General features: G+C 38.1%; 1 pseudogene; it reads right to left on the bottom strand.

The window, feature by feature from the left end:
- Window positions 1-18,466: 18,466 nt before the first annotated feature.
- LOC136751850 (uncharacterized) lies at window positions 18,467-43,867 on the bottom strand (annotated as a pseudogene).
- Between the last annotated feature and the right edge of the window lie 22,437 nt (window positions 43,868-66,304).

Raw genomic sequence — 66,304 nt, 5'->3', positions numbered from 1 at the left:
TTCGCTACCACCATCCGCACCCTGCCACCCCGCGACCGCACTTCGGCAGCACCAGCGCCCCCTTAGTCGTTTCTGATGCCCCCCTGCCGAGTTCATCCTGCCGCCGGGACTGATCAAGATGCAGTTTCAGTTGTTTAAAAATGCATACACTTCTACAAAATGCACAGTATAAATATGCAAGAGAACGCAATTTAAATTTTTTGAACTGTAGATAAAAATAAACACATTTCAATACACATTGCTTTTCCGCAGTTTTACCAATTACAAATATGTATATGTGTTCTGTTCATTGTAAATAAAAAGTTTTGATCGGGTGCTGAATATGACTGAATAGACAATAACATACCTGCATATATACCTGTATATACATGCAACCAACTTGGATGTGGGTGCTGTGATGAGAAAACACTGTAGTAAAACATCAGAAGTTCAGGTTACCCCATTATTTTAACTGCATTCTCCGCAAAATCTGTACCTCCATTTAACATTGCCTATTTCTGTCTGATCAGAAACATTCTATATTGTTGTACTTCTATGTTTTTTTGTTGTTGTTGTTTTTTTGCACATAAAATGTATAGAGTGCACTCTGATACATGTCTGACAAATCGCAATGTAAAATACATTTCCTCAGTCCTCAATATACAATGAAACAATTTACACCAATAGATCTACTCAAGGGAGTTTACTAAACTACTGAAACCAGGTTAATAAACCATTTATCTGTAAGACTTAATTAAAACATTCACACTATTAACGTAAATTAAGAATAAGCCTTATTTTAATTACTTAGGGTAGCATTTGTTCTCTGGTTGAAAGCTCTGAAAATATATTACTAAATTACCCACCACATTTAAATGTTTCTTTTTCATTGTAATCTCTGCGATTATGCAGTTTAAATTAATCCAGACCACAGGACTTTACAGGATTCAAAATATGAGCAGATTGCAAATGGCTAATTTTGTAAACTTAATATCCTTTCAGGGTGTTTAAGAGCAGACAGAAGTTTTATAAATTGAAGATAAAGTACTGCCCTAGAATTTTCTTTAACTGCTGTCATCTTTTATGTATATGACCCCCAGAGTCATCCTGCTGGGGTTAAAAGACAGAATAAAAGTATAGGATAGAAAAAAGTACTTTTTCCATCACTGGAAAAGATACTTGAGACCCTAGTGACCTAATTAACAACTCACCCTTAAGGTTGACCTGAAGACACATAATACAGTTTCTGCGTTTTTCTGCAATGCCCAGGACAAAGAAAAATAAATTGCAAAAGTTCAAAGACTATATATTCCAGCATTGTGTAAAAAGCACAAAACCTTATTTTCCTGCCTTCCATACAAAGCCTTATCTTGCACTCCAACACCAAAGGATTATGAAGGCCATCTGAGAAAATCCCCCGTGATTTACTCATACCTCCAGACATAAGGGGCTTCACAGCCATCATGACACTAGCCTTAAATTGTATCAAGTTCATCTTCATGCCGAATTACAGTGTCTTTAAATTTCAAGTACAATCGTCTCTTTGAATCTCTTAGACATACTCTGTGCATTCTGAGTATTTTTATGTAATCTTAAATAATAATTATAAGAAGAAGTCCAAAAAACGATATGGGGTTTGCAGGGGGCATATTATTGGTTTATGTATTCAATGCCACAATTTTTCTCAAACTATATGTTTTATAAACAGATATTTAAATGAACAGTCATAGTCATAATTAACAAAAGAGAGGTGTAAGATTGTTTTTGTTTTTCTTGGGCCTTTCTGTGAAAGCGTTCTTCACATTTCACTTTAAAACAATTAGGTATATATAGATTTCCTGTTCTGCCAACAATTAAACTTTCAACTAGACAATATCTGCATTCTGTTTAAATGGAGATATGCTGCCAAACAAAAAACCTACAATATTGTTGTTTGTAAATGGTGATGTAAGGATAAGAGATGAAGCATCTGTGTCAGCCGTCATTTTCTTTGTGAATATGTAATATTTCATAATGAGTCCCCCCAGAAATTTCTGGACATTTTACATAAATCCTGTGAGTTTTCTGCGGAATTCTGCGGCAGTGATTAAGATCAGAAAAATTGTGTTTCATCTAATGAAATTAACAAAACTTGTATACGGTTGCCATGTCTCAAAAAGAACATGCAGCACTATGACTGCCAATTTCAATTACAATGTTAACATTTGTCATGACAAATCAACATGAACATCAAATAAAATAAAATGCATACAATTACATGAACTATAAATGCATAAACAAACATTGATTTTAGATAGCATTAGTGTAAATGAAAAATGAAATATCATTGTCTATAAAAAAGCAATTTGTTTTGTAATCAAATGAAATGTGTATTATAATGTAGAGTATTGTGACAAATTAATCAAGCATAAGCTACCAAAACAACCAAAACCATAAGCTACAGTTTTAATCTTTCTCTGATATATGTACTGTGAACATCATGTTTGTAAATGCCAGCGTAACTTTAATATAACTTTCATTACGTGAGACATAAGGCTTTACACATATACACTAAGAACATAGGATCAATACAAAAACAAAAAGTGTATCTGTCAACTGTGCTACCTCTTCTTTGTTCTCCTCCCTCACCTCCCCCATTGACTCTCTCTGTCCTCTCATGTCTCGTCCTGTCCGTCCCTCCCCGCCTCAGCCTCGGATCTCTTCCGTTCTCCGCTCAACCCGATCCAGTCTGTGTGCCGCTAAACAGAAGTGGAAGAGGTCTAAACTCCCAGCTGCCCTCGAACTCTACCGCTCTCTACTGTCCACATTCTCCTCCTCACTCACCTCAGCCAAGAAGTCTTACTTCCAATCATTCTTTGAATCCACTGTCAACAACCCCCGCAAACTCTACTCCACCTTCTCCTCCCTCTTTCCCCCCATCCTCCTCCTCCTCCTTCCTCTCTCACTGCAGATGATTTCACCTTTTTTCTCTTCCAAGATCACAGACATCCACAAGCTCTTCAACAGTCACCCCTCCTCTCCCATCCCGCCCAAGTCTCCCACCGACCAAGCTTCCTTTTCTTCATTCTCACCTCTCTCAGACTCTGAACTTTCCTCTCTCCTCCTAGGTCACAAACCTACAACGTGCGCCCTGGACCCTCTCCCCACTCGCCTCCTCCAAGCGACTGCTCCTGATCTATGCCCCTTCGTCTCCTCACTCCTCAGCTCCTCACTCCTCTCAGGCTGTTTCCCCTCTGCATTTAAACAAGCTGCTGTCATCCCACTCCTCAAGAAACCAACCTTTGATGCCACCTCTCCTCAGAACTACCACCCTGTCTCCCTACTCCCCTTCCTTTCAAAGACCTTGAGCATGCTGTCCACCATCAGCTCTCTGTATTTCTCTCCCATTACTCACTCCTATATCCTCTGGTTCCGCACAGCTCACTCCACTGAGACTGCTCTCCTGGCAGTCACTGACACCCTCAGCTGTGCTCGAGCGGCCTCCCTCTCCTCAGTCTTCATCCTCCTTGATCTCTCTGCAGCATTTGACACAGTCAATCACTCCATCCTCCTCTACTCCCTCGCTGACCTTGGAATCTCTGGGACTGCTCTCACCTGGTTCTCCTCCTACCTCAGCGACCAGACCTACCAAGTGACATGGCGACCAACCTCTCCTCACAGGTGTTCCCCAAGGCTCCGTCCTGGGCCCCCTCCTGTTCTCTCTCTACACTCATTCCCTGGTCCCCTCATCACATCCTCATCTCTTACCATTTTTACACAGGTGATGCCCAGATCCTGCATTCACTCACACCACCTCAAGCTCAACCTCTCCAAATCTGATCTCCTCTTTTTTCCTCACTCTTCCTCACCTTCTGCTGATCTCTCCATCTCAATCCCCTTGGAAACTATGACACTTTCTGTCTCTTCTTCTGCAAAGAACCTAGGGGTCACACTCGATCCTGTGCTCTCCTACACTCAGCACATCACCACGCTGACATGCACCTGCAGATTCTTCCTGAGCAACATACGCCAAATCCGACCCTTCCTCACCGACTACTCGACTCAGCTGCTCATCCAGTCACTGGTTCTCTCCCGCCTGGACTACTGCAACTCCCTCCTGGCCGGCCTGCCTGCAACTACTACCCGCCGCTCCAGCTCATCCAGAACTCTGCAGCTCGTCTGGTATTCTCTCTGCCCCGATTCACACATGCTACTCCACTGCTCCGCTCCCTCCACTGGCTCCCGATACCGGCATGCATTCAGTTCAAGACATTGACCCTCACCTACCGCTGTCTCGACCACACTGCACTGAGTTACCTTCAGACACTCGTCTCTCCAAACATCCCCTCCAGACCGCTGCAGTCTTCCAGTGCCAGAAGACTAAATCTGCCTCCTCTCCACTCCCCTTCCTCCAGGGCCGCTCCTTCTCATCCCTGGCCCCTAAGTGGTGGAACAAACTTCCCACTGAAATCAAAACAGCAGAGTCTCTGACCTCCTTCCAGCGCTTACTCAAAACACATCTTTTCAGACTGTACTTGTAATTTAGTCTTTCATTATCTTGTAAGATTGCAATTTACTAGCACTTTATTGTTTATTTTGATTTCCTCTATGTTCCCTTTCACTTAGTTCTTAACTCTGACCTAACATCTTGTCTGCACTCATCAGCTTTTATAATCTAGGATGTAAGACCTTATATAGTGCTAACTGTATCTCCTATACACTAGTGTAAATTCTAAATTTGTAAAATGTACTGCACTATATTATTCTATTGTACTGTATTATTGCACTTTGTACTGTTCTGATATTGTACTGCCCTGGACAAGGTCGTCTGCTAAGAAATTATTTATTAATAATAATAATAATAATAATAATCATAATAATCATAATAATAATAATAATAATATTGATCAGGAGATTGTAGACTTTCTATCAAACGTTTGGCAAGCTTTTTCACATTACTCTTGCAGTTTCCAAAACAATTAAACATGCAGGTTATTGATGTATTATTTACTAATCATCACAGTTATTACTACCATTACTATTCTTATTATTTGTATTAGTTCAAGGCACGCCATATTTCAACATATACTGTCATACTGTACATCTACCAACGCAATAACCTCATGCCTTGAAACTGGCAGGGTAGCAAAAAACGTTTCAATGCCTGCTAAAGGTGATGACCTCAATCCCATAAAACACACCTGGGATGGACTGGAATTCCGAATCAGGAAAAGACTACAGAGATTGATTTGTTTCACTGTACGAGAAACAGTGCAGTGGCAGGAATGGCAGCATTTTACTTTTACCATCTATCAAAATGATTGCCACACTCATGAAGGTCCACAAGGAACCTACAGCCTGTTATATATATTTTGAACACGTCATTTAATATGTGTCTGTTGTCCCAATACATTAGGTAATATAGTGTATAACCTTAACATTGTCAAATCCTCTGCCCACCTTGAGCTCTTATCATGTATACAGTATATTTGGGAGAAAAAGGTAGAATTCAGGGGATTTCTCTGAAGGCATGTTTTCTATAAGATTTTCAAATGGTAAAGAATGAAAACATTGCATGCACCATAATTAAGTTTACTGGCCAAGTCTATAGCTGCTATGATCTACAATAATGTCTGTAAAATGGTTTATTGTTCTAGTCTATATTTGTCATTTCAAGCCAACAATGTTCTTAACTCAACAAAATGATTAAGTAGTCGGGCTGTGGATATGTACTAGAAGTATTGATTTCTTGTCATACTTTATAAATGTATTGTTTATACAAAGTATTTTCTATAGAGCACTCAATCTCTTTTGTATTGATTTCTAAAACCTGAACTGTTTAGGTCCATAAGAATACTTGATGTTTTTTTGTCTATGTGGGTAATCATTACCTCTAGTCTTGAAAGGAAATCGTGATTTGTGAACCATGCTATACAACCCCCTCAGATACCGAAGAGGAATCTTCTTGTGCATTATAAAGCTTTTATCCAAATAGAACAGCCATGGAAATCAATAATACAATATTTGCTAAGAATGGCAAATCTATGAAATAATATGAGGTTAAATACAGAAAAAGAGAAAAATTCCAAAACAAATTAATTTTAACATTTTCGACGTTTGTTGAGCCGCAAATGCAATGTTTCTTCAAAACAGATAGAAAAATTCTATTCTATTATTTTATTTTGAATTGTGACTTTATTACAGACATGTCATGTGTGTTTCAAGACTGCCGTGAATAATAATACAAATATTAATAATAACACTAATAAGCACTACATTCTGGGAATAATAATATTGTTTTTTACTTTTAGATGCTGTACTTTTATAAGCACACATCACATTTAAGAATAAGATATAGCGTCAGCATGTTACTTCAGTTTGATTAAACAATGTTTAGTATTAGTATATTTTATGACCAAATTGTTTTTGTTTTAATGTAAAAAATACAATAACAAAACAGAAGGACGGAAACACAAGTAATGTTTTAGTTTTACATTTTCATTTTCTGCATTGCATTATGTGATTGATACAGTGGCCCCAAAGGGCAAAGTACAATTCAAAATGAGGGTGAAATTAAAAAAGAGGTGGCACAATTTTAAAATGTGAATTTACTAATATAAATTTCTAAAACTCAGTGTATTTGCTGTTATTATACTATGTCTGTGTACAGTTATCTGACTTGATATCCAAGATGGCCACACAAATTCTCACTCAAAACCGGAGGTAGCACCCAATGTTATCCAATATCTATGGTGTCCTGTACGTCACTTCTGGCATCCATTCTGGCATTCCAACAGATGTTTTGGAACATGCACGCCTCTTTTTAGTTTGTGCCACCTCTTTTTAGTTTGCACCAACTTTTTTAAAATGTCACCACCTCGTTGTTAATTTTGCCACCTCTTTTTCAATTTTCCACCGTCTTTTAATTTCACACCCTCTTTTTAAAAATGTCACCCTCATTTTTAATTTCACTCTGTCCTTTAGTGCTACTGTAGATTTAGCATCAAGACATTTTAAACATTAAATCTCACCATTGAACAATGTTTTTATTTGTTAAATATAAAGCTGTTTGGTGATAGTAATTATTATACTAATGATTTAATCCAGAATTTGTAATTACCATGGACATTTAGATTTTTGCTAACAGTCATACCCATGAGTTATCAATCCTGGTCCAGGAGGATTCTTGTGTGAACTACTTTTCTTTCCATCTGAGATTTCAGTTCCCACACAGAGACTTTAATTTAGTTAATAAAGTGCTTAACTAGACCTTTATAACAGTTTTTTGCTGGGAAATAATTGAAAAAGTTCTGGTTAAGCAAGTGAAGGTGTTAATTAAGCCACTTGAGATCTTAAGTTTGATAATATGTGAATTAATTGTGGTATCCCAATGAGCACATTCCACAATAAGTGCAATTATTGCAATATTTTATCTTGCAATTATATTTTTAGAGATTTGCAGTATCATCCAATCCTTAGGCTCAAGGCACATTTCTGTTTTGCATTACCTCATGGTGTGCAAAGAATCTTCAAATTTTTGTCTTCAACTGCTGCTAATTGTAAGGTTGAGTACACATTTTTAATTCTTGATTGAGTTTTGCCTCCACCAGATTTTGATTAAATTGGAGTCAGGCTATTTAGTTATAGTTAACTCATTACCATAGAAAATGACAACATAATTAAGTGGGGTGACAGCATCATGACATGTTCCAATTCAAACAAACACAACAAAACTATTGATAGATATATTTCAAAGCATGGTAAACACAAGCTTAAACCTTAATTACAGCATATTTAAATACTTAACTGAAGCATCTCACTTGGCAATCACAATAAAACCAATAATATGTGCGGATAGGTTGGCAAACATTCCCCTTTACAAAAACGTATATCTGTTTAGTGCAATTTATTTATTTATAGAGTGATTTCATTTACATAAAATTGATGGATTGCAAAACAATCCTTTTCTATTTTGTGTAACACTAAAATTGTGTTAGCTACAGGCTCAGAGTACTCATTATTTTTGATTCTTGAAATGTTTTTCTAAGCGCTGTAACTAATCCCTGCCTGTTGTTAATGTAGTAATTTAGAGAAGAGGCCTCCTGAGGGGCTGAACTGGCTAAAAAGACCTACTCTGAGTATAGCTGGAGCCCGGTAGTTTGCACATTGCTGACAGGAACTGGAACTCAAGCACTGCCAGGTCTAGGTGAGCTGGAGTCCGTGAGGATTTCCTGTACCAGATGCCTGTGAGTACCAGATGTCTTTGAGCCTTCAGTTGTATCACTGAGAGCTGTGTTAGTCCTCTCTACAATGCTCCCAAGGGATTGTGGGATTCTGTGTACCCAAGACGCTCGCAAGAGAACACAATGGATCACAAGTGGAATTGCATGTCCTAGAAACAATAGCAAGACATACAGAGCATTGAGAAACTCAAACCTACAGCGGCTCTTTTCAAGTTTGACCTTGAGGCCCAACCCCTGGAGATGAGAAAGGACCAACCTTGTATGAGCTGCCACTTGCTCCCATGACTGGGCACACAGCAGCCAGTCATCTAAGTAATGTAGGACTCTCCTGCCCTGGAGCCACAGAGGCTCAAGAAAGGTGTCCATACACTTTGAAAAAGTCCACGGAGGGTGACAGGCCAAATGGGAGCACACAGAACTCAAACTCTTCCCTGGAACGCAAAGTGAGGAAACTTCCAGGGAGATGCCACTGGGGAGAGGGGAGCTCTCAGAGCACTCTGTCGACCACGAGGCCGAAACACTTGAGTGGCGACTATGCCGCCGGGGGAGAGCAGAAGCGGTACCTAGTGCCAAAACATTATTTTGAGGCAACTGTGCAGCTGTACAGCAGTCCGTGCTCAAGGTCACTGCAGCTCACACGATAATAGAATCTGAATTTACTGATTTATGCATTAGACACTTTTCTACTTCTACACTGTGCATAGGAAGAAAGAGGGTTAAAATATGTTGCTCCATTACCATCTCTGTGTTTGATGTCACACGAGCAGAAGAGTTCTTCAGTCAATGAGAGGCAATTGATTGCCATTCGTTTATTTCTCAGATTATTTCTAAAATAAACATAGCATAATATATCATAGAATTAAGGACATATAGTGTTTTTTGTTAATAATTATTTTTCAAAATATATTCTTCAGCTTGACCTTTAAATTAGCTTGAGAGTAGTTAGCCAGTGGTGCACATCGTTGGAATTTGCAGTACAGTCAACCTTGCTTTAGAGAAATTATCAGTGATTCTGATCTCAAGTGAAAATTCAGAGACATATACATTAGCTTTTTTATCCCACTGGGCAAGGGAACATGTCTGGCCCTTACAATGTAAGAGTATTTGAAATAAACGGATGAGCCAGTTCCAAGTAAAGCCACAGTGTGATTGGTATTTCTGCCTCTTCCAGCCACTACATCAATCCTATAGAAACCTGCTTGATTCAGTAAATTGTTTAATTTTTTATTGAATTTTCAGACACCGATCAATGGGCACCCATGCATTTGCCAGTTATAAGCCTTGTCTTTGTAACATGCTACATAACATGCTAATGGAAGCTCTGTCCCTAGATATCTTTCAGTCTCTTTTACAACTAATATTTTTACCATGACCATTTAAACAGTTTTGCAGTGTGTGTTATTTTATTAGTTTTACATTTTTGTAGTGCTGTTTTATTGCTGTGCTAACTAGAAAGGTGAGAGACCTTCTGTTGCATCTTGAGTGCAAACACCTCTGGAGTTACTTCCTGAAGTCATGCAAGAAGTACCGTATGATTCTGTTGGCCCCTGAGCTGCACAGATTCTCAATCACCACCTGCATCTTAGTTTCCCATGAACAGACCACAACTGACCTCTGGTCCCAGGGGTGCTCAGATGGAGTCTGATAGCTCCCTATTCCTCATGCTGCTTCTCAATTTTTTCTCCTGCAATTTCCTTTATAAAAGTAGCACAGAAATAGTCTCAAGCAAAAAAAAAAAAAAACATCAATGCGTACTCTCAAGAGATATCCTGACCTTTTCAAAATAGAAATTACTTTTTGAGAAACACACCAAACTCTAGAATCGCCTTCTGGTAGTCTTAAACTACCTGTTGAATATTACTATCTGCTGCATTCACATTTTTTTTTACAGATTTACACATACTAATCATTGCAAAACCGGTGAAAACGCACGAGAAAAGGAAAGGAACTTGATCACTATACAAAATACAGACAAACAGACAAATTGTTGAACATACTGAATATCTGCTCAGTTACTCTAGATACCGTGAGTTGTTTTTTTCCACAACCACAAAACAATAAAGCACAAATCAAAATTATCCTAATTGAAATGCTCACTCACCTCAATTTCCTTTCCTTTCCTCATGCTTTTTTGCTGGTATATGGCCATATGGGGGGGAGGGCGGGGGTTCTCAATGATAGGTGTCTGTACATTCATAAAAAAGGAAACGGTAGACAACAGCCCATAGTAATGAAAAGTGTTTATAGTATCCAGTGGTAGCCATTTATCTTCCCCTGGAACTGTACTGTTGAATTCACATTCAAGGTTCAAGACAATACACATTTGGACCCAGGGAGCATTCGACGTACCCGTTTAAATAACTTTTTAGCACAGTCATGGAAGAAATGCATTTATTTGCTCTGAAGCGCTTTGTGATTCCTGAAAGGCGTGATATAAAATCAATACATTATTATTTATATTATAAATTCTCACTTATAATGTAATGTACCTTCTTTAATTGAATTTACATCAAATTCAGATAGTTCCACCTGAGCACCCACAATAAGTCTGGCACATCTGGCTTTGTGAATACCTTCCCAACCAGCTGTTCAATAAATGGCAGGTAGTACATATTTGTGCTTCATTTCACTGTAAAATGTTATTTGTAGAAAATAAAAAGTCTGTATGAAATGATCTGCAGATCCATACACTCAAATGTTCTTGAAGCCTTAGATGACGGGGGTATTTAAAGTATTTATGAGTTTCTTTGATCGGGTTCATTGTAATTATTTACTGATCAAATGACTCAAAAACACCTGTATAGTAAAACACCAGATTACATAGACAGATGGATCTCACTGAAGGTTAGTAGTGCATTTTGTTGGAACCCTAAAAAAGGGGAACACAATTAATGATCACACCTGCACAAGTCAGTATCTCCACTTTAGTACTGGGGACCAGATTGTCTTTTGATATTACAGACATCATGCTCAGTAAAAACAACAGTTTACATCACATGGAAAAAAAAAAAAAGTTAATTATTGCTCAAGTTAGTTTTCTGATAAATTGGTAGTGTTTAAATCAACATGTATGCTAATGCTTTTGGAAGATAATTTGCTACACACTTTTACTGGAGATAGCAAGCTCATATTTCAGTCGTTATGCTTTGATTACTTCATATACAGTAGCATATATGATCAACATTTTTGAGGAAACAACTTCAACCAAAAAAAAAAATCTTTTGAAAATAATAATCTGAGAAGTTATTTCATAATTCCTGCAATTGAAATCCTGTGTGGGTCATGCAGTTTTCAAATTCTGAACCCATTTGGAAGATAAAAGTGATGAAAGAATGGACATTTTAAGGTTGAAATCTGTGTAAAAGGGCAGAATTATTTGAGAATATATGATTTAATTTCACTTGACTTTTTATTTCTTACTTTTGGGGGTTTCCAAAACCAAGTTAACTAGCTCTGAATAATTCAATGTGCTTTTGTAAAGGATTTAGTACAATAGTGTGTTCCAAACTGAAAAAAAATGTCACTATATATTTAAATTTTGATCCTTTTTTAAAAAACAACTTCAATTTCAACATGTGTTGAAAAGGAAAGATGGGAGGGGGGTATTCTAGTATATATGTAGATCAGGTAGAATATTTCAGTTCAGTGATGAGAATCATGAGACTCCAAATGCAATAAGTCCTTTTTATTTGTAGTTTTTATCCACTACATAAAATGATCTTGGGTTCAATTATGTGGTTCTATAGTCAAATAGTTTCTGAATATAACTCTGTAATTATTACTCGGAGACAGCTATTAAAATGGGGAGTCAAAGGCATATTTCCATTCTGCATAGTACACCTGAGCTGACACCCTGCATTCGCTCTGACTCGTGAACCTGTCCTGTGACTGCACAGTATTATAAGTCTAACTTTAAGTAGACTAGACTTGTGCTGTATGTCTGTATGAACTCAAATGCTTGCCTGCTTTTCACTTCTAATAATCCAAATCATCCACAATTTAGATGGATGAAACCATTTAATTGCTTTTTTATTTTAGGAATTTAATTGCACTGTATGAATGGTTAAATGCATGGGACATTCCACTCAGGAAAATAGAAAATGTCTTCCACAAGGGTTATACTGTTGGTGCACACCAGAGAGGAATGTGAACTACATGCATAATTCTGACGAGTCATATTGATTTTGTTATTGATGTCTAAATGTATTCATTTAATGTTATATTTGATTTAATTTAAGTTTAACTGAGTATAGCACTAGCTCCACTCTCCTCAGATCTGACTTATTCTGTGTGTGAGGTGGTACCCCCCCAATCCCTCTCTCCCTCTTTCCCTCTTTCATCTTTACTGATCATGTTTGCGCTGCTTGAGTTTCCACATTGACCAGTATTCTAGGACAGAACTGATATATTCCCTTCAGACATTGGTGGATTTGCATCCCTCTCTGGGCAATCATAATAAATTGAATCTAATTGCATTTCACGCTGTTGGTCACTGTACATTTGACTAATATAGTATTTTCCCAAAAGTGACAATAAAATGATTGCTATTGTGTTCCATAAAATTGTGCTTTTGTCATATGCAATGCAAATAGTTATGCTCAGCAAAATATGCCATTTTCTTATACTTGATTTCCTATATATGATTATTTTATTAAAACTTAATTATCTGAGAGTCAACGAAGAATGTGTGTATCTGACTTACCATGAAAAAGTACCGATTTACCTAGAATTTAAAAAAAATGTTAACCGTCTTTTGCATTAAAATACGCATGCAACTGTTAACCTATATTGTAAATGTATGACTTTTTTAAGCTGTTATTCTCTTGGAAATAATTAAGAATTCAGATCTTCTTCTATCCAAAGCAACATTATTTCTTGTCAAAGACTGTGCTTTTATGCATGGTTAATGAAATACAACCTTCAGGAAAGATCCAATTAAGGCACTATTTCAAAGAATATGTGCTTGCTGGACCATGTAGGAAATAAACCCAAGGATGCCTCTGTACATGTTTTTAATCAGTGTCAGATTATTATATCTGCTGGAAAATTATTACAGTTTGATTGAAAAAGATCACTTGTTGGGTGCATGTGTAGACACACCATGGTACATAAGCACACACCTTCTAAAGTATACAATTTTTAAACTTTTTGATGCTATTTTCACACTGACTTTTCACATTGTCTCACTGCTGGAAGCTGTTTCTTCTCAACAAAATCATAAGTATTGCAAAATTAATTTCTTTGTACATATTCGTGTATGATGTACGTGCCTGAATTTCTATTCCTGTAATGTGTTTGTTAGATTGGGGTAATCTATCACTTCCCCTTTTTGGATGATTAGTTTGTGATAACTTATGCATATTATCTTTAACAGTTTGTATTTAATTGAATACGTTTCCCTTTACCTTGACATTTCAAGATTGTTTGGTAATGAGTTTTTCTGTGTATGTACATTTCCCAGAGCAATAAGGGCAACTGAATATGTTCTATTGGACTATAGCTTGTTACAAAGGCAGGTGCATCTTGCTTTATGCATTTCCCCCTAAGTGTCTGTTCAATTAAAGAAATTTGACAGTATTGCAGTATCTAGTTTAAATTAGTTATACCTCATTACAACTAGTTAAAATATGCCTGCAATAACATTGTTGGAAGGTTAAAGCATAACACAATTATGTATGCAGCATATTTGTAGGACAATGCAGTGGACTCTTCTAAGACATTACTTGATTATTTGGGACCATCATAACATTGCCAATAAATAGAAAAGTGGAATTTTCTTTGTAATTCACTAAACAAAGCAGTAAATGGAGAATATTGCCACAACGAAGCATCAAGTAAGGTCTACAAAGGCCACTGGAACAATGGAAGTATACCTTCAAAGCTGATTATACCTGATACTTGCTATAGAGCTGTCACTTTGATATATTGTTTTTCAGTGAATCTTTGCTTTTTCTATACTTTATGTTAATTAAATTCAGAACTAACAAATGACCACATATATCAAAAGGACAGAATTAGATGTGACAAAGCTAGTCTTTTGTGTTTCCTAACAAGCAAACCAAGTGTAAAGTTAAGTTAGTGTATATATATATATATATATATATATATATATATACTGTATATATATATATATATACTGTATATATTCTGTATATACACACACATTTAACTAATTGCATTGTGGAAAATTAAAATGTACAATTCTTGTGAACTTGATTTGGATCTGTGTGCATTTTGTAAGAAAATAAATACACACCAATAACAGCTTAAATACTTGAATTGCTATTTCTTAGTTATATTTACTCAAACTTTGGTTCAGATATTCTAAGGATAAAGGCCACCTAGTCTTAGGTTGGAATTTCCTACTGTAATAATAGATATCTGTTGTAAAAAGGATATTTACTGACACTAATGATGAAAGCAAGATAAGAGTCAAAGATGCAATCAAACAAATAAGACTCCCATTACAAAGAAATCCTGTTCTTGTTGGAAACTACATGTACAGTATTGATCTTTAAAAATAGCTTTATTTTCTGTATTTTGTTTTTACATCCTACTGTTGCTTTGTTGGCTAGAATATCAGTCATACTCCTTATTAATGCTTCATTACTCTGTCAAGTTTATGCATGACAGGAAGCTTGCCTGCAAATTTAAATCAACCAGATATTTGCCATTTGTAAAAGTGGTTTGTTTTTAAAGGGGAATAGTCTGTGCCTGCCTTCAAAATCTTGATCTGTGTGTGGCACTCCCTATGCAAAACGCTTATTCATTTACATGACTAAACTCTTTGATTTTGTTTCTTTTCTTTTCTCGTTTTCCACATCTGCAGGCAGTATTCATAGGAGACAGATGGCATCTCAAATCCCAAATACAGGATGCACTACAAAAATGTCTCCTGATGCTGGTGATAACTACATTTTCTGAGAAATAAGGTGAGAGCAGGTGTAGTTCTGGAGCATCAGTGTTTAGGCCGCTAAATAATTATTTATATTATTTATAATATATAATTGTATAATATAAATAATACATGTATAAATTGAACACTTTAAAATCTATTTAAATATATTTCCCCTGTTAGACTTTTTAATTAAAATTGAATACAATGAAACATTGGAAACTACATAGCACTAAATAGCAAGAGATGTAATTTAGCAATTCATTTAACATGTCGTGGACAATTTTCAATTTTTATGTTCATTTTAAGTATCTATTTACTATCGTACATTTACTCTAGGATGTAATATATTTCTTTTTTTGATAACACTTCAACACTGCAAATCTTTGAATTCGTACAGTATGTCTATATCTTAGTACCAGATGAAAAACTGATTGGCTGTGCTGTATAGGTTTAACTTTATTATTAACGCAAAATTTTATGTTCCCAGCAAGTACCGTAAAACATACTAAATTCCTCCAGTACCCCAGTTCAAGACAAAGCAAAACAGGAAGCATATTGGGGGACATAATATTACTGAATGAATTAGCCTTCAATTACTATGATATATGTATCACTACTTCCTGGTCAATGTATAAGCAATGGATACAATTGAACCAAGGAAGATCTGTGAATACAGACAACTAGCAAAAAAATGTAATGAAGTTCTAAATAAAAGATGATAAATGTATGTGGATTCATAACACATTAATTCACAGAAGACAGTCATAGTAAGTGGAGTAACCTCAAATTGGGATGAGATCATTAGTCAAGGACCTCAGGGATCATTATATGGTAAGAGTCTCTTTGTAATTTACTACAAAGACCTAGGCTGACATATATTTAGCAAATGCAGATAATTAAAATTAATATTGAGGGGGAAAAAAGAGGATGTGAAGTGGACATTAGGAAGAGTAGATGTAAATCAGGATACCCCATTCCTGTTGCTGGCTTCAAGTCCAGATCTACAAATCACAGTAAATCACAGTAAAATATCCAAATGGTATGTATGGTCTCCTTGGCGTACCCTTAGTAGATGCATGGCAGAATTTAAGAACATTCTGTATTAGATGCAGACATGAGTAAATCAAAAATATGAAATAGCATTTACATATACTGTATATGTATATATGTATGTATTTAAAAAAAAAAACACCTCACTTCTGTTATGTCTTTACCCTAGCTAGTATTTAGCTCATACTATTGTTTTTCATCATTATTCTGTGACCGTATACGAATTCCATTTAAGCAAATCCTCAGGTCTTTACTGTGCTGAGAGCAGGAATTCTGACTATTAAATGGGAAACCCAATGATCTTCTTAGTGTGAAGTGTCAATTTCTCAGGAGGGTCTACATTTCATTTATAAGGATTTCACACTCCAGATAAACAAGTGACCTCCTACTGTTAAGAATCAGAGAAACGAAGTCATGCTACATTATTCCTCAACTTATTTTTTCTTTTCTTTAATATACAGAGTCTGACAAGGCTGGAGAGGCATTGTGAGTGCTTGAGAATTAACACCTGTTAATGAAATAACTGTTTGGGTAAGTTTGGATTCATTTATTGAGAAGGACCTTTCTCATTCATCAGTGGAAGTATCTCCTTTTCATTCATGAGGTAATTGTTCATTGTGAGCTCAAGCATGTCTGCGTTTTTAAAGCTCATCTTTTTTGTTTTAAGTGATCTGCACTTGAAACGGCCACATTTTTGATTGGAGAGGACTAGAAAATACATGCATAACTAAATTGTATGAATCTAAAAAGATAACATTATAATTGTATTTCCTCTCGCAGATTTCTTTCTCATTAGCTTTTACTCACTCTATCAGCATTTGGCTTAATTAATACAGGATTAGTCTTCCTTTTTTTCCTAATTTTGTATCTTTTGGTAAGGCATGACATCTAAAATTGTATCAGTTCATGCTGTCTTTATTCATTCTGTTAAGAGGCTGAAAAGAAAGCAAAATGTGTCATATTTCTCTTCACAGTCCCTTAACACTACAGTACCTTGACTATAACATACTGCTCTTTCATGTGAAATATGTCTCATGAAGGTGACGCAAGGTGGTGATGACAAGGCAAGTGGTTTGCTACTTCAGAGGAGCTTGGATTTTTTTTGCATTGATGTCAGAATTATCAGTTATGGACCATGGGGTCACAAGCTAGATCCCAGCCATGATCAGTCTCACTTGTTAACTCACTGCATCTGTACATTTTATTGTATTTGTATGTAATTATATAAATACCGTAAAATGTCCAATACTCGCCGGGTCTCAAATCGCATCTTGTCTCCAATAGTCACCGGGTCGATTTGCATAATCATCTAAACAAAAGCCGGGTTATGCATCTTTCTTGTTTTCAGTAAATATATATACCGTAATGTATTAATTTTTAAAAAACACCATCAGTTGTGTTTCTATTCATTTATTTCTCACTTTAACTATATATATATATATATATATATATATATATATATATATATATATTGCTGTTAATTGCAACATAAACAATGCATTAATTAAGTATGTTGATGGTTTGGTTTAAAGAGTATTTCCACAGTTTTGTTGAAGTGCTTTTTGTTAATTTAGCAAGAGTTCACAGTATATCGAATCATAGACTGCTAACAGAATTAGCGGTATCTTGTTTTCAATCCAGTGTATAGTTCACCATACATTCAATGTGATTTGTTTGAATCTTTGGAAAGCAAATTATTAAAAAAATATATATAATTATTACAAAAATAAATAAATAAAAGACTGGCCTATTAGCCTACTTCTACAAGTAAGCAATGTTTCCTGGCTCTTCTTACTCTGCATGAGTTCATGATGTCTTTTTATTTATGAATGTTTCATACAAACGCCAGTCTCACCGGTCTTCAATTGACGCTGGGGCTTCTTGCAGTTATTTGGAATAAACGCCGGGGGTTTTACAATATACAGTACTGTGCAAAAGTTTTCAAACATAGACATGTTAATAGATTATATTTATCAATTAACTAAATGCAAAGTGAGTGAACAGAAGGAAAATCAACATCAAATCCATATTTGGTGTGACCACCCTTTTTATTATTATTATTATTTTAATTTTTTGGCAGATGCCCTTATCCAGGGCGACTTACAACATAAGTGCAAACAAAGTGCAAAAATACAGAAAAGTACAAGGCATCAATCATTACAAATTCAACTTTGCTAAAACATAGCAATTCAAAATAATACATTTTACAAATTCCAATTTACAATTTACACAAGTACAGTAAGAGACTTCCTACATCCTGGACGGTGAAAGCTAAGTGCTGTCAAGATGTAGGGTTACAGACGAGTGCTACGGGAAAGGGAGCAAGGAGGAAAACAATCAAGAACGCGAGGAGCATAATAAGCTGAAGTGCTATCTAGCAGGGATAGAGGACTAATATTACAAGTGCTGTCGGAAGAGATGCGTCTTGAGTAAGCGCCGGAATGAGGTCAAGGACTCTGCTGTTTTGACTTCGGTGGGCAGGTCGTTCCACCACTTAGGGGCCAGGGATGAGAAGGAGCGGGCTCTGGAGGAAGGAGAGTGGAGAGGAGGCAGAGTTAGTCTTCTGGCACTGGAGGAGCGCAGTGGTCTAGAGGGGATGTATGGAGAGACGAGTGACTGAAGGTAACTTGGTGCAGTGTGGTCAAGACAGCGGTAGGTGAGGGTCAAAGTCTTGAACTGAATGCGTGCCGTTATCGGGAGCCAGTGGAGGGAGCGGAGCAGTGGAGTAGCATGTGTGAATCGTGGCAGAGAGAATACCAGACGAGCCGCAGAGTTCTGGATGAGCTGGAGCGGCGGGTAGTGGATGCAGGCAGGCCGGCCAGGAGGGAGTTGCAGTAGTCCAGGCGGGAGAGGACCAGTGACTGGATGAGTAGCTGAGTTGAGTAGTCAGTGAGGAAGGGATGGATCCGGCGTATGTTGCTCAGGAAGAATCTGCAGGTGTGCGTCAGCGTGGTGATGTGCTGGGAGTAGGAGAGCACAGGATCGAGGGTGACTCCTAGATTTTTAGTGGAAGAAGAAGGAGAGAGTGTGGTGGATTCCAAGGGGATCGAGATGGGGAGCTCAGCAGAAGGTGAGGAAGAATGGGGGAAAAAGAGGAGATCTGATTTGGAGAGGTTGAGCTTGAGGTGGTGCGAGTGCATCCAGGCGGAAATGGCAGACAAGCAGGAAGAGATGCGTGAGGGGATGAGAGGGTCAGAAGAGGGAAAAGACAGGAAGATCTGGGCATCATCAGCGTAGAAGTGGTAGGAGAAACCATGGGAAGCGATGAGGGGGCCCAGGGAGCGAGTGTAGAGAGAGAACAGGAGCGGGCCCAGGACGGAGCCTTGGGGAACACCTGTGAGGAGAGGTTGGGGAGTGGATGAGGAGCCTCGCCATGTCACTTGGTAGGACCGGTCGCTGAGGTAGGAGGAGAACCAGGTGAGAGCAGTCCCAGAGATCCCAAGGTCAGCGAGGCAGGAGAGGAGGATGGAGTGATCAACGGTGTCAAATGCTGCAGAGAGGTCAAGGAGGATGAGGACTGAGGAGAGAGAGGCTGCCCGAGCACAGCTGAGGGAGTCAGTGACAGCCAGGAGAGCCATCTCAGTGGAGTGAGCTGTGCGGAAGCCGGATTACAGAGGATCAAGGAGTGAGTGTTGGGACAGAAAGTCAGAGAGCTGGCGGTGGACCGCCCGCTCGAGAGTCTTTGAGAGGAAGGGGAGTAGGGAGACAGTAGGGCGGTAGTTCTGAGGATAGGTGGCATCAAGGCTTGGTTTCTTGAGCAGTGGGATGACAGCAGCTTGTTTAAATGCAGAGGGGAAACAGCCAGAGAGGAGTGAGGAGTTGAGGAGGGAGGAGATGAAGGGGAGAAGATCAGGAGTGGTTGCTTGGAAGAGACGAGAAGGGAGAGGGTCCAGGTTGCATGTTGTGGGTTTGTGATGCAGGAGGAGAGCAGAAACTTCAGCATCTGAGAGAGGTGAGAATGAAGAAAAGGAAGCTTGATCGGTGGGAGGTTTCGGTGTGATGGGAGATGAGGGTGGAGTATTGAAGAGCCTGCGGATGTCTGCAATCTTGGAGGAGAAGAAGGAGGGCGAAATCATCAGCAGTGAGAGATGGGGGGAGAGATAGGGGAGAGGGCAAATAACTGCAAGAAGCCCCAGCATCAATTGAAGACCGGCGAGACTGGAGTTTGTATTAAACATTCATAAATAAAAAGACATCATGAACTCATGCAGAGTAAGAAGAGCCAGGAAACATTGCTTACTTGTAGAAGTAGGCTAATAGGCCAGTCTTTGCCTTCAAAACAGCATCAATTCTTCTAGGTACACTTGCACACAGGTTTTGAAGGAACTCGGCAGATAGGTTTGCCCAAACATCTTGGAGAACTAACCACAGTTCTTCTGTGGATTTAGGCAGCCTCAGTTGCTTCTCTCTCTTCATGTAATCCCAGACAGACTCGATGATGTTGAGATCAGGGCTCTGTGGGGGTCATACCATCACTTCCAGGACTCCTTGTTCTTCTTTACACTGAAGATAGTTCTTACTGAATGTCACTGTACAGTGATAGAAAAAAGTATTTAATCCTCTGCTGATTTTGTATGTTTGCCCACTGACAAAGAAATGATCAGTCTATAATTTTAATGGTAGGTGTATTTTAACAGTGAGAGACAGAATAACAACAAAAAAATCCAGAAAAACGCATTTCAAAAAAGTTACAAATTGATTGCGAAGAGAAGTAAGCATGATGTGTCTTTCATCTGCTGCAGTAAGTTTCCATGGCCGATCACTGCGTCTACGGTCCTCAACGTTGCACATTTCTTTGTGCTTTTTCAAAAGAGCTTGGACAGCACATCTGGAAACCCCTGTCTGCCTTGAAATGTCTGCCTGGGAGAGACCTTACTGATGCAGTATAACTACGTTGTGTCTTGTTGCTGTGCTCAGTCTTGCCATGGTGTATGATTTTTGACAGTAAACTGTCTTCAGCAGCCTCACCTTGTTAGCCGAGTTTGGCTGTTCCTCACCCAGTTTCATTCCTCCTACACAGCTGTTTCTGTTTCAGTTAATGATTGTGTTTCAACCTACATATTGAATTGATGATCATTAGCGCCTATTTGGTATAACTGTTTAATCATACACTTGACTATATGCCTACAAAATCCCTGACTGTGTACAAGGGTACCTAGAAGAATTGATGCTGTTTTGAAGGCAAAGGGTGATCACACCAAATATGGATTTGATTTAGATTTTTCTAAATTTCTAAATTTCTAAAGTTTACTAACTTTGCATTTTGTTAATTGATTAATAAAATCTGTTAACATGTATTTTTGAAAGCATTCTTACTTTACAGCATTTTTTGACACCTGACTAAATCTTTTGCACAATACTGTGTGTATATATACACTCACCTAAAGGATTATTAGGAACACCTGTTCAATTTCTCATTAATGCAATTATCTAACCAACCAATCACATGGCAGTTGCTTCAATGCATTTAGGGGTGTGGTCCTGGTCAAGACAATCTCCTGAACTCCAAACTGAATGTCTGAATGGGAAAGAAAGGTGATTTAAGCAATTTTGAGCGTGGCATGGTTGTTGGTGCCAGACGGGCCGGTCTGAGTATTTCACAATCTGCTCAGTTACTGGGATTTTCACGCACAACCATTTCTAGGGTTTACAAAGAATGGTGTGAAAAGGGAAAAACATCCAGTATGCGGCAGTCCTGTGGGCGAAAATGCCTTGTTGATGCTAGAGGTCAGAGGAGATTGGGCCGACTGATTCAAGCTGATAGAAGAGCAACTTTGACTGAAATAACCACTCGTTACAACCGAGGTATGCAGCAAAGCATTTGTGAAGCCACAACATGTACAACCTTGAGGCTGGATGGGCTACAACAGCAGAAGACCCCACCGGGTACCACTCATCTCCACTACAAATAGGAAAAAGAGGCTACAATTTGCACAAGCTCACCAAAATTGGACAGTTGAAGACTGGAAAAATGTTGCCTGGTCTGATGAGTCTCGATTTCTGTTGAGACATTCAGATGGTAGAGTCAGAATTTGGCGTAAACAGAATGAGAACATAGATCCATCGTGCCTTGTTACCACTGTGCAGGCTGCTGGTGGTGGTGTAATGGTGTGGGGGATGTTTTCTTGGCACACTTTAAGCCCCTTAGTGCCAATTGGGCATCGTTTAAATGCCACGGCCTACCTGAGCATTGTTTCTGACCATGTCCATCCCTTTATGACCACCATGTACCCATCCTCTGATGGCTACTTCCAGCAGGATAATGCACCATGTCACAAAGGTCGAATCATTTCAAATTGGTTTCTTGAACATGACAATGAGTTCACTGTACTAAACTGGCCCCCACAGTCACCAGATCTCAACCCAATAGAGCATCTTTGGGATGTGGTGGAACGGGAGCTTCGTGCCCTGGATGTGCATCCCACAAATCTCCATCAACTGCAAGATGCTATCCTATCAATATGGGCCAACATTTCTAAAGAATGCTTTCAGCACCTTGTTGAATCAATGCCACGTAGAATTAAGGCAGTTCTGAAGGCGAAAGGGGGTCAAACACAGTATTAGTATGGTGTTCCTAATAATCCTTTAGATGAGTGTATATATATATATATATATATATATATATATATACAGTGGGGGAAAAAATATTTGATCCCCTGCTAATTTTGTACGTTTGCCCACTGACAAAGAAATGATCAGTCTATAATTTTAATGGTAAGTGTATTGTAACAGTGAGAGACAGAATAACAACAGAAAAATCCAGAAAAACGCATTTCAAAAAAGTTATCAATTGATTTGCATGTTAATGAGGGAAATAAGTATTTGACCCCTTCGACTTAGTACTTGGTGGCAAAAACCTTGTTGGCAATCACAGAGGTCAGACGTTTCTTGTAGTTGGCCACCAGGTTTGCACACATCTCAGGAGGGATTTTGTCCCACTCCTCTTTGCAGATCCTCTCCAAGTCATTAAGGTTTCGAGGCTGACGTTTGGCAACTCGAACCTTCAGCTCCCTCCACAGATTTTCTATGGGATTAAGGTCTGGAGACTGGCTAGGCCAATCCAGGACCTTAATGTGCTTCTTCTTGAGCCTCTCCTTTGTTGCCTTGGCTGTGTGTTTTGGGTCATTGTCATGCTGGAATACCCATCCACGACCCATTTTCAATGCCTTGGCTGAGGGAAGAAGGTTCTCACCCAAGATTTGATGATACATTGCCCCGTCCATCATCCCTTTGATGCGGTGCAGTTGTCCTGTCCCCTTAGCAGAAAAACACCCACAAAGCTTAATGTTTCCACCTCCATGTTTGACAGTGGGGATGGTGTTCTTGGGGTCATTCCTCCTCCTCCAAACATGGCGAGTTGAGTTGATGCTAAAGAGCTCGATTTTGGTCTCCTCTGACCACAACACTTTCACCCAGTTCTCCTCAGAATCATTCAGATGTTGGCAAACTTCAGACGGGCCTGTACATGTGCTTTCTTGAGCAGGGGGACCTTGCGGGCGCTGCAGGATTTCAGTCCTTCACGGCGTAGTGTGTTACCAATTGTTTTCTTGGTGACTATGGTCCCAGCTGCCTTGAGATCATTAACAAGATCCTCCCGTGTAGTTCTGGGCTGATTCCTCACCGTTCTCATGATCATTGAAACTCCACGAGGTGAGATCTTGCATGGAGCCCCAGACCGAGGGAGACTGACAGTTATTTTGTGTTTCTTCCATTTGCAAATAATCGCACCAACTGTTGTCACCTTCTCACCAAGCTGCTTGGCGATGGTCTTGTAGCCCATTCCAGCCTTGTGTAGGTCTACAATCTTGTCGCTGACATCCTTGGACAGCTCTTTGGTCTTGGCCATGGTGGAGAGTTTGGAATCTGATTGATTGATTGCTTCTGTGGACAGGTGTCTCTTATAGAGGTAACGAGCTGAGATTAGAAGCACTCCCTTTAAGAGAGTGCTCCTAATCTCAGCTCGTTACCTGTATAAAAGATACCTGGGAGCCAGAAATCGTGCTGATTGATAGGGGATCAAATACTTATTTCCCTCATTAACATGCAAATCAATTTATAACTTTTTTGAAATGCGTTTTTCTGGATTTTTTTGTTGTTATTCTGTCTCTCACTGTTAAAATACACCTACCATTAAACTTATAGACTGATCATTTCTTTGTCAGTGGGCAAACGTACAAAATCATCAGGGGATCAAATACTTTTTTTCCTCACTGTATATATATATATATATACATACACCAGCATCAGTAGCCTATATTGATCCACTGCCAAGATGTTTCCACTTTCTTCGATCTATAGCTTTACACACACACACACACACACACACACACATATGTAAATACTGTGAACTAAATCAATTATGTTTCCCTAGCCTTTTTTGTTGTATAAATTATGATGTAATTTAAAATGAAATATATTTTTCTGTGCAACACACATAGCTAAGCATGTATTAAACTCTGTCACATGCACACACAAGAAACGCTTTAAAATGTGTATCACTGTGATGTCACAGTAAATTTAAACCAAAGAGCATACATAAAAAATATATATTTTTGCTTTAGAACTGCCTCAAGTCACATGTAGGGCAACAGATTGCAAAGATCCAGGAGGTAGTATAGTGTCCTAATTAGTATTTGTTGAAAAATGTAAAACAACCAAACAACAACAGCAACAACAGCATCAGCAGCAGAAGCAACCTTGATGGAGCATTTTGGAGTTTCAAAGAACACTTGTCTTAGAAAATAAACAAGGCAAAGCTTGTTCCATACCCACATCTATTATAGGACCATTCTCTTTCTCATTTCAAGAATCACATATCTGTAATTTATTTATTGCTGCACTCTATGGAAGGGAAATTGTTGTAGCTTCAACTAAAGTAGAGAGTGTGATGCTTGCTGAAGACCTTGTTAAGGAATGCATGCAAGTTAAAGGAAGAATAGAAGCAAGTGGAAAACATTTGTGTACAGTATATATATTTATAAAGAAATATCAGAGAAGTGAAAAACTGTCTGTTGAAAAAGCTTGTATGTTTTGTTTGAAACTGTTAACTATGTAACTGATTACATTATTAGGATTAATTAATGAGCATGACTGTGTTCAAGGTATCCAGTGATTGAGAATGTAATTGTGGTTCTCTGGAACAGGGGCTGGACACCATTTATATATTTTTTAAATCCAACATGGAAAATATGGCCAATATTTTGAAAACTTAACATTAACAAACATCTAAATATGTCATCCTTGAAATTAGTAATGTTTAGTCATGTTAATTAAGTAATGTGTTTCCATTAGTTAATGCATCCAAATATTCAGAAATTAAGACAAACCCAAACATGAATTCATGCAGTATTTAATTAATTAGTTAATATTAACAAATATTTTCCAAGCCTTATTGATATATTGGTAATTTAAGTGTTAATTGTCAAATCTGTACATTGTTATGGTGGCTTAATTACATCAAGGGTAGAGTATAGAATTACCATGTGAAGTAGGGACACTGTCACACATCCAATCATTTGCTTGAGACTTGTTAAAGTTCTCTGTCATTTTCAGACTCTACTAATTCAGGTTACATAGCATGAGAAAGACCACCCATATATCAAGAAGAAATCACTAATGATATTTGCGCAATCTAGCACTGAAATGTCTCCCGTTGTTTGTAACATTTAAATGCTATGCACAAAAGCTGCAATTGAATTCTTATTAAAAATCAATATTGTGAAATAATGTATATATAAGTTGTTTTGTGTGTTTTTCACATACCAAATCATGCTTGAGTAGAAACTATGGGAATAGCTCTATTACAAAGCTAATAATTGCCTGTACCATGTTAATCATTAGATTATAGTAGTATCCATAATGTTTATATACTTTGAGTCAAACTCTATTTGTATCGTATTGAATTAGTTAGGAAATAATACAAAAGCTGCATGGGACCTGACAGATAGAATAACATGCACCAAGCAGAAGTAAACAGAAACTGAACCAACATAAATGGAACTAATGGATTAAGCATAAAAATCAAACACAAAAAAGAAAAACAACAAAACAAAAACAAAACATAACAGAAATGCTTTCGTTCACTACCCTCAGAGGGGAGACTTTTGTGTGTGTTGTTTTGTTAGTTATCAGACTCTTACTTAAATATTCATGATAAAAAACACAAGAAACATTTCTAAGGAAAAGATTTGAGTTGCTGTGGATTGCTTTGCCTTTTATAGCTTAAACAAATAAAAAGAACAGAAGATGTATTACAATGCATTATGAAAGAATTAGTTATCTGGTGGGATGGAGGACAAGCTTTATGGAGCCCGGGAGCCATTAATGGGGATGCTGCAGTCAACTGATCACCCCTGGGATCCAGGGAAGGTCAGTGCTTCTCTGAGCATTGCATCAATATATACAGACTGGTGACAAATTAAAGGAAGCACCAACATAAAGTGTCATTAAATTTGATTCCAATGATGCATAGAATAATTGCATTATTGTTCTGAAGATAGATAAATAACTAATCAATTAAATAAACACTTAAATATCCTATGACAGTAATATTGGCCAGAAATGCTGAATGACACAGTCAAGATAGCAACATAAAATGCATATTTGTTTTAATAACATATATATATATATATATATATATATATATATATATATATTTATATACACATACATATACAGTGGGGCTGTATAACAACATTAATTAAAAAAAAAAAACCTAGAAATAATTGAATATTATTATTATAAAAGCATCATAATAAATATATTGACCACATTATTCTGTGAAAACTACTGCTTCAGAAAATATGAAACTGTAGACACATTCTCCATCTAATCTTCTCCTATCCTATCTTATATGTGCACATGATGATTTTATTCTTACACCCAACGGTGCTTGAACTTATGGAAGCCCTATACATTTTTTTGTATTGATTTGCTTTGCAGTTGCTGGTGATGCTCATCACTCACATCAATATGTTGACTATGCTCAAGATCCTACAGCATCCAGGGAGGTTTTGCCAACGTCTGTTGAGGTGATTTTTGATTTTTATAAAAATCCTAAAATACGTGGTTTGACTGATCTCATCGCTGTACATGCAGCAGTGTAATAAAGAGGCACTTAACTACCAACAGGGCTGATAGATATTCACTATACTAAGAATCTCTCACCCACACAAGGCAACACCTGCTACTGCAGGTCAATCGCTGGGAGTAACTGAAGTTGGCTTGACTGAAAATGATCCCAAAGCTTCCTTAGTATTGTCTAGCCTGAGTGGAAGCAGAAAGAAATTGATTCATATGGAATACAAAATATGGAGTTCCTACAGAAGTAATACGAGTCACTAAAGTTAATTTCAAAAGGTTATATTTTTTTGTGAAGGGTAGGTAGATCCACTGCTAATGTGAAGCAAGAATTAATATCTGATGTAAAATTAGCTTCAGTGTTATCAAGGCTACTGATTCTTTAAATCATATTTAACTAATACTTCCTAAATGTATGATGGTTCCCTTAATGTATTATTTTAATGTGCAAAATTTTTTAGTTGTTTTTAGGAAAATGCCATTTGATGCATTTGTTCAATAAAAAAAAAACAAAAATAAAACAATTCTTTACTTCTATAGACATTAAAAGAATCCCCAAAAAAATCATCCTATGGGGGTTGAGGAGGGGGGGTGGGTTGAGAGCAGTGTGTATTAAATGCTCCACCTACTGCCATCAGAGACCTTAAAAAATTAAACATGTAATTACAGATTTATCAGACCAGGTCCATTAAAAGCTTCTCTATACACAAAATGGCATTATCTTTCTTGATGTATTTATGATGTAGTCTGTTCATTAGCAGCAATCACTGAGGCTTGTCAAAATCATGCAAAAGTGATTCTGGTAATGACCCCAGAGATGAATCAGAGTGATAGATGGGCATCTTAAAATAATGCATATTAATGATACCATGTTAAAGACATGGTTTACATGATTTATTAACAATGTATGTGTTTGTCAATATATAGATTTTTCCAGGATCACTTCAAACATTTGACCTTAAATCTGAGGATCCTTCACATAATTAGATCCGAAACAATGTACACAAGCTGCAAAGTACTTGGGGGAAAAGCAAAATATTATGTTGTTTTGTTTCAATATACATATTGTGAAAAAATAAAAATATATACATATAGTTTGTTTATTGTATTATGTTTTTGTATTCACCGCTGGTTTTTGATTACTAACTGTGTGAACCAATGTCATACATTTTGGAATAAACAGCACATTGATGTTTTTTGTTGCTTCATAAAACTATTAAAATATGTATCTACACATCCTACCTCAGTACTTCCAAGTGAAAATAATATTCTAGAAATGTGTATTTTATGTATTGGAAGACACCCTTATCGTCATCACTGTCATCTGCCATTGGACACCAGTGGTTTATATCACTGATCCCCTGAAGGCCGATTTATACTTCTGCGTAAGTACGCGTGCGTCTCTGTGTAGCGATGCAGAGCAGGGGTTTCTGGGTAAGCGCAGCCCGGAGATGACCGCAGAGGCACCGACGCCACTCCTCCAAGATCTCAACAGCGCATCTCTGCGTCTCTGCATCCTGCGCGTCAGGCCAGCGCTGATTGGCTGAGCAGCGATATTCTAAGAGCGATATTGCCAATCGCTCAGTGCGGCGGCGACCAGTGTGCGATGTCTGTGTGTAGGCACCACCGCAGAGAAACGATGTGAGAACCTAAGAACCTATTGAAAATGCATCTCCTCATCCACAAAACGCAGTTGTCCACATACAATGAGTATTTTGTCCATCGAACTGCACATTTTGTTAATATAATTCACATCTCACCAATCAACATGATTATAAATCTTTCACAATTACTAATTTGATTGCAAAGCCCATATTGTTGGCTATATTTAATATATTATTCAGCGGGCTATAGTTTATCACATGAACTGCGGGTCTGGTGTTTGGAGAAGAATGTATTTATAGCTCATTAATTTTGAGGAGTTTAACAGCAGAAACACCATATATGTATCTAATTCAAATATTTAGTAAGATATAAGAACAGATATGAGGAGAAATTCACATATGCAGAGATGTGTGTATGTATGTTCTAGTGTTAAGTCTCTAGCCAACTATAGCAAGACAATATAGATCTGCACATACAGGATGCAATTTGTATGAGTGTGTGTGTGTGTACGTGTAGTTTCTGTAACATGTCATTAACAGTATTTATTAATTTACATCCACACAATCGTAGGTGCACCATAGAAATCGGGTTTCGTGTTCTGTAGATTGCGATGTGTTAACGCGACACTGCCCCCTATGGACACGTCAACCTTACGTGCAAGTATGTTGACAGACATCTATGTGTGTACGACGCACGCACATGTACTCAGAGACGCAGACGCAGAAGTATAAATCAGCCATGAGACCTGGTTGTGCTGTCCGTGGTCCTGATCCACTGAGCTCTGGCTGTGCTTTCCATGCCCCTCGCCTCGTTACTATATATATATATATATATATATATATATATATATATATATATATATATATATATATATATAAATTCACACTGTGGAGTATGGTGCGTAGTGGAAAAAGATATTAATTTAAATGCATGAAACTCTGAGAGACTGACACATCTAAATGTGAAAAAAAAATCAAGGCAGTATAGACATTCTATAGTCACTGTATCTGCTAAGATCTAAATCTTAGGGGAATGTGCATCTAATCTAAGACAAGTGTTAGATATCTTTTGAGGGCTGAGCATTTACATTGACAGTAATTTTCCACTTTTTTGCTATTTTTGCTTCATGTCCTTGGGCTTTATCAGGAATATTTGTATCACTAATAACTTAGTTGCATTTCAATGACACTTAAGTCAGTAAGAAAGGTAATACCTAAGTAGCCAAGCTTGGTAGAATGCAATGTCTCAATATGTGTAGATTTCATGAAATACTTAATTTATATAATTTTAAATACTTTAGCAATGGGATAATTTTCTAGACAGCACACTTAATTTATGAGGGAAAGAATCATACAATTATAGAATAATTTCACTATTCTGTAAATACAGTTAAAATCCATATGCTAAATGCCATATGCTAAATCCATATGTATAACAAAATTAGATAGATAGACAGTATTCAATGAGACCTACAGTGAATGTTATGCAAGACGTCTTACAGTTATATAAAGTGACCATCAGAGCACTATGTCACTGTCCTACCAAAGTGTTTCAGATATTTAGAATGCATTTTTAATGTATAGAATGTAAACATTATGTAATTTCACCATTGCTTAGCAGGGTTAGGAAACTAATCTCATTCAACATAGTCAGGACAACTCAATATATTATTATTAAGAGTATGACCCTAAATGACACTGTCAACAGAAGCTAGTGGTAGCATTTAACACATGCTCTCAAATCTGAATGCAGGGGGAAATAAACAAATGAAATACATGACATTTGGGCTCATGTGACTTTACTCTCCATAAAGGGCCATTAACAATATTTGTCCTTGCTTTTCAAAAGAAGCCCCAATTATATTTGATCATTGGAGACTTATGTGTCACAGATAATTTAAGGATTTATGTAACAATTACTATAGCCTTGAGAAATCCTCAAGAAACAGTTGAAGGCCTGCACATACAATTCTTCCAGCTCTGTCAGGATAAAATTATTCTCTCTTGAGTGAAAGTGCATTAACATAAAATATACAGGAAAACTATGACTCAGTAAGTTTGGTTGATACACTTAGTTAGAACTAAGCTCTGGAGATTTAAGACCCTGGGGTCAATTGCTAACTCAGTGTGTGTGTGGCATTCGACAAATCATTTGTCCTCCTTGCATATCCATCATAACAGTCTATATTAAAATTGAAATAATTGGCAGTATAATAATAATTCTGAATATGTAATGTTTTGACACAGTTAGATTATTTCTCCATTGTTTTATTATTTGATATCTGATGCAATTAGCTGTCTAAAGAAAAAAGTTTTTGCTACTTCCACTGACCAAATAGAGCTGCAGGGGATTACAGATTGTATCATTCTTTTACCCTGAATACATGTACTTCCTTTAACACATTATTGTACCTAATTTCGAAAGCAAATTAGATTACATGAAGCTGGTTTTTCCAAAAGAAACTAAACACCCTCTACAGATCAATTATTATTCATATACATTAATTGCTTCCATAATATTTCATTTTTTTAAATAAAATGATTTTAGAAGGGAGTACATATTACTCTTTAGTAAATACCCTCCCTCCACAATGTATTTCATACCAATTAAATAATAAGGAAACTTTTCTATTTCACCAAACTTTACAGAGTATAGATTTCGTAATCCAGCAGGACACATTTATTATTCTCGCTAAAACCTTAAAAATAGTTCTAATGTTCTGCTGTGTGGTGGTTGACGTTGAATTGAGGAAATAAAACTTTTAAAGTAGGACTGGGGTGTGAATGTGGATCTTGGGAATGCATTGTGCAGGGTTGTATCTTGTGATTTATGTGCACCCACTGAACATTTTGAAACACAATTTATTCTAATACAAGTGCAGTGTTTCTCCCAAGGAACCTCTTCTCTATACTTGCGGATTACACAGGGTAAATGACCTGCCTATATTTATAAATAACTGTTATTGATCCAAAAATAAAAAAGGAACAACCTTGTAACTATAATCTATATCGACATATCATGTTCATTCATATAGATATAGTTAAATCCCTTATCATCTATCCAGTGACATTAAAATCCACATTTAAGACACCCAAAAGGTTCAGTACAGATTTGTATTTTCTCAGCTTGTATGTAATTAAGAATCAGGAAATGCTTTGCAATACAGTGGCAGAAGTAAGAGAGTACAGACCAATTGCATCAATTTAAAAAGCTTTAGATGGAAATATATTTGTCTGCCTCTTTCATACTAGCTTTTTTTCATCTTCAAACTTTCAGTAAATGTACACAACATCCGTCTTGTATATTGTCTGGCTGTCTCAGGTTGGAAACGACTGTATTTGCAGTTGCTTGCATTTCTCTCCTATTTTAATCTATTTTGATATAACAAATACAACTTTTGTTCCACTTTTATTTTTTGTGTGTTTTGTATTTTAATAACTGGGAATGAACAAGTCTTCATTTTTGTTTATGATCTTTTGCTCTTAATGTATTACCACAGCAAATGTACTAATTAATTAATAATTTTTCTGAATAAATGTAGCCTATGAATAAAGGTTATAATAATGTATTTTATTATACGTTTTACCGAAGCCTGTAAGCTATATGCAGTGACAACACTTTGGAATAGCCTTAGATATTCCCCTGATCTTGTTATCATTGCTTGCTCATTATTTCACTTGAGTTATCATTCCAGTTAAATATGTCAAAGTGCAAAAATGAAACTTACATATTAAAACTGAAACAGCAATTTTTAATATATAGAATAGAAATGATATAGAAATTAAACTTTGTGTCAAGGCACTGCATATTTTAATAGGAAACATGGTCTTAGATTCATGTTTAATTAATGTGAGATTACATTTTTACATCTCTGATTAATTATATTTTCTATATGAGCCAGGTGTTGTTCACACCATCCTGACAATAACAATTCTTGCTAGCCTGGAATTAAAATAACTCACAACACAACCTTCTTCTCAATCTATTAGTCATTAGGTTGATCTCCAGTTTTGTGTGAAAAGCAGCCATTTTAATGGCAGTTGGAGGATAGGAAAGACCTGCACCCATACTGTGATCTCCTTGGGTTAAAACTGATAATCTCCAGGCTTATCGTGTTGGGCTCATCCTTCACTCCTTGTGTTAGCTTTTAGGGGATTAACTGATACGAAGCCCTGGGACTTTCCAGCTTGATTCTTGAGATGAAAGAGGTCAGTTTTCAAAGACACTAATTTCTTATTATGCAAGTACAGGATGTGTGAGTGGGAGTGTATTTTCTTGTGTGGTGACTTGACTCAATGCACATTCCAGTCCTCTTTCTTTCTGGCTGATTAATTATTTTTTTCAATCACAACTCTAGAGATATATTATTGTTTTATATTGATTATGGAGGCGGAGGCTGAGTCGATTTCTGTATATATTATTGAATCAATTTCATTTAAAACATTTAAACATCTGATTGTCTTCGCTCTATTGTCTTACATTTTGCTTCTGTGAGTGTTGCACATGTAATTAGTATATGCTTAATATGTCTCTTAAGAAATGTATTTCATCCCTCAACAAAAGGAGATATAAGATGAATGATTTCCTTTGTTATGTGTAAACTGGGAACAAAACAAAGGGTAAAATCCCAATGATTTGCGCAAAAGAGTTCATCACATACATTCTGTGAAATGGCAGTGTTGGAGGATGAACTATTTCAGGGGACTAATATAGTTGAAGATACATAACATGCTGATATATTCTGACAGTGTGATTCACTTTAATATGACAAGGATAAAGCAGATTTAAATACACTAGTGCATTAAATTCTACATTATTGGTAGCCCCGGTAAATACTTTTTTACTGTGGGATTGTTTCAGCTGATAAAGTATATGAAATAGTTAATTTACTCACAGATATACACTGTACAGCAAAGTGTTTAAGGGTATGCTGCTTTTAGATTATAAACTCATTAAACCACAGTGATGTAACCTCTATTTTTTTAGCAGCCCTAAGTCAGCAACACTTTAACCATGTCATTCACATTTGATTGTAGTGTACAATATTTTCATTTGCATTTGCATCTCAGTTACTACTGTAGACCCATGCCTGTTAGTTGTCTTAGTATTACACAATGAGTATGCTGATATGATGACATTTATGACACTTTTGGCTAGAAAGAGGATCCTTCTTTGCTTGAAATCTCCCCCCATCACCCACCACTACTAGATTAAAGTTATGTAAAGTGAATTTATTGTGACTGCCTTTTTTCAGACTTGAGCAGAACAATCCTACCATACAAATAAGAGCTATGAGATGCTCCTGGGATGAGGGGATGATACTGCCATCTGATTGACTGAGACTCTATTAAACTGACTTGATTTTCACTTAGGGTTTGGTTCAGGTACACTGGCTTTGTGATGGGGGCCAAAACAGGGGGATATGGGCCCTAGGAGGGCACAGTAATGAAGGGGAAGGAACAGAAATGTATTAGGTGGAAATACGTGTTCAGATTAGGATCTCTTAAATTATTGTTCCTAAGTCTCCGTATTTTCCATTTAAATACACTTATCACATATTGTTGACATTGTAAATGTGAAATTATATCTTATTCTATTTTTATGTCAAGTTCAAATTCTATCTTTCTACCCAACATGTAAAGTTCAAATGTTTTACCAATGATATTTTAAAAGCGGACTGACTGAGAGGGTAGAGACATCAGGCAGCAATTAAATTCAGTCCGACTGATCAATTTCTAAATTAAGTGGAGCTTGAAACTTGTAAAATGGCAAAGGCCACAGTAGACCACAATGCTGCAGTGAGCAGGAATGCACTGAAACTGAAGATATTTGGAATGTCATTTGGATCAATTGCAGATGAGACCTAATAAGCTGTAGCAATATGATGAAAGACTAAAATGGGTGAGTTCAATAGTGTAAGTCTGTCATATATCCTCATCTTTGGACATCCTAGGATACTTGAGACCAACTGAATTGGCATAAATGCATCACTTATTTACATAAAACGATTTTAACATAAATAGCTGACTGAGAGTTGGGTAAAATTATATTTTATTTTTATTCCAAGGTTTTTTTAGTCTGACGTATTAGGTTGTTTTGTGAATATTGTTGACACTATCAATGACTTTAAATTGTACTGAAGACCTTGAATTAACATTAAATTAACTCAGTGAAAAACATTCAATCATCGAGTTAGGTTAGAAGGCAAAAACATTGGTAGAACTGAAAAGCACTGAAAAGTCCTCAGAAAAAGCAAACAGCTTGTATGTGTTTGTTGATTGATAACAGACAACAATATATATTATACATACTACTCATAATAATATCATCCATCTATGCATATTCCCTGTTATCTTTCAATTCTAAAACAGTTCCCAGGGGGATTATGGGACATCACCCGATGCCTCTCCAAAGGGGATTCCCAGTCTTCTGAATGGCATTTTCATCCACAGCTGGTTTAACGTATTTGAGCTCGGTTCAGCAGGGCATGCACAGATCTGTTCGCCTCACGAGAATGCATACACTGCCCTCTGTCGTTGTCCATCCATGAGTCAGACAGCTCTCAGTGCTCTTGGTGGCCCATCGGTGGCCCCAGAGGCTGTGCTTCTAGGTGCTGGTCCAGCTGCTTGATTCTGCTTCAGGTGGGTGTGTTGTGGCAGCTCTGGATTTGGACCCTGAAAGGGATCAGCTTTCAGCATAAATTTGGGGTGTCAGCCGTGGAGTTTGTCTGACATTGTTTTCACACCTTGGGACAGGCTATGTCTAAACAATTCCTGTCTCATTGGATTGTGGATGCCATTGCCTTTATGAGTTTATGAGTCAGCTGGTCTCTAGGTACCTGAGCAGCTTGTAACACATTTCATCCGTGGTGTGGCTGTGAAGAACCTTTCTTTAATGAAGTGGAGGAGTCATGGAGTGGAGAAAACAGAATCTTTATGACGAGCCGGCAAGTTTGTCATAGGTTTCATACACTTTTGGTTCATGGGCTGGGCTGTATGACTGTTGGGTTCCTCCTGTCATGGAAACAGATGCATCCCGTTATCTTCAATACATATTTGGCCTTAAGTTAAAAACAGGAAAACCACAAATGGACGCCAAGAGAGGAAGTCAGCAAAACCTTATCTTGCTGTCCCTTAACATATCAGTATTATTTTTAAATGCTAATGTTAAGACAAATCATTTCAGTTCATATTAATCATTACACTGGTTTCTTCAGGCTGCTTCTTGGGGTACTTTTGAGATGTGCTCATTAACAAAAACAGTTCCTGCCTATCTGGAGAAAAGATTAAGTCCACAAACAGACTTTTAACAAACAGCTGTGGGCCCTCTCTCTCTGCAGTTTGATCCTTTCTATTATTGACAGGAATGTCTAGAGGGTATGCCCTGAACAACTTGCAAAAGTGGTTGTTGCTACCATAAAACATTTACTTTGATTGGTCTGCATATTATTATTAATATAAAACATAATACAGTTTATATAAAATATTAATAACGGCTCTTCCGTGTCTCTACAGGCTGGATGTGTAGAGCTCTGCTCCATCCCTTGCACTGTCTGTACTTAGTTCTGCTATGCCGTCAGAGCAGGTTTGAATTGCTCCCTACACTTTCTGTCTTGACGCTCACACCTGTCCCTCAGACATGGTGCTCCATTGTTCCATTGTGTGTTTACTCTGCCAGTTAGTCCTCTTTCTTGATGGTGTGGGTACACATATCCCATAATCCCCTTGGGAACTGTTTTCTAAATTAAAGATAACATTGGGGTTGAGGACACAACCTTGGATATCTGAAAGAAGAAAACAGTTCCCAACTTTGTGAGGTCTCTCTACAGTCCCATTCAGCTGGGGCAAAAGAGGGCGTATAGCCTGCTACTATGCTCCACATAGTGATGATGCATTTTATAGATCTTTAACATGATTTATGGGTTCTATGGGCTGGTTTCACATACCAAAATTAGCATGTCTTGCATTACCCAATTTTATTTTAGGTTGGGTCATTCAAGTGTAGTTAAAATCAAGGTCTGTGAAACTAGTTGTATACGTATCACCTGTTCCATACAAAAAAAAAAAAACAACACAAATAAAATGCCTTTAGAGATATTAACATATGTTCAAGTACTCAATTAAAAGCATCCCTTTTTAAAAGTTTGTTGTTTTCAGTCAAGACAACAACAGCAGAAAAAAAACATGACAGTTATGAGAGGTGGCAGTAAGTCAGTGGCAGGGTGATAACCTAATCTGATTGTTATTGATTTTAAAGGCTAGATAGCTTTCCAAAATTGTACTGCTAATAAACTCTATAAACCTTACTTGAGACAGCATTTCAATACCTGGAAATTAGGCCTTTAACCCACAAGTATTTGACAGTTTTCATTTGATAAGCCTTGTTAAACATGACATTTTTATCTCATTCTCTTTCTCATTTTAATGCCTGGCTTCAAGTAAACGCTGGAGGAAACTATTAACAGATACACATAAGAGGTTGTCAAGGAGCTGTAGGGAGGCAATGGAGTGGTATAACAAGTGGGGATGGATGTAATACGAAGGTGTGTGCAAAACTGCATGGAATGCATAAGTCTGAGAGTGAAGAAGGAAGCTGCAGACGGGTTTCATGTGCATAATTAAAAGTTAAGAACCTTCTTTAGCATAGACTAATTTACTAGGTCCATCAAGAAAGCCCGGCTAGTTTTGTAATCAGGCATATATTGAAACAAAAGGCTCTATTATTTCACAGATTGCAAAGTATGAACCCATTTTTTTTTCTCTCTTGGGATTATAGCTCCTTATGGGAACCTTAGTACTAAACATGTAATTTGCAGGTGCAGCAGGTGATGGGTAGAGTTATCTAAGAACCAAGACCCTTAAATTACTTTGTTTCAATTAAAACGAGCAGACAAAAAAGCAAAAAAGGTGAAATTTTTACACTACATATCACTTGTCAGTTTATCTAAAACAGCAGATATAATTTTATTCTTTGCATTTTAAATCATGGAAATCTAATGGTAAACTGATTTACAAGCCATGTTTAATATCTGCGTGTGTTTATACTTACATGAATGCAGATCGATGTCAGTAGAAAGGAAAGCCTGTCTTACAGAGCTTTCTTAAAGTTGCACTGGCTGGTTTGAAGATGAGCTAAATCAAATCTGCCTGTAATCATTTAAGATGCAGTCCACAGTGCCAATTTCAGATGGAGCTCGAGGTTATGAAGTAGTGTGGTTTCATCTTAAAGAAACTCCGGAAATTGAACAGAACATATAATTAAATAAATGTATACGTAGGTTGTTTTTTGTTGTGTGCTTTTGTCCGGTTTGAGTACCTACAGAAGTGAAAGTTTTCATTTCACTTTGGAAAAAACTACAATAATTATGATCGTTATGGTCAAACACATTTTTTATCTTCGTTTTGTAGGTGGCACAGTCACCTCAGGCTGGAGTTTTGGGACAGCTTTTTATAAACTACCCTTGATATTGCAATTGTATTGCAATAAGAAAGGTACTATTCACATGGTAAACACACACTGTAACATACTGTGCATTAGCCAATTCATACAAATGGCATGAGTGGCATGATCAAGTGATGTAGACGTTGGAATCAAAGTGATCGCTGCAGATTGCGTTTTTTTTTCTTCTTGCAAAATCCCCTGCCGATTAATATCCTCTGTTTTTGGAAAGTAGAACAAAATAACTCTGTCTTCACTATTTTTTCCGCAGCCATGGGCACATACACTTCATGTTGTTAATGGAAACTATAAATACTATCAAAGAGTAAGACCATGATGCCAAACCACGGTTGACTGCTAATAATTGCCATGGGGAAGACAAATCTGGGGATTCCGAAATTGTTCTTCTATCCAGGAAGTTATGACATGACACATCCTATCAAACAGAGAGCTTACATGGTTAAGTTTGACATGCGCCATTATTTGGTGCTTATGTGATAGACTCAATCTGGAAGAGTGGTATGTATCTTACTTATACACTATAACAACACAAAGACTCATACAACCATGATTTTAGCAATAGATTTACTTTTCCTTTAAATATAAATGGCTTTGCTAAGGTTTAATTACACACAATGCTTACCCTTACCTCAAAACCAGACCTGATGGAAGACTGCCATATGGCCTCTTTTAAATTATATGCACAAAATGTCAGGTCTGTGTGTGGGCGTAATTGCATTCAGTTCAAATACAGGCAGCCTGTGCCCAGCTTACATGCCGGCTACAGGCATTTTTAGGGGCACTCTGATGTAACAGATCTCTTAATACAATTGCATTTAACAAATTACAAAATTAATTAATTGAAGCGAGAGAAGAAAACTGTGAATGCCTCTTCTTTTTCTGCATTTTTCTTCCATTAGAGTATTTAGTTAATCAGTTAAATGATAGGTGACTTGTATGAAAGATTTTTAATCACACACCATTTAAAACCTACCAAATTAATTACATAAAGGTGAGTGGACAAAATTAACCAGTAATTGCAGACAAAATGTATAACATAACAACGAATGCAGGTTTAACTTCCAATTTAATTCAATTACAAAATGCAGAATAGACCAGTTTAAACAGAACAGAGTAATGGACAATAAATACACAATCCAAAATCAATTCAAACAACATTTACAGGCACATAAAGAACATTTGCTGAACAATTTTACAGCACATTTAGACATTCAATCTGTGCTGCTCACCAGCTGCAATTGAAACTCTTCAGTGCTGACAGGAAATATGGTGTGTAAAACAGAAATGGTTGGGTCTGAGATTTCTGAAACCAACACAAAAAAATGCATTTAGAGAATATTTAAAATCTGTGGGCCAATTCCTTACAAATGTTCTCCTTCAAGAATATTTGATTTCTCCTATAAAATGTGTCCTTTTGGATTTTACTTGTGAGAAGCATAAATGACATGTTGTATGTATAGGACACTAGGCCAGCAGAAGAGAATAGTAGTGTTAGTTGTCCAGTTAGCACAAAAATAAATGAATATCCACTGCATTTTTAAATTTGATGTAATAAATGTTGCCTATCCCCTATCCCTAAGTGTTTTGTATCCTAAGTGCTTTTGGTGCTTGGTTTCATTGTTTTACATAGAATTCTGTGATGCTGGATGTCAGTAATTAAACATGATGCTTTAGCATGGAAACGCATGCAAGGTGTGATGCCAATTTGCTTCCCATGTACACTTCCTGGCAAACAAATTACATAAGTTATTTAAAAGCTTACACTTTTTTGCAATACAATGAAGATGACACAAGAATTGTTGCTGAATGCCTTTTAAAATACATAAGAAATTGCACACACACCAAAAAATTAAATCAATAAATAGATAAATCAGGTTTCTTTAGCACAATTCTTGTAATGCTCACTTTCTACACCTATTAACTATATCAAACATAGTGTTTAGTGCCATTCCTCCCACAAAACTATAAAGTAAATATATTGTATGACATTCACATTGTTGCATTTACCAAAATGATGTATGACATGACTGAAAAGCAGAATTTGGTCTGTGACATTTAAATTTTTTTAAAGATGTCAATATCTCATACCCTATTACTCATATAGGCCATGCTACAGTGACACTGAACGACTATATAAGCATGGTTTATTCTTCCAATTGCTTTTAAAGATGTGCTTTTTGACATACAGTTCCTGCAGTGACCTAAATGCATTACTGGTTCTGAGCCAAAGTAGTTTTCTTTTTTTTTTTTAACAAACTAACTTTCAGAGAACATATAAAGCATTTGCCTTGCATAGTTTTATGACAGTGTGTCATTTTAAGGTTTAATGCAGTGCTTGAATGTGTTGGTGGTACAACAGAAACGCATGATTATTTCGTTTACTGAAGTTCAAATGCAAGGCTGACAGTCTTCCTGTAACTGATGAAATTCAATCAACAGGGTGACAACACGGGGGAATCGCTGAAGCAAACACAATCCCAAGGCAGCTGCACAGAGCATCTCAGGTTTAATGTACTGGTGTTCATTCATTCAAACACATTATTAGGCATTCATTTATTTCTGTTACAACAATTTAGCTGAGGGATTCTTATCCTGGATATATTCACATCTCTTGTTTCATATCTTCTGGAGGCAATCACTTTGAGTTTCACTCCCTAGGCTCCTATATATAATCTTTAGCCTTTTCATGCAAGGGAGTATCATCTCTGTGCAGGTTACATTTCTTCTCCAGGAATTATTTCTTTAAGGCTAATAACTCTCATAAGGTTTCAAAGAAATGTTCCTGAAATAGAAGGTTTTGCCATTAATAGATAAAACAATGTTATTGAATGTAAGATATGGATGAATGTAAAATATACATATGTATTTTAAAAGCTGGTGCAGGTACAGTGAGGGAAAAAAGTATTTGATCCCCTGCTGATTTTGTACGTTTGCCCACTGACAAAGAAATGATCAGTCTATAATTTTAATGGTAGGTGTATTTTAACAGTGAGAGACAGAATAACAACATTAAATCCAGAAAAGCGCATTTCAAAAAAGTTATAAATTGATTTGCATGTTAATGAGGGAAATAAGTATTTGACCAAGTACATTAAAACAAAAAAACTATTGGTATTAGTATTACTCAGTATATTGAGTATAGTTACTGACGGTAACCAATAGGGGGAAGTTAACTAACAGAGGGAGGTGACTGGGGATTATTCAGGCACCTGATCTTCAGTATCACTATCACCGATGTCTATAGTGGTTAGGGACTTAGGTGCGAATGGTTGGCTTACATGGTAAGCCGGTGCTCCCTTGAGGTTATGCACTCTGTCGTGCAATACACGCAGACGTTTAGCTAGTATCCATATCACACTTCCTGTTATGATCCAGCCACTCAGGAGCAATGTTATGAGTACCATATCCCCAGCCACCCCAGCCATGAGACAGCCTGTGCTTTCTCTCATGTGACTCTAGGAGGGTGGTTTGCAAACCGGTTTGATCTATTGCAAACTCTATGGTTTTAGTACCTTCCACTTTTACCCTTTCGCTAAGAATGCTGTCCAAATTAAAATTGTGTCCCCGGCCCCCTTCCCCAGACATCTCACAGCAGGGATTCCAAGCTATTTGGCCCATTCTCAATGCCATCCTCCCAAGACTGCCACTTTGATGTAAACCAGTTCACATGCTGATGAGCCAAGGAAATCTGATAACTTTGGGGGGAGAGGTCTTCTTTAGATCAGTGCTTCAGCTCAGGGCTAAAATGCTCTTATCAAAATACACCCCCCATAACGCTACATTATTATAGCTGTGTACATCCCCGCACAAGCCGTTACAGACCGGGCACTCAAGGAACTGTATGGGAGTGTAAGTAAGCAGGAAATCACGCATCCTGAGGACACGTTCATTGTGACCAGGGACTTTAACAAAGCCAAATGTAAGTTAATAACACCGAAATATTATCAACACGTCAGTTTCAATACACAAGGAGATCGGGTTTTGGACCATTTTTACTATCCCTCTCCATGGTTACAAATCCCTCCCCTGCACACCATTTGGTAAATTGGACCACTCCTCCATTCTCCTTCTGCCTGTTTACAGGCAGAAATTGAAAAAGGAAACACCCATTCTTAGAGCAATTCAGTGCTGGTCACAGAACAATCAGACTCTACGCTACAGGACTGTTTTGAGCACTTAGACTGGGAGATGTTCCGGTCTGCCTCTGATGATGACATTGAGGTTTACACTGACATCGTAACATGTTTCATCAGGAAGTGTATAGATGATGTAGTGCCGACCAAAACAATACGGATCTACCCTAATCAGAAACCGTGGATTAATAGCGATGATCGTGCGGGAATTCCGGGAACATGGAGGAACATAAACAAGCTAGCAGATGGCATTCTGGGCTGCATCATCAGAGTGTGCAAACCAGCTGGCTGGTGTTTTTACAGACATTTTTCAACTTTCCTTCTCCTTGTCTGTGGTCCCCACATGCTTTAAAAGATCCATCATTGTGCCTGTACCGAAGCAATCCAAAATCACTTGCTTAAATGACTGGCGTCCTGTTGCTCTGACTCCCATCATTAGCAAATGCTTTGAGAGGCTAATCAGAGATTATATCTGCTCAGTGCTGCCTGCCTCATTGGACTCACTGCAGTTTGCTTATCGCAACAACCGCTCCACTGATGATGCTATTGCTTTTACATTACACACTGCCCTTTCCCACCTGGAAAAAAAGAACACATATGTGAGAATGCTGGTTGTAGATTACAGCTCAGCATTCAACACCATAGTGCTCCAAGCTTGATGTGAAACTCCGGGCTCTGGGCTTAAACAGCTTGCTGTGCAGCTGGATCCTGGACTTCCTGACAGGCAGATGCCAGGTGGTTAGAATGGGCAGTAATACTTTCTCACCAGTGACCTTAAACACTGGAACCCCGCAGGGCTGTGTTCTCAGCCCACTCCTGTATTCCTTGTACACACATGATTGTGTGGCAACACATAGCTCAAATGCCATCATTAAATTTACTGATAATACGACAATGGTAGGTCTGATTACTGATAATGATGAAATCGCCTATAGAGAGGAGGTGCACATTCTGACACGTTGGTGTAAGGAACATAATCTCTCCCTCAATGTCAGTAAGATCAAGGAGCTTGTGGTGGACTTCAGGAGAAAACACAGAGAACACAGACCCATCACCATCAATGGAGCACCGGTGGAGAGAGTCAGTAGTTCCTTGGTGTCCACATCACTGAGGAACTCACATAGTCTGTCCACACTGAGGCCGTTGTGAAGAAAGCACAGCAGCATCTTTTCTTCTTGAGACGGCTGAGGAAGTTTGGACTGAACCGCGACATCCTCATATGGTTTTATACCAGCACCGTAGAGAACATCCTGACTACCTGCATCACTGCCTGTTATGGTGACAGCACCGCCCTCAATCACAAAGCCCTGAAAAGGGTGGTGCGAACTGCCAGACACATCATCGGAGGCGAGCTTCCCTCCCTCCAGGACATCTATACCAGGCGGTGTGTGAAAAAAGCTTGGAGGATCATCAGAGACTCCAGCCACCCGCACTCGCAGCATCAGGACCCGTACCAGCTGATTATATGATAGTTTCTTCCTCCAAGCAATTAGACTCTTGAACTTTTGATTGCTTTTTTGAGATATATATATATATATATATATATATATCTGCATCGTACTTTATCAGCCTCAGACTGGACTTACATTTTATATTTTTTTAATAACATATTGGCAACTGACTATCAATTGACAGCTTAATATTTATTTATATTCATTATATGGGGGTGTACAGTGTATTTTTATTGTAAACAGTCTTAATTTGTGTATACTTTATATTGTAAATTAGGTGTATATTGTATATTGTGTTGTGTAATTGTGTCATGTGTAAATCAGATATTAAGGGAAATTGTCATACTGCTATGTTGATTGGAACTGCACCTAAGATTTTCACCCACTGTTGCACTTGTATATGGTTGAGTGGCAATTAACGAATCGTATTGTATCGTAAATCTCAGAAAATATTGACAATTATTACATATTCTGGAACCAGACAGTCTACTGATCAAAACAAGACCATCCACATTTTGGTAGAAGCAACACACACCCATAGAGATCTCAAAATGTCAAGATGGAAAACTCTGTGCCATTGTAAAAGGCTGGAGGTGTCCCCTGGGTCTCAGAATCGCTGATTGATCAACCAATGAGAGCATGGCCTGCATGCATTCTCATCCAGGTGAATCGGAAAATCAGGCCACACCTGGGAGCAAACATGCAAAACATTTTATTTTATTAAAAGTATAATGACAGTTACATTTAGAGAACTTTGTACACCACATCATATGAAATATACTTATGCAGTCAATGATGACAAATGTATATTAATGAATTTGGAATCAGTACATATGTTTTCCTCTTTAAGGGGAAAATATAATTGTAGGGTATAATAATTATAATGATAATAGCTACACATTTACTTTGATGGCATTGCAACACATTGTGTTTAAAAAAGCACCCCACAGTAAGGAGTACTATTTTACTTCTTCTGGTACTTCACTTGTTTCAACAGTATCAACATTAAAATATAAAAGTTTACCGTTCTGGAGAGATACAAGCTTTGTTTACTATAAATCTTACATTGTGAATTGGTATTAAAATTAATAAGGATACATTTAAATTTATGAAGCTCTTTTCTAGAAAGTCAAAACACAGACATGTTTTTCTCTTTTAGTACCAGACAAGCAATAGCAAATGCCTGTGATATGATATTCATGTGTATATGAGGTTATAGATTTTGTGAAATCTCTTATTGTGATTAAAGCTTACAAATCATGCAGATGTTAAAACAGAAAAAGAGGTTAAAACTGTGAAAACAACAACTGAGCTGTATACATGTTTTATTTAACTGAGTGAATGGGGGGTGGGGGGAAGCATGCTAATGCAAAAGTTTTAGTTGGAAGGATGGCCATAATTACTTCCAAGTATTTTTATGTTTAAAATGACCTAGATGAGGAACATCTTGAAACTCCTCAGGCGGAAAAGGGGAGATAAGTAAGCATGCTTCATTGGTTTCTACTATGATGGCAGAAGAACATAGGAATTTAAACAAAGAATCCAATATAGTCCTTAATTTAGTTGAATGGATAAGGAGTGATTTCTTATCTTAATCAACTGTTAAGTGACTGGTCACAGCTGTGTATCAACTACCACAAGCAATTGCTGTTACATTCTGTCAAATGCATTGATTGGTGTAAGATGTCAGTTAAAACATGACCATTAGAAGTTGATATTAGGGAGTAATTGCGGAGCCTTTTAAGCCATCTTTTACTCAGAAGATTTGGATTTCTCCACCAAGAATAATCAGACAGCTCAAAGAATCCATCAAAGAAAATGTGGTGGAATTGAAAAGTGGATATTTGTGGCTAATCATCTTCAAATAATTGCATTGCAAATGTGAGCGGTGGAATGTTTAAATGATGCAAAGCCAATATCTCATTGCATCACTATAATTAACTTCTGCTCGACTACGACACCCAGTGATTAAAATGAGCACAAGGACTCGATCTCCACCAACTCCCTCTGTTTATTACTATGCAACAATAAATGCCATGTACAGATTATTTTATCTGTGGTCCACAGCTTAAGCCCACAACATGGAAGAAACAGAAATAGAATAAAAGTATTTGTGTTAACATTAAAAAAGTAATTAAAAACTGTCCAAAATATAAAAAGCAATCCAAAAAGTAGTTAATGATTGTTGATCAGTGATGTAATCTCTGAAGGCTCTCATGTATTGTGAAGTGCAAAACACAACAACAAATTTGGAAATAGCATTACAAATATATATATATATATATATATATATACACACACTCACCTAAAGGATTATTGAGAACACCATACTAATACTGTGTTTGACCCCCTTTCGCCTTCAGAACTGCCTTAATTCTATGTGGCATTGATTCAACAAGGTGCTGAAAGCATTCTTTAGAAATGTTGGCCCATATTGATAGGATAGCATCTTGCAGTTGATGGAGTTTTGTGGGATGCACATCCAGGGCACGAAGCTCCCGTTCCACCACATCCCAAAGATGCTCTATTGGGTTGAGATCTGATGACTGTGGGGGCCAGTTTAGTACAGTGAACTCATTGTCATGTTCAAGAAACCAATTTGAAATTATTCGACCTTTGTGACATGGTGCATTATCCTGCTGGAAGTAGCCATCAGAGGATGGGTACATGGTGGTCATAAAGGGATGGACATGGTCAGAAACAATGCTCAGGTAGGCCGTGGCATTTAAACGATGCCCAATTGGCACTAAGGGGCCTAAAGTGTGCCAAGAAAACATCCCCCACACCATTACACCACCACCACCAGCCTGCACAGTGGTAACAAGGCATGATGGATCCATGTTCTCATTCTGTTTACGCCAAATTCTGACTCTACCATCTGAATGTCTCAACAGAAATCGAGAATCATCAGACCAGGCAACATTTTTCCAGTTTTCAACTGTCCAATTTTGGTGAGCTTGTGCAAATTGTAGCCTCTTTTTCCTATTTGTAGTGGAGATGAGTGGTACCCGGTGGGGTCTTCTGCTGTTGTAGCCCATCCGCCTCAAGGTTGTACGTGTTGTGGCTTCACAAATGCTTTGCTGCATACCTCGGTTGTAACGAGTGGTTATTTCAGTCAAAGTTGCTCTTCTATCAGATTGAATCAGTCGGCCCATTCTCCTCTGACCTCTAGCATCAACAAGGCATTTTCGCCCACAGGACTGCCGCATACTGGATGTTTTTCCCTTTTCACACCATTCTAGAAATGGTTGTGCGTGAAAATCCCAGTAACCCGGCCCGTCTGGCACCAACAACCATGCCACGCTCAAAATTGCTTAAATCACCTTTCTTTTCCATTCAGACATTCAGTTTGGAGTTCAGGAGATTGTCTTGAACAGGACCACACCCCTAAATGCATTGAAGCAACTGCCATGTGATTGGTTGGTTAGATAATTGCATTAATGAGAAATTGAACAGGTGTTCCTAATAATCCTTTAAGTGAGTGTATATATATACATATGATGATGTGGAACAGAGTTGGAGATCCCCAGCTTTAGTATGGTGCTAAAGACTATAGTTTGATGTTTGAAGTCAGTGAAGAGGGCCAGGCCTCGGCTCAATTAAGAAATCTGAGTGACTGTTTGCAGTGTGTTATATTATAGTATCATTTTTTAATGTTATTTTCTTCAGAATTGTATACATATTTTTAATATATTTATATGAATTTAAACTCCAAACTATTGTGTATGAAAATGTTTTTATAGCACAGAAATGCATGGAGTTGAAGAAAGGAGTTTCTGATAAACTAGTTTTTCCAACAGGATTCATATGCTTAACCTACCAAAAATACATCTGATGTAAACTGATTATTAAACAACTGGAACTGACATTGAACTGACCTGGTAACGTATTCTATGATTTCAAACTTAAAAACAAAACACAAAAATGAAACAAAGAATGTTTATTTCCTAGTCTTTACATAGCTGATTTAAACAGTGTTAACACAGCAAAACCTTTAAGGACCCCAATTCAAGAAAACTAGAAAGAGGTTGAGTAAATCCCCTTTAACCTGTGCAAATTAAATTAAATATCAGGTACATTCTCATATACAAGTTATATTTAACTGACCCCAACAAATGGAATACTTAACATGGTAGACCCATACTTACAACAGGTAATGGGAAATTTGATTCCCTCTAAAATACACAATTGATTTAACTTCTGTATACAACCAAAAAGCAGCAGGCAACCATGACGATCTCTCCAATCTCTGTCCTGCTCTCTCCTTCCTCTCACCATGCACATGCACGCCGTTGCCTCCCTAATCCCTCTAACCTCTTCTCTCTGTTTCTACCCTTCTCCTCCCTCCCCTCTATTACACTCTCTGGAGGCCTGTGGAATTACCACTCTGCTTCCAACAAGGCTGACTTCATCTCCGCCTTCGCCTCCCACCAGTCTCTGGCTTTCCTTGCTCTCACTGAGACATGGATCTCCCCTGAGAACTCAACCACCCCTGCTGCCCTATCCTCTCTGTTTGTTCTGTCCCACTCTTCCCGTCTTACTTGGTGGGGAGGAGGAACAGGGCTCCTGCTCTCCCCTTCTCTCCTCTTCTCTGTCCCACCCTTTCTCTCCTCTATCATGACTAACAGCTTTAAATTCCACGCAGTGGAACTCACCTCTCCCTCTCACCTCTCCTTCTCACCTCTTCCTTCTAGTTCTCTGCCATCCTCCATATTCACCTCCTTCCTGGATGAACTCAACTTTCTTCTCTCCTCCCTCCCCTCACTGTCCTCACCTACCATCCTCCTGGGAGACTTCAACATCCACTTCTCCAACCCCTCCCACTCTGCCAGATTTCTTCCTCTCCTTCACTCCTTTAATTTCTCTCTCTCCCCACCTCCCCCCACTCACAGGGCAGGCCGCCAGCTAGACCTCATCTTCTCTAGAGGCTGCTCCCCTTCGACAATCTCTGTGACACCCATGGACATCTCAGAGACTTAATCTCCTTCTCCCTTTTTCTCCCCTCCCTCCCCACCCCACCCATCTGTCACCTTCCACCATAATCTCCGCTCCATCTCCCCCTCCACCCTTGCTTCCACTGCTCTCACTCTCTTACCTTCCATTGGATGTTTTTCCCATCTATCTGTCAACTGTGCTACCTCCTCTTTGTTCTCCTCCCTCAACTCCTCCCTTGACTCTCTCTGTCCTCTCACGTCTCGTCCTGTCCGTCCCTCCCCTCCTCAGCCTTGGATCTCTTTCATTCTCCACTCAACCTGATTCAGTCTGTGTGCCGCTGAACAGAAGTGGAAGAGGTCCAAACTCCCAGCTGCCCTCGAACTCTACCACTCTCTACTGTCTACATTCTCCTCCTCACTCACCTCAGCCAAAAAGAATCCTCTGTCAACAACCCCCGCAAACTCTACTCTCCTTCTCCTCCCTCTTCGCCCCCCCTTCCCCTCCTCCTCCCTCGTCTCTCACTGCAGATGATTTCGCCTCTTTCTTCTCCTTCAAGATCACAGACATCCACAAGCTCTTCAACAGTCACCCCTCCTCTCCCATCCCGCCCAAGTCTCCCACCGACCAAGCTTCCTTTTCTTCATTCTCACCTCTCTCAGACTCTGAACTTTCCTTTCTCCTCCAAGGTGACAAACCTACAACGTGTGCCCTGGACCTTCTCCCTACTCACCTCCTCCAAGCGACTGCTCCTGATCTACTCACCTTCATCTCCTCCCTGCTCAATTCCTCCCTCCTCTCTGGCTGTTTCCCCTCTGCATTTAAACAAGCTGCTGTCATCCCACTCCTCAAGAAACCTACCCTCGACCCCACCTCTCCTCAGAACTACCGCCCTCTCTCCCTACTCCCCTTCCTCTCCAAGACCCTTGAGTGTGCTGTCCACTGTCAGCTCTCTGCATTTCTCTCCCATCACTCACTCCTGGATCCTCTGCAATCCAGCTCACTCCACTGAGACTGCTCTCCTGGCAGTCACTAACTCCCTCAGCTGTTCTCGAGCAGCCTCCTTCTCCTCAGTCTTCATCCTCCTTGATCTCTCTGCAGCATTTGACACTGTCGATCACTCCATCCTCCTTTCCTGCCTCGCCGTTCTTGGAATCTCTGGAACTGCTCTCACCTGGTTCTCCTCCTACCTCAGCAACCGGACCTGTTAAGTGACATGGCGAGGTTCCTCATCCACCCCCCAACCTCTCCACACAGGCGGAACCCAAGGCTCCGTCCTGGGCCCCCTCCTGTTCTCTCTCTACACTCGCTCCCTGGGCCCCCTCAGATGATGCCCAGATCTCTTCCTGCTTGTCTGCTATCTCCGCCTGGATGCACTCACACCACCTCAAGCTCAACCTCTCCAAATTGCATCTCCACTTTTTTCCCCCACTCTTCCTCACCTTCTTTATTATTATTATTATTATTTTTTTTTTATTTCTTGGCAGACGCCCTTATCCAGGGCGACTTACAACATAAGTGCAAAAATACAGAGAAGTACAAGGCATCAATCATTACAAATTCAACTTAGCTAAAACATAGTAATTCAATATAATACATTTTACAAATTCCAATTACAATTTACACAAGTACAGTAAGAGACTTCCTACATCCTGGACAGTGAAAGCTAAGTGCTGTCAAGATGTAGGGTTACAGACGAGGGCTATGGGAAAAGGAGCAAGCAGGAAAACAATCAAGAACGCGAGGAGCATAATAAGCTGAAGTGCTATCTAGCAGGGATAGAGGATTAATATTACAAGTGCTGTCGGAAGAGATGCGTCTTGAGTAAGCGCCGGAATGAGGTCAAGGACTCTGCTGTTTTGACTTCGGTGGGCAGGTCGTTCCACCACTTAGGGGCCAGGGATGAGAAGGAGCGGGCTCTGGAGGAAGGAGATGAGGCAGAGTGCCTTCTGGCACTGGAGGAGCGCAGTGGTCTGGAGGGGATGTATGGAGAGACGAGTGACTGAAGGTAGCTTGGTGCAGTGTGGTCAAGACAGCGGTAGGTGAGGGTCAAAGTCTAGAACTGAATGTGTGCCGCTATCAGGAGCCAGTGGAGGGAGCGGAGCAGTGGAGTAGCGTGTGCGAATTGTGGCAGAGAGACACCAGACAAGCCGCAGAGTTCTGGATGAGCTGGAGTGGGCGGGTAGTAGATGCAGGCAGGCCGGCCAGGAGGGAGTTGCAGTAGTCCAGGCGGGAGAGGACCAGTGACTGGACAAGTAGCTGAGTTGAGTAGTCGGTGAGGAAGGGACGGATCCGGCGTATGTTGCTCAGGAAGAATCTGCAGGTGCGGGTCAGCGTGGTGATGTGCTCGGAGAAGGAGAGCGCAGGATCGAGGGTGACTCCTAGATTTTTAGTGGAAGAAGAAGGAGAGAGTGTGGTGGATTCCAAGGGAATCGAGATGGGGAGGTCAGCAGAAGGTGAGGAAGAGTGGGGGAAAAAGAGGAGATCTGATTTGGAGAGGTTGAGCTTGAGGTGGTGCGAGTGCATCCAGGCGGAAATGGCAGACAAGCAGGAAGAGATGTGTGAGGGGATGAGAGGGTCAGAAGAGGGAAAAGACAGGAAGATCTGGGCATCATCAGCGTAGAAGTGGTAGGAGAAACCATGGGAAGCGATGAGGGGGCCCAGGGAGCGAGTGTAGAGAGAGAACAGGAGTGGGCCCAGGACGGAGCCTTGGGGAACACCTGTGGGGAGAGGTTGGGGGGTGGATGAGGAGCCTCGCCATGTCACTTGGTAGGACCGGTCGCTGAGGTAGGAGGAGAACCAGGTGAGAGCAGTCCCAGAGATCCCAAGGTCAGCGAGGCAGGAGAGGAGGATGGAGTGATTGACGGTGTCAAATGCTACAGAGAGGTCAAGGAGGATGAAGACTGAGGAGAGGGAGGCTGCCCGAGCGCGGCTGAGGGAGTCAGTGACACCCAGGAGAGCCGTTTCAGTGGAGTGAGCTGTGCAGAAGCCGGATAGCAGAGGATCAAGGAGTGAGTGCTGATCTCTCCATCTCAATCCCCTTGGAATTCACCACACTCTCTCCTTCTTCTTCCGCTAAAAATCTAGCAGTCACTAAATCTAGCAGATCCTGCGCTCTTCTACACCCAGCACATCACCACGCTGACACACACCTGCAGATTCTTCCTTAGCAATATACGCCGAATCCGTCCCTTCCTCACCAACTACTCAACTCAGCTGCTCGTCCAGTCACTGGTCCTCTCCCTCCTGGCCGGCCTGCCTGCAATTACTACCCGCCGCTCCAGCTCATCCAGAACTCTGTGGCTCATCTGATATTCTCTCTGCCCGATTCACACATGCTACTCCACTGCTCCGCTCCCTCCCCTGGCTCCCGATACCGGCACGCATTCAGTTCAAGACATTGACCCTCACCTAACGCTGTCTCGACCACACTGCAACAAGCTACCTTCAGACCCTCGTCTCTCCATACATCCCCTCCAGACCGCTGCGGTCTTTTGGTGCCAGAAGACTTACTCTGCCTCCTCTCCACTCCCCTTCCTCCAGATCCGCTACTTCTCATCCCTGGCCCCTAAGTGGAGTCCTTGACCTCCTTCTGGTGCTTACTCAAAACACATCTTTCAGACAGTACTTGTAATTTAGTCATTTATTCTCCTGTAAGATAGCACTTTACAACGTTTTATCATACTACTTGCCTTGCGTTACTAGTACTCTTATTGTTATTTTTATTTCCCCCTATGCTCCCTTTCCCTTTGCCCTTGACTGTGACCTAACATCTTGTCTGCTCTCAGCTCTTACAATCCAGGATGTAAGACCTCATATATTGTATAGACTTGTGTAAATAGGAATTTGTAAAACGTATTATACTTAGAATTGCACTGTATTATGTAAATTGTAATTTGTAATTTTGTGTGCCTTGAACTGCACTGTATTTTTTCACTTTTTGTACTTTGTATTGTTCTTATATTTTGTAAGTTGCCCTGGATAAGGGCATCTGCTAAGAAATAAATAAATAATATTATAAATATTATAAATAATAATAATAATAATAATAATAATAATAATAATAATAACCAAAAAACAGAGAGTACCAAATGCATGTACTAACCCTTTGACATCTGTGTAAAATTCTACTACTTAAATTAGACATCAACACCAAGTATATCACCAGCAAGCTAATAAATGGCTGTTTCCATGCATTATTATTATGTATATGTATGTCTGTATTTGGTACTTAAAGTTAGTGGTCTTCCAAAAGCCAGAACTACAGAATTGAAAAGCACAAACAATGCAGAAAAATCTGTTATTATATATTATATATATAAAGAGGTAGTCTGAGAGAAAGAAAATACAACTACATTTGGTGTTTCTTTCATTTGTTTGGTGTGCAAGGTAATTAAACATACAATCTTCATGTGGGAAAAGGTATCCCCCATCTCCTAGTTAACCGACCTAAAAAAGGGGTAATAAGGGTCAGTTGTTAGTGTACTTTGGTTAACAGTCAGACCTGCTTTGGGCCAACCCTGTCCAATATAAATCTGACTAACTGGCCCTTACAATCAGAGTGAAGTTGTCAGCACACAGGTTCTAGAGGCACATCATCCCACAATCAAAATAAATTGATTGCTGATCCCTAGTTGGAAAGGGTCACATAGCTGTTTCTATGGCTCTGGGGTTCCACCGAACCACAGTCAGAGCCATCTCTCCATGAGTAGGACATAAAATTCAGGAAGTCACAAAGAACCCTAGTACAGTATCAGTGAATCTGCAAGGTCTCCACCATCAGAAAGACACTGGGCAAAAATGGGATTCAAGTCAGAAATCTATGCTCACTTAGAAGAACATGAACGCTCATCTCAAGTTTGCCATAAAGCACCTGGAAGATCCTCAAGAGTTCTGGATCAATGTTCTTTGAACAGAAGTGAAGCTTTTTGGCTGACTTTAACTCCATTATCTCTGGCGAAAACCAAACACTGCAATCCACAGTAAATACCCCTTACCAGCGGTCAAACTTGGTGGCGGTACTGTCATGGTTTGGAGGTGCTTTGCTGCATCAGGAACTGGATGCCTTGCATAATTGAAGGAAACATGAATTCTGCTCTGTATCAGAGAATCCTACAGGCTGTACAGAGAATTTCAGGCAATCTGTCTATGACAGAGCTGGGTCTGTAACAAGACAATGATGCAAAACACACAAGCAAGTCATATTCAGGTTTTGGAATGGCGTAGTCAAAGTCCAGACCTAAACCCCATTAAGATGTTGTGGCAGGACCTGAAAAGAGCGGTTCATGCTCAAAAACCCACAGATGTCACTAAGGTGAAGTAGTTCTGCATGGAGGAGTGGGCCCAAATTCCTACGTGGTGCTTCAATATTTAAAGGAAGTATTTGGTTGTAGTTATTGAGTCTAAGGTGGCAATTAGCTTTTCACATAGGGCCATTGGATGTAGCATAACTTTCTTTAATAAATTCATTAAATTAATATCAACATTTTGTGTTTTTTTGCTCCTTCTGGTCCCTTTTATCCCTAGTTGACTATCTGATAACATTCAGTGTCATGTATGCAAAAATGCAGAATATCAGACAAGGGGCAAATACTTTTACACTGTACTGTATGTGTGTATATATAGCCTTACTGTTTTACATTAAATGTGTTTTTACATACTTTAACATCCTTTCTTGCTTGTAAGTTATCAAAGAAGTTAACTCATGATCAGCTGGATACGCTAGAACCCACTACGCAAAGGATTAAGCCCCTTAACATCACCTCATATTGAAGTTTTATGATCTCAGTTGTAGTGGTAATATGCCTTTCGTTAGAATGGAGTACAATCAATCTTTGTTCAAATAAACTAAGGTTGCTGTGTCAACATTTAAAACTGCTGAACTGTAGTTTCCATTCCCAGAGTGACAATGAAGAGAAGCATTGAGTCCTATCATCCTCTCCCTTTATAATGACCCTTTGCCCAATGACCCCATTTCCAAGTGAAACATTTTGTGTCTTGTCTCTATTTCACTGTGTTCATCTAAATCAATGACTTGAATCAAAACAGATATGAACAGTAGGGAAATGACAAACAGCAGACAAATAAATATTTATAAATAAATATATATAGATGTTTATGTTTTTAGATCAAACAAATATATCAGAAGTGAAAAACTACTAATTTTACTGTGCACTAAAGCTCTAGATTGTGGTGCAGAATAGTTCATATGAAAATGTTAATGTTAAATTATTGTTTATTGTGAATGGGAAACAAATAGCAATATATATTATTCTTAATTGAAGATTTTACTTTTATTTTCCATGTATGTATTTAATATATCATTAGTGTGCATCCAGTGCCTGTCCTCCAAAGATACCTCAGTAATTAGCTGACCTTGGTTGCTATGCATGAATGAAAATACATTCGTCAGTATCTATGATACTGTTACACAGCAGTGTTTTTGCAAATATAGAGCTTTAATTTTGGTCGTTATGTACTGATGAACATTAAACAAACTATAGTAATTCACCATTTCAGATATTAAAATTGTACAGTATTACAGTGACAAATGTAGGCTGGAGTGCATGAACAAGCCACAATGTGCTGGATTCAATTTCACATGAGTTATGGTTTTGATATTACATTATTTTAGTAATTACAAAACCTCTGATTTCATGTGTTAGTTTAGAGTATACAGTACTTGGTATGCTGTGGATATCTTTCTACGCCAAAGCACATAAATCATTTAGATAATTGATTTTTTTGTAACCTTGTCAGCATGGGAATTTTTTGATTGAATATAATTAATTTGAGTGTATATATATATATATATATATATATATATATATATATATATATATATATATATATAAACTACATACACTAAAATTAATATTAATATTAAGTAACATTTTAATATGCCAACATTCCCAAATTCATTTGCTACTTCTTTTGCTGAATGTGTAGGTAAATATATACTATGTTTACCCTGCCCAGTGTATAGACAAGTATATCATTCAATTTAAAACCCCAAGAACTCTATTCTGGTTATTTTTCATATTCATTGAACATACTAATAAATGATGAATATCCTAGCTTTAGTTAATTATAAAGCAAAAACTGAGATGGAGTCCATGAGTCAAGGTGCTAATTTGTTTGTTTAACCTTACTGGTGATCTTATTATTAATATAAGGGGGGGGGGGGGTAAATTCAGTTTGCCATACACATATAAAGCACTCTGATAACGAATTATTCCTTTGGGGCATATTCTAGAACTACATTACAAGCAACAAATCAAATCTATATGTTTGTTTGAGATAAGCTTGGCACAAGCATCCCTTGATGTATATCTTCAGGAAATTAAATTTCAAAAAGGCTTTTCAAAATATTTTGTGTTTTCTCGCTTCATGTGGATGACTAATAGGAATTACACATTAAAATAAATATACCACATTCTTCATACTTCAAGATATTAAAACATATTTATGCAATGACAGTTTTCATTTCCACCAGGCTACCTATTGTATTCAATCAAATAATCTTTTCTTCACATCCTTCAGAAAATATACACAAATAACCAGCCAAATTTAATCTTTCACGCAAATACATAGCCTCCATAAATAATAAATTTCATGCATCCACATCTGAATTCATCAATATTTTTTGCTTGGAATCACTTAACTGTGATCAATTATGGATCTGTTTAATATGCAGGTAGCTCCACCAAAGCTACAAATGTTGATACACACATGAATTGTCACTTAGGCATAAAGATAAAGAATTTTATTTATGCATCTATACATACTCACACACATACCAGTATGTGTGCACACCACACACACACATTTAATTAGACATACTAGCTGGAGCAAAAAGCTTTGAAAATCACCTTATGAATGCACTTACATTTGTTTCAAACAAAAAGGGCAGCTATGCTGTTACTTAATAGGCACTTCATACTTTCAAGATGTAGTAGAATAGATAGTAGATTGGAAATATTCCTTTAATTTAAAATAAAAACAATAAAGAAAAGTAGGTTAAGGTCACTTTAAAGAGAATAGTAAACCATATTAAAACCCTTTTCTTCAAAGAATTTGAATATGGGTCTGATTAAAAATCCAGCATAACATTCACAAAAGGTTATTTCAACTGACTTTAATTTGCAAGAGGTAAAGTAATGCACTCTGTATTTTATATATTGTAGCATTTCACTGTCATTATTATAATCATGGTGTACTATGTTATTTAAATGTTTTCAGTTGGTAAAATGGCAATGGGCTGGACACATTGCAAGAAGAACAGATCACCGATGCACAAAGGAAACTATTGAATGGATGCCAAGAGATTCAATAAGAACTAGACGATGAACAAATAAAAGATGAGAAGATTAAAAAATAAAATTTGCTGGTGTGAAATGGAAAAGAGAAGCTGTAGATCAAAGCAAGTGGAAACATCTTGGGGAGGCCTTCATCCAGCAGTGGATCGATAAAAGTTGATGGTTATGGTTATGATATATATATAGACATATATGTATATATACTTCCCCATGGGTTGCTGATAGCACTGTTTAAGTAAATAGCAGGTCAGGGATGTGAGCAACTATAAAGGTATTTTTATTGTTCCATTTTCTTCTAAAAGGGATAAAATATCAGGACAATACAGAAGACCAACAATTTACCCAATACCAAAAAAAGGTAATCTTGCTCTTGTCAGTGTCTTGGTGGAGTCAGATTGTTGATGTATCTATGTTGTAGATATATTTAATGAGTGATTTAGGTTTCCTCACTGTTTTGATTTCTTAGAACTCTGATGACTGAGTTTGTATATATTGAGTAAAATGCTTTCTTGTAGTCAATAAAGCCCAGGCACAGAGGACACTCATATTCTTGGCATCTTTCCAATACTTCTCGTACAATATGTATATGATCCCTCATGTTATATCCACTTCTGAATCCTGCTTGTTCTGTTGGTTGGGTGAAGTCCAGTGTGTCTTGAAGGAGATGTGTTAATATCTTTATAAGTACTCCGTAGAACTGAAGTAGACTAATTGGCTTATGGTTCTTCAGATCTTCTTTATGTAATTTCTTGTGAAGGAGAATTGTTCCTCTATGCATTGTATTGTTTATCTGGTATGTGTTTATGTATTGAGACACTTGGTATATATATATATAGTAATGTAATTTATGGTAATGCTTCAAGATTTAACAAAAGGAGAATGGAGGGAAAGTTCATAATGCAGACAAATTGTAACTGACTGAAATTAAAGAACACTGAGTTAATTGAAAGACCGACATAGAAACACAAATATACAGATTTTTCATCTTAGCTCTGTATACAAATAATTGCATATTTATTTATTTACAGTTAAGTGTTATCTGTATGTACTCAGTCATCCGTCAGTGTTTCAGTTTAGCAATTTTTCAGTCTCTATTACTTCCAGGAAGACTTATTTTGTTAACTGTGGAGCAGTTACACGCAAAGGGCCACTTCATGATATTAATGGAAACTATAATTACTAAGAACTAGGAATATGGAGTAAGAAAATCTAACACTCTGTGGACTTGATGATAATGACTCGAGTGGTTTTTTTTAACGTTTTACAAGTTGCTTATATGATCAATCTGGAAGAGTGGAATATATTTTACTTATATACTGTAGCAACAAGTAAAGACAGATACAACTATAATTGTAGGAACCATGCTTGTTTCCCTTTAAGGTACCTTAATGGTATGGTTGTTAATACATTATTTCAATAGGATTTTTCAGCCCCTTGGGGCTGGAGGACTGAAAAGTCCCAAAATAAAGGCCCTTAGTATTTCTCATCATGCTCATTTAAAACTTCACTAGCAACACTGTATCTCTATAAGTCCTCCTTCCTCATTAAATATTGGTTCATTAAAGTGTCCTAAAGTGAATTTATTCCTAAGCACCACTGTGTCATATCAAGCAGTGTCTGTCATTAAGCTCATGCCAGCAGTGACAGCCATCTAGGCAATAACTGTATTGGATTTAATCAGCAACTAATCTGCAGTAATGCAGTTGTTTCTACATCTGGCACAGGAACAGGGTTAGCACCATATAAGTAAATTAATTATATTATATATTGGCCTTTGATGAACAGCTGAACTACAGTACTGTAATATATTCCTTATATTGTTTATATTACTCTTTTTGTATTTTGTTCATCCTTTTGTTTATAATGTAAACAACTTGTAAACTATTTACTATGTTATTTATATTAGTGGGATACCTTTATGATGACATTTCTTGGGGACATATGTGACTCTCCACGACAAAACCAGTTGTAAGTCTCAAATTAGCTGTATTGTGAATACAGCAAAAAGTAATGTGCTATTCTTTTGTTTGACACCATCTTACCTTTGTGAACTTATCTGCAAAAAAAATAATATAACAGCTACTGCTTACGATCAGAGGCTCTCTATTTATTGGCAGTTCCCACTGTCCACACAGAGAGGGGCAGAAAAGCTTTTAGGATTGCTGCTCCTACTACATGGAATGGTTTTCAATCTGACCTGAAAATGCAGGAACGTGTAGCACTGGGTGTGTTAAAGCTAAATTAAAAAAATTGGAGGAGGGCCTATCTAGTTGTCAGTGTTTTTGTGCTTCTTTTCTTAATTATAGCTGTATTTATTTGGTTATTTAATGGTGCTGGATGGTATGGTTGCTGTATTTTGGTTTGCCTATGTTGTGTTGTGTGTTTTAAATTAGTTTTTTGTTTGTTGATGCCTGTCTTGGCCAGAACACTCCTGTAAAATAGATTTTTAATCTCAGTGAGTTATTTTCTTGGTTAAATAAAGGTTAAATAAAAATAAAATACATCAAAAGGGTCTAAATAATGGATGTGTAGTGTATCCGTATAGTACAACATCTTTACTTTCAATTTCATTTTAAAAAGTTGTCAAATATAATGTGTAAGTGATTTAAATGGGACATCTCTTGAAGTGTACTTCTTCATGGATAAAAAATAGCGTTCACGTGTCATTTCAAGAAGACCAACCAGAATGTGTTTAATTGAGATATACACTCACCTAAAGGATTATTAGGAACACCATACTAATACTGTGTTTGACCCCCTTTCGCCTTCAGAACTGCCTTAATTCTACGTGGCATTGATTCAACAAGGTGCTGAAAGCATTCTTTAGAAATGTTGGCCCATATTGATAGGATAGCATCTTGCAGTTGATGGAGATTTGTGGGATGCACATCCAGGGCACGAAGCTCCCGTTCCACCACATCCCAAAGATGCTCTATTGGGTTGAGATCTGGTGAGTGTGGGGGCCAGTTTAGTACAGTGAACTCATTGTCATGTTCAAGAAAGCAATTTGAAATGATTCGACCTTTGTGACATGGTGCATTATCCTGCTGGAAGTAGCCATCAGAGGATGGGTACATGGTGGTCATAAAGGGATGGACATGGTCAGAAACAATGCTCAGGTAGGCCGTGGCATTTAAACGATGCCCAATTGGCACTAAGGGGCCTAAAGTGTGCCAAGAAAACATCCCCCACACCATTACACCACCACCACCAGCCTGCACAGTGGTAACAAGGCATGATGGATCCATGTTCTCATTCTGTTTACGCCAAATTCTGACTCTACCATCTGAATGTCTCAACAGAAATCGAGACTCATCAGACCAGGCAACATTTTTCCAGTCTTCAACTGTCCAATTTTGGTGAGCTTGTGCAAATTGTAGCCTCTTTTTCCTATTTGTAGTGGAGATGAGTGGTACCCGGTGGGGTCTTCTGCTGTTGTAGCCCATCCGCCTCAAGGTTGTACGTGTTGTGGCTTCACAAATGCTTTGCTGCATACCTCGGTTGTAACGAGTGGTTATTTCAGTCAAAGTTGCTCTTCTATCAGCTTGAATCAGTCGGCCCATTCTCCTCTGTCCTCTAGCATCAACAAGGCATTTTCGCCCACAGGACTGCCGCATACTGGATGTTTTTCCCTTTTCACACCATTCTTTGTAAACCCTAGAAATGGTTGTGCGTGAAAATCTCAGTAACTGAGCAGATTGTGAAATACTCAGACCGGCCCGTCTGGCACCAACAACCATGTCACGCTCAAAATTGCTTAAATCACCTTTCTTTCCCATTCAGACATTCAGTTTGGAGTTCAGGAGATTGTCTTGACCAGGACCACACCCCTAAATGCATTGAAGCAACTGCCCTGTGATTGGTTGATTAGATAATTGCATTAATGAGAAATTGAACAGGTGTTCCTAATAATCCTTTAGGTGAGTGTATGCCTTGTAAACAAACCAAGCATGTTGCCACCATGTGACCACAGGAGGTAAGAGTTGAAATGGTCTGAATCACGTACGTGCGAGCTGGCATTCTGACAGCTTCAAACATGAAGAAAGAAATTGTGCAAATGCTGAACGCCATCACAAAGTTGTTAAGGAGTTATTGAAGAGAATGCCAGTGGAACTTTAACAGCGATTTTCTTTATTTTGTATATTCCAAGTAGAGGGACTTTAAAATGTCATAACTGTGTGAGGAATTAAAATACCTTAACAAGTCATATATATAGATCATTATAAAGCAATAATTCGATAAAATCTGATTAAATAATCTCTTTTTTTTAATTTGTTGATGTGGCTGGTTTAGTGGTAGAGGTTCACATAGCTATATCTATTTTCTTTGGCCTTCTTAAGCTCAGGACCAGGGCTGGCTCAAGCTATGTTGCCACTTTATGCAAAATGTAGCTGTGCCGCCCCCACCCTCAAAATAGCGGTGCTATTAGGTCTACACATGCTGCACATATGCACATAAGCCAGTGCTCACTCACACACACCATAAGATTTAGTAAGCAGCTATAGGGTATCTAATTTTGAATTCCGCCAGGACACAACACAGGCCCATTACACAATCATGACAAAATGATTTTCTTGACAGTCCCTCTAAAGTCTAATAGCATGAATAAATAAAATCACCATAATTTTGTACCTTGGTTTCTCAGAGCTGAGTGCTGGAATGGTGCGGTTTGGTCCCCCTGTGTGGTGATTGTGAACACATTGCATGGTGTTTACAGCATTCGCACTGTACTGTATATGGTTTATATATATATATGCACTAACATTTTTTTGTAATCCTTTTATTATTGTGCTCTGTATTTTTGTGTGATTGTGTTATTACTTTTAACTTTTCATTGTTTTCTTCTGTGAATGTGCCTTTTTCTTGTTTTACTCTGATATGATATATATTTTTGTTGTTTCATTTTTTTCCCCCCAGCTCTCTAACTGAATTGTTGTGAAGCCTACTGCATTTTTACCAGATTGGATTAATTATAAAGATTATTTGTCTGTAGTCTTACTGACAACAGAGATACCTGAGTATTTTTTATGTATATTTTACTTTTTAGTATTTTATGTGTTAGCCTGTAGTACTGTACTGTTGATGATCACTGTTCAAAATTAATATTATAAAATGTGCATTGGAACTAAGTAATCACAATGGAAATGCAATAAGTACGAGTGTTTATGACAGTATTTATATTATGCAACATGTAAATATATAAAACAGTATATTTTACTTATATTTCATGGCATTACGATGAAGAACTTATAGCCAATCACTGTTACCACAACATTTCCAAACTCCAGCACTATCTCCCAGCTTTTTCTTTAAAATAATTCTAACTGTCAAAGGCTCTCTGGACTGTCACTCTGCTTAGGTAACTAACCTAATCAGTGAAACAAGGTTTTGGAAACCAAGTTTGTTAGGACAGAACTTCTCCGGGGCTGAACGCATTTGATACGTCTGGTTGGTTATTTGCCTTTAGGAGGTGGGACATGCATGACGCAACCTTAGTTTTGCCTAACTAAGAGCATCAACGCAAATCACACACACACACACTGGGGGACACACCAGCATGTCACGTCGCTTCTCTTCTAATTTGACGCACTGTAGACAGTGCCACACCAACACATCTCCCAAGCATAATTTCCTTATCCTGAGAAAAAATGCAGCAATCCCATTTTGCGCAAATAATCCAATAAATGTTTGTGTTTTGGGAAAACTCCACTGAATCATCAACAGAAGAGAAGGATGTGGAGGAAGAAGAAAAAGAGATTTTGTTAATGAAGTCAGGGAACCCCTTGCCTAACCAGGGAGAAATGCAAGTGTGCAGCTTTTGCCGTTCATGATGCTGTAGGATCTGTTCCATGACAGATTAATATAGTGAGATGAGGCATTGTTTAATTAAATACTGAATATACTGGTTTAATGGTTCTCAGTCCATACACAGTACGTATAATGTGTAAAAAACCAAGTAAGCATCTTACTTGGATATGAAAAAAAATGGTACATTAATGTTGTAAAAATAAAGAAAATGTACCTTTATTTATCATTTGTACTATGTGTGTTGAAACATAGATACTTGCATTTTTTGTTTGTGTGCATGCTTCTGTATATTTTAGTATGCGTGTACTTTAGGTCCTGCTTTGAACAGAATCTCCTGGTTAAAACAAATCTCCCGACTGATTGGGGATTATACAGTTTGATACAAAGCCCATAAGCATCTACAAAAAACAGGTGATAATAATAATAATAATTATTATTATTATTATTATTATTATTATTATTATTATTATTAGTAGTAGTAGTAGTAGTAGTAGTATTAAAAACTACTTAGTACATCTCTCCCATAATGTACATTATAGTGGTGATGTCACACAGGATTGGACTGCCATATTAAGCAGATATTAAGAGAGATCTTCACCATTCTGTCATTAGCTATTTACGATTACCATACGGCTATTATACAGCAGATTGATATCTAGTCTATATTTAGTGCAGTTTTTCCGAATGATACATTGAAAAGTTCCCTATTGGTAACATACGGGCAGCATTGTGAGCATCTCTCCTGAACCAGTGTTTTGAGAGATTTCAGTAACTAACAAATATTGATGTTAGGGTTGGAGTGAATATCAACAGTATCCTTCTTTCTAAGTAGGATATTGTAACTTTTAAAATATTTTTTGGGAAAATGAAAGTATTCGATTTGATTTTGTCTGTGCCTTAGTCAAACTAAACAAAACGACATGTATTGGATTAAAGGTAATTCTTACTGACATCCCTGTTGCTCAATGTTTGAAACTGACTATTTATTTTTCAGGATCTAGATTAAAGGATTAAAGTAAATCAAGCTTGTTAAAGCCAGGAACCATTTCATTGTTATTGGCCATTGACTTGCAAAAGCCATCAATGCATCCTATAGAGGATATTGAAGAACAGGAACTAAAAGTTTTGTTACTCTGCATACCACTCTTTTTGTTACAAAACAGCACCGTCTTACATTAATTCCATAATTAATCCTGTGCATAATTAATTGCTATGCTGTTATGTGTTTTATTCATTTTGTTTGATGGCATTTTAGAAAGGTTGTTTCTTCAAACATATTGTACTTGTTTCATGAAGCCTGCATGTATAACCACACACACTGTCAAGGAATGTTGCTTAGCAATATTGGAGTTTGATTTTCAGGTCAGTACTGCTGACTAAAAACAATGTTGATTACAACTTTCATCAGAGTGGGAGCTGTCAGAAATAATAATAATAATCATAATAATAATCATAATAATTACAATTGCACAGTCCTAAAAACCAATCAAGTTGTCCATGGCAGAACTCCACAATGACACAGAAGAATACAAGATTATTGTTACAAAAATTATAAAAACTTGTATATGCCAGAGTTAAGTTTAGAGATTACATCTGTTTTTATATATCAAGTAGAATATATGTGTGTGTGTGTGTGTGTGTGTGTGTGTGTGTGTGTGTGTTTCTGTAATGTATCAGTTTACTGGACATCAGTTTCTCTAGATCTTTTCCGACTGCAAACTGTCAGTTAGGACAAAACTTGATAATGCACAGGAACATTTTTGTTTGAATTGGTTTGCCACAAGAAGCAGGTATAGCATTTAAGTAATCATTTTGATTTCATGTTGTAACACAATGAAATGTGGAAAATTCCAAGGGGGGTGAGAGCCACTGTATATATCATAAAGAAGCCATAATGAATATCATTATGGTCTTACAATTAGAATAAATTTTGTTGTAGGTGGCGCAGTCACCTAGGGGTTGATCAGTGTTGGGATGGTATTATATTTTAATGACCCCTGTTATACAAGAGTTAAAAAAGAATTCATGCAGATTGAACTTAAAAATAAAGTAACAATTTACCTTTTATTCAGAAAATCATACACTTAACATACATTACTATGCATTAGTCTGTTCATACAAAGCAGTGCCGTCGAATAGGATCATTCAACTGATGCAAATGTTGGAATGCACTGCAATCAAAGTGATTGCTGCAAATTGCATTTTGTTTCCTCTCTTTGAATGTGAGATTATTTTCAATGTCCACTGCACATTCATCTTCCCTGTTGTTGGAAAGGAGAAACTAATAACTTCACTGTTTTTCCCAGTCATGGGCATAGCAACACTTTTCATAGTATCTAAAGAAACTAATACAAAATTCAGTTGAATTGAGAGTTACACCACGATATACAGTCCGCCAGGCTTGCAACACCAATGCTGATAAAAACGTTGTCCAGCAGCAGAAATCACTCTTGGGCTCTCAGGCTTGGAGGGGAAGAGAGCAGAAGAAAACTTTGCTCCTAGGAGGAGACAGATCCCTGCAGCTGCGAGTTACATTAGATGTCATGCTGCTGGAGGATCCCCTCTAGACAGATGGATCTGTGTGGCAGACTGAGGATACATTCGGGCCTGATGGATTTAGTACCGCGGCTCGCTTGCCTTTAGCCAGCTGTAAGAAAAAGCTCAGTTGAAAAAGGGGGTTAAATACAGCAGTCTATGTATGTATGTTGTAGCATGATGAGAGGTCACGTCATAGACCATTGCTATGTTCCTGCCCATTTTCTATCTTTTCTATCCTGCAGGACCATGGAGAGCCACAGGTAACACTCCCAGCATCAGGACCATGGACAGCAGTGGTCAGACAGAGTGGCAGAGAAGTGCTCACCTGCTGCAAATTACCCTAATCAAATGCACTCATAGCTAGAGCTCTTCAACCAGGGATATACAGTACATGCAAAAGTTTTAGGCAGGTGTGAAAAAATGCTGTAAAGTAAGAATGCTTTCAAAAATAGACATGTTAATAGAATATATTTATCAATTAACTAAATGCAAAAGTGAGTGAACAGAAGAAAAATCTACATCAAATCCATATTTGGTGTGACCACCCTTTGCATTCAAAACAGCATCAATTCTTCTAGGTACACTTGCACACAGTCTTTGAAGGAACTCGGCAGGTAGGTTGGCACTAACACAGTTCTTCTGTGGATTTAGGCAGCCTCAGTTGCTTCTCTCTCTTCATGTAATCCCAGACAGACTTGATGATGTTGAGATCAGGGCTCTGTGGGGGCCATACCATCACTTCCAGGACTCCTTGTTCTTCTTTACGCTGAAGATAGTTCTTAATGACTATCACTGTATGTTTGGGGTCATTTTCAATTTGGGACCAATCAGA

Source organism: Amia ocellicauda, chromosome 6, assembly GCF_036373705.1.
Source record: "Amia ocellicauda isolate fAmiCal2 chromosome 6, fAmiCal2.hap1, whole genome shotgun sequence".
NCBI classification, from domain to species: Eukaryota; Metazoa; Chordata; class Actinopteri; order Amiiformes; family Amiidae; genus Amia; species Amia ocellicauda.
This window is presented reverse-complemented; position numbering and strand designations above follow the sequence as displayed.